The sequence below is a fragment of the Moschus berezovskii genome, chromosome 14 (assembly GCF_049115385.1).
Source record: "Moschus berezovskii isolate FMDL1 chromosome 14, NW_MosBer_1.0, whole genome shotgun sequence".
Classification (NCBI taxonomy): domain Eukaryota; kingdom Metazoa; phylum Chordata; class Mammalia; order Artiodactyla; family Moschidae; genus Moschus; species Moschus berezovskii.
The window spans coordinates 52,257,667-52,323,730 of record NC_142473.1 but is presented as its reverse complement, the minus strand read 5'-3'; the positions used below and the strand labels follow the sequence as shown (position 1 = coordinate 52,323,730).

Genomic DNA, 66,064 nt, shown 5'->3' with positions numbered 1-66,064 from the left:
TTATCTATGTTCGCCAATTTTTTGAATAATACTGTAATTGTGCCTGAGACTAAGACTCAGAAATCCAAACATTATATTGTTTCTGTCTTTCCTTTACCTACTACATTGAATTAGACCACAGTCAATGAAAATACTGAACCCTAAGTGCATCTGCCAGCTCTTTTCTGCATTTCTTTCCACTTAAACATTCTCATATTTATATGCAAGACATCACATTTGTATGCCCATAATCATGCCCTCTTAATTAATCTCTTGCCTCTACATCATTCTCTAATCTGGAATAGGTCTAATATTTCCAAAGGGTAGCTCTGCAAATGGGACCATTCTGATTAGAAAATTTGAATGCCCCTTCACTACCAAAGTTTAAAAACCAAACTCAAAAGTCTAGAGTTAAAGGCCCTCTGTAGTCCAGTACTAAATCAATATTTTTGGTCTCAATTATAAGAATTTCCTACTTATACCTCAAACACCCAGACTGATTATCCGTATTAATAATAACAACATTCTTTGCTATTATTCAAACATTATCTACAGCTCCCCAGCTCCCAGAGTTTCCCAGAATGTCTGAACATATCTATTTAACCCATCTTCTGGGGCCAAGGATCAACGATACCCTCCTCTTCCATGAAAATCTGACTGGTCATTGCAGTGGAGATAACTGCTCTCCTCTCTTTACCACTCTCATAAACTGTAGGTTTACATCTGCTTTTGTGCCTGTTTCTCTGCCTGTTCTGCATTCGAGCTTCCTATTATGGAGTTATCATAGCTCCTGTTGAAGTATGAAACTTATCTCCCCTGCTGACTCACCAGCTCCTAGAGATCCACTCTGACACTTATTCATTGCTTCAGTCCCTGCTGTGTTCAGTGCAAGGCCAAACACAGGAGGTGCACTCAGTAAGTCACTGATCCCACAGGATTTTGATTCTCTTTGTCTGTATATTGAAGGGGCTAAGGAACTTTGCTAATGGGGCAGTGAAGATCCAAAAGTAAACAACTGTGAAAACCTTTGGGACCAAATACTTTGCAACTCTGAGTTCTAAACCTGCTCTAAATCCACACCTCCAGGCTTTCATCTGCCTTTGTCCCTCCTCCTGTATTAAGACTCCTTGATCCTTTTTTCTCAGGGTGCTTTTTTCCCTCCATTCTGCATTCTTAAAATCTCTTTGCTTTTCCTGTATTCAAGCTCTTCCTAAACATTTCTGTTTGCCTCTGTATGCAATATGCAATATCCCTGATTTGGAGAATTTTTAAAGAACTGAGTAGAGTCTTGCCAAGTGGCTTCTAAACAGCCAGTGTCTTTTTATAGACCCCCACCCCATACCAGTTTGTTTCGAGAAATGGGTAAGAGTGTTTATTTATTGCAGAACATCTACCTCCAAACTACAGCCTATTGGAGTATCCCTGAATGTCTGATCTGAAAACATGGGAAGATTTCTGAGAACAAGAGGACTAAGAAGAAAATATAGAACCAGGAATGTGAAAATATGCAGAAAAATTAAAGAAAACAAAAACACCTGACTCCTTTAGGAATAGCCTTTCTGTCTTCAGATTATCATAATACTCAGGATTTCTAAGCTGGTCAGAGTGCCTTAGTGCCTGAGTCTGGAGTGTCTGACACTCCAACTTACCTACCTGAGAGAGTTCATGGACAGTGCAGAGGAAGCAAGAGCAGTTGTGGGGGCCCTGTCCATACACCCTGCCTCCTCTGCCAACTCCCTGGGCTGAGCAATATAAGATTGCATCCAGGAAGTCCCTTGAGTATTTATCAGCTCAGGAGCTCATGGGCTGCTGGGAATATGGAGCATCTGTGATGTTCTTCCCTCTCTGACTTAATAGTTTGTTGCTTGCATGGGTAAGTAGGAATAGGAATGATCAGAACTGGAAATGACATGCGAGGATATTGTATCTAGTCGGTCACTTTATAAAAGAGATCATTAGAGCCTAGAAAGGAAAAGAGGCATGTCAATTTTATACAGCTTGTTAGTGGCAGAACATGTAAAACTAGGTCTTCTAGGTTAGTTTACGGCCTTTCCACTTTACAACAAAGATAAATACCTACAAGAATTGCTGTATCCTATAAAAAGTGCTTAAAACCCATGCAAGCTAGGATTTACTATTTTGATTTATTTGGAATTATTCAATCTTGGATTCATTAAATCTTTTGAAATTCTCTCCTGGATTATGCTTGAAATTGACCCCAAGCATGATAAGAAGCACTGGTTCACTGTGGCTGACCACACACATCGCATAATTACAAGTCAGATTATAAAAAGTATTCGGCTTGATTAAGAAAGTGTTAATTTATACAACTGCCTTCTTCACAAATATTTATTGGACACCTACTAGGGTGACAACATAGGTAATGAGGATTAACTGAGAAGGATTTGAGCTCACTGTACCTGAGCTTCAGTCCACTTACCTTGAGAAAGTTTCCAACATACATGCAGCCTCATTTCATCACCTGTAAGATAGGTTATCATTATACTTTAGTCACAGACTGATCAGGATGACTAGGCAACATTAAATAGGCAATGGTATTTAACCTATTGGCTGCCATACAACGCTTAATAACACTTAAAATACTGAAACTCCACTATTTTGGTCACCTGATGCAAACAGCTGACTCACTGAAAAAGTCCCTAATGCTGGTAAAGACTGAAGGCAGAAGAAGAGGATATCGGAGGATGAGATGTCATATGACATCACCAATGAAATAGACACGAACTTAGGCATACTTCAGGAGATGATGAGGGAAAAGACGCCTGCTGTGCTACAGTCCATGGAGTCACAGAGTCGGACATGGCTAGGTGACTGAACAAAAAGTGGTTATTTAAACCCTAAACATTTTAAGGAAGATGTGTACATATATACAATGGAATATTACTCAACCATAAAAAGAACAAGCTAATGCCATTTGCAGCAATATGGATTGACCTAGAGTGTGTCATGCTGAGTGAAGTACGTCAGACAGAGAAGGAGAAATATCATATGTGATCCCTTGTATATGGAATCTACAAAGAAGTGATACACATGAACTCACAAAATAGAAAGGGACAGACTTAGAGAACAAACTTACGGTTACCCAGGGGAAAGGGATAATTAGGGAGTTTGGGAATGGCATGTACACACTGCTCTATTTAAAATGGATAACAAACAAGGGCCTATTGTATAGTACAGGGAACTCTGGTCAGTGTTATCTGGCAGGCTGGATCGGAGGGAAGTTTGGGGGAGATTGGATACATGTATGTGTATGTCTGAGTCCCTTTGCGGTCCACCGGAAATTATCACAACATTGTTTGTTAATTGGCTATAGCCCAACACAAAACCAAAAGCTTAAAAATAAAATGTAATAAAAAAACAAACTCAGAGATTATGTCCTGAAAGTAAAACACTGGGAGTGGATATTAACCTAAGTGAACCAAACAACAAGCTATTGAATAGCTTAAATAGCTCAGTTCTCAGATACTGACAGATACACCTAGAAGGAACAGTGATTAGTAGTAAGAGATGCATATTTGAATCAGATCAGGGAGAGTGTAAGAGGTTGGGATTAGAAAGAACCTCTCATATACCTAACACTGATCTGAAACTAAACAGGTGGAAAAATGCAATAGTTTCTCAATGATTCCACTCATACACAAGTCAGATAAAAGGAGTTAGCACATCACTTAATATACCACTAGAATTTCTCATAGTCACACTGATTGTCATGGAAAAAGGTCAGGAACCACCCAAGTCCTAATCAACAGGCATGGATTTATGTGAATTCTCTATTGTTCATTTTTCATTTTTTTTTATTTTCTCAAATTAAAAAAAAAACTTCATTTTTATTTATGACAAGGACACAATCCCTACCCTACAGGTCTACAGTAGGTGTATGTTCACAAAAGAAACTATAAATCAAGTCATTCATTTAGCATTAGACACAAATTTATTCCTTGGAATGTATAGATGAATCAATATAATAATTCATAGTCATGTCTGGGAGACTCCCAAGGAAATATTTATAATATCTCAGTGAAAGGAAGGGAATCTGCAATATTCTAGGGCAATCAGAAGAGATTTCTAGGTGCATGTAACAGCTCTCCTGATTTTCAAAGAATGCGCAAATATTTTTCAAGTAAATGCAGTATGAGGAATGTCAAAGGCTGTCAAAACATGGCAGATGAAAAAGCATGAACACAGGTATGAGACCTTAGAGAAGAGTGGGTGTAGAATTGTGTAGCTATATATTAAAAAATGCAAAAGGTCATATAACACTCCACAGGACCCAGATCCAATACAGTAATCCCTCCTATGCCCTATACTCCTCCAGTCTTGGGGTTCCAGAAGGCTCTCTAAGAACCAGCACCAATGGAGAAAATGTCTTCTCTTTCTGCTCCGTAAAGTAGATATACTGGCATTTTCTTCCAGTGGCTCAAGCAGACAAAATAGACGAGATGGACCCTGGACGCACTTCCAGTTCATAAAAAATGGGTGAACCTATTCTTGTTTAAAGAGACTAGGTATAATTCATCTTATAGCTTTTAAAGAATGAAATATTAAATCAATAAACTACATGAACAGTGGAAGTTAAATAATAGGAAGAGGCTAAAGAGATGGGAATACCAGAACACCTGACCTGAATCTTCAGAAACCTAGATATCTTAAATTTACTATAATGAATTGGCTCTCACAATTACAGAGACCAAGAAGTCCAGACTCGGGAAAGTCAATGGCATAGTTCCTGCATAAATTTGAAGGTTTGATAATGCGGAGAGCCAATGGTGTAAATTTCAGTTCAAACCTGAGACTGAAGGTAGGAGAAGACTAATGTCCCAATTCAAAAACATGCAGACAGAGATTCCGTTATTATATACTCAGCTTTTTATTCTATTCAGGAATTCAGTGGTTTGTATAAGGCCCACCCCTACTGGGGAGGACAGTATGCTTTACTCAGTTCACCAACTCAAATAAAACTCATCTAGAAATACCTTCACTAAAACACCCAGAAATATTGTTCAACCACATACCTAGCCTTGAGGCCCAGTCAAATTGACACATAAAATGAACCATCACAACTGTTGTACTCTAAAACTTTTCTAACAGCACGATAACAAGGTTTCTGGTTTCTGACAACATTGAAAATCAATCACCCAAGCTTAACTTGCATACTGGTAATGATATGATAAACAGCCCATAATGATTCCAGCTGTGCCTCTGTCTTTTTCAGAATTGTGCAGGCCCATAACCAGAAGTCCCAGCCATGTCACCAAGTGTCCTAAAAAGAGTTCACTGGAAAAATCTCCTACGTCGTAGTGGTGTTATTCATTCTCTAGTGTATTCTTAAAAAGAGATCATTTTAATGTCTCTCAGTTCAGTTCAGTTCAGTCGCTCAGTCGTGTCCGACTCTCCGCGACCCCATGAATCACAGCACGTCAGGCCTCCCTGTCCATCACCAACTCCCGGAGTTCACTCAAACTCATGTCCACAGAGTCGGTGATGCCATCAAGCCATCTCATTCTCCGTCGTCCCCTTCTCCTCCCGCCCCCAACCTTTCCCAGCATGAGAGTCTTTTCCAGTGAGTCAACTCGTCGCATGAGGTGGCCAAAGTATTGCAGCTTCAGCTTTAGCATCAGTCCCTCCAATGAACATCCAGGATTTATCTCCTCTAGAACGGACTGGTTGGATCTCCTTGCAGTCCAAGGGACTCTCAAGAGTCTTCTCCAACACCACAGTTCAAAAGCATCGATTCTTCGGCGATCAGCTTTCTTCACAGTCCAACTCTCACATCCATACATGACCACGGGAAAAACCATTGCCTTGACTAGACGGACCTTGGTTGGCAAAGTAATGTCTCTGCTTTTTAATATACTATCAAGGTTGGTCATAACTTTCCTTCCAAGGAGCAAGCGTCTTTTAATTTCATGGCTGCAGTCAGCATCTGCAGTGATTTTGGAGCCCCCAAAAATAAAGTCTGCCACTGTTTCCACTGTTTCTCCATCTATTTCCCATGAAGTGATGGGACCAGATGCCATGATCTTTGTTTTCTGAATGTTGAGCTTCAAGCCAACCTTTTCACTCTCCTCTTTCACTTTCATCAAGAGGCTTTTGAGTTCCTCTTCACTTTCTGCCATAAGGGTAGTGTCATCTGCATATCTGAGGTTATTGATGTTTCTCCCGGCAATCTTGATTCCAGCTTGTGCTTCTTCCAGCCCAGTGTTCCTCATGATGTACTCTGCATAGAAGTTAAATAAGCAAGGTGACAATATACAGCCTTGACGTACACCTTTTCCTATTTGGAACCAGTCTGTTGTTCCATGTCCAGTTCTAACTGTTGCTTCCTGACCTGCATACAGGTTTCTCAAGAGGCAGGTCAGGTGGTCTGGGATTCCCATCTCTTTCAGAATGTTCCACAGTTTATTGTGATCCACACAGTCAAAGGTTTTGGCATAGTCAATGAAGCAGAAATAGATGTTTTTCTGGAACTCTCTTGCTTTCTCCATGATCCAGCGGATGTTGGCAATTTGATCTCTGGTGCCTCTGCCTTTTCTAGAGAGCACTGAATAATTGATTGCTGGATAAAACCCAAGACGGTCCAGGCAAGAACTGGCTCAATGTACTACAATGTACTACAAGATTGATCATAACATGTAAAGGGCAGCACTAGCATCCTCCAGAGTGACCCTCTCCTCTTTGGGTCTCCAAATGATTCTACCCCAAACATCAAGTCCTTCAGGGCTTCTAGATAAACCAAAAAGTCAGGACCTGACCCTGAAGAGCATCTTGAACAGCCTGCGCTGTATCTCCTTTGTCTTAATGGAGTAGATGATGGGATTGAGCATGGGAGGAACAAAGAGGTAGATCAGAGACATGAGGGTGTGGACAGCATGGGGCAGGCCAGCACCAAAGCAATGTACGATGGACACGTAGAAGATGACCAAGCTAGGACATGGGACACACACGTGTTGAGTGTCTTGAGGCGCTCCCCTGGGGAGGCGATGGCTAGCACTGACCGAAAGATAAGTACATAGGAGAGAAGAATGAGGGCAGAGTCCAGGCCAAAGGTCAAAAGCACAAGGACAGTCCGTAGTGGCTATTGAGGGAGACATCAGTGCATGCCAGCTTAATCATATCCACGTGAAGGCAGTAGGCATGGGAAAGGATGTTCCGGGGGTGGCAGAAAGGTAGTCTGTGCAGCAGCAGTGGGAAGACCAGGATGAGGGCAAAGCTTCGTAGGGGAGTACACAGGCCCATGGCCACAATGCGGGCATTGGTGAGCACCGTGGCATAGTGCAGTGGGTTTCAGATGGCCACGTCGAGATCGAACCTCATGGCAGAAGGATGCCAGACTCTGTCCAAGAGAAGAGGTGGATGAAGAACATCTGGACTAAGCACACATTAAAGGCAATCACCTGGGCCCAGAAGCAGAGTGCACCCAGCACAGTCGGCAGTGTGGAAGAGGACACCCCCAAGTCATTGACAGACAGCAGGGACAAGAAGTAGTACATGGGCTGGTGCAGACTCGGCTCCTCCTTAACAATGAGGAGAATCAGGCTGTTTCCCACAATGGCAATGGCATAGAGCAGAAGGAGAGGGAAAGATAGCCAGGGCTCCATGGCCTCCATTCCTGGGAAGCCCGTCAAGATAAAGATGGGAGCATCAGAGACATTGATCTTGAAGTTGCCCATGAGAGCCCGGGGACAAGTGTCATTAGCCAGTATGACACTTTGGAGAAATTACATCATATGTCTAAGATTACATTGTTCCCAGGGAGGAAAAGAAACACTTAGGTTCATAAATTACGATTATTCATAGATTTTATTCTTAAATACACTGGGAGGATGACCAGGAGGTCATGAAACGCTGCTGCTGCTGCTGCTAAGTCGCTTCAGTCGTGTCCAACTCTGTGCAACCCCATAGATGGCAGCCCACCAGGCTGCCTCGTCCCTGGGATTCTCCAGCAAGAACACTGGAGTGGGTTGCAATTTCCTTCTCCAATGCATGAAAGTGTAAAGTGAAAGTGATTCGCTCAGTCGTCTCTGACTCTTCGCGACCCCATGGACTGCAGCCTACCAGGCTCCTCCATCCATGGGATTTTCCAGGCAAGAATACTGGAGTGGGTTGTCATTGCCTTCTCCCATGAAAAGCTAGTAGCTGAGAAAAAGAGGTCTTTCTAAGACATCTTTCAGAAAAGAGTCAATAAGTACTCAGGCTGGTTGACCAGCTCTTTAAGTCTTACTGGAAGTCTTCTAGTTGACTTCCTTATGATCATTATCACAGCTCTCCTTCAAATGTCCCTAAATTTCACAGTCATGATCTTAGGTACCTCCCAAGAGATGTAAACACTTATATCCAGCCTGACAGACGAGGAACCAAGGGTTCAAGGAAGGAAAAGGATTTTCCTTGGGGAAATCCCAGGTTTTCTTGGGATGCAGTTACATGGCTAGAGCTGTAACTTAGTAATTCCATTCCCATCCTGAGGTGACTTTGTGATCCAGAGTCCCACATTTCACACTGGAAGCGTACATGAAGGAAGCCTGGGAAGTCAGCATGTCTCAAAAGGCATCATAGTTTTATTAGTAGAGCATATAGAATCAGAACACACTGGGTTTGATTTCTAATGCTTTCACTAAAGACCTAAAGACTAAAGATTCAGGTAGATTTCTTAAACTCTCTTCTTCAGTTTCTTTATTTTTTAGATAAATATAAAATAGAGTTGCCCTATGTACTTGAATACATGCTATATAAGATAAAAGGAAAGAGAAAAGAAAAAACTTGAACTTGAAACATTTACATCCATAGTAAGAATTATAGAAGTGCTACTGTTATTATCGTTTAAAATCATTTTTAGATGAAAAATAAATTATATAGTATGTTTTCTCTGACAAAAGTCATGAAATATATTAACATTAAACTTAAATATGCATTTTAAATCACATATTATCACATAATAAGTTATGATAGAGACAAGCAAAAGTAAATTGTAAACATTTAACAAAAATTAGGAGAGAAAAAAATATCACATTAAAAATATCCTTTCCATTAACTTATTTTTCCTATGAGTGGTTAACACAGCATTCTTTACTTTCCACAATAGATCATAATTTTTCGTCTCACAGAGTTTCAAATTTCAACAAGAGTAGATGATGAGAAATATTTCCTTGACCCTGGACCAAATGAGGTTGTGAGAAGGGGTGCTAAAAGGGGAAGCAATGCATCTTGCATCTTTTCCTTTGGTCTCCCACACAGTGGAGTTTCAACTATCAGGGAAAGAAACTATACTTAGGAATAATTTATAATATTTCTGTGACGTGTCCAAAATCCTTTAATCCACTGTGATATGTAACTCTGCCTATCTGTTTTGGAACGTGTGAGTTCCCCTTTGCCTCTCATGGATAATTACTAACACTTAAGTGAAATTACCCACCACTGATTACTTCATTATTTAAGTGACCCCTGGGGGAAATTTTGCTTTTTCTCTGTCAGAAGCTCAGTATCACACCAATGAACAATCAGATTCTAAATCAGAGAGAAATTCTATATCAGTGAGATCAGTGTCTGGGACAAAATTTTCAGGGAATTACTGATGAAGAATGGGGGGGCTAAGTAGCAGCATTGGGTTTGAAGAAGTAGGGAGGATGAGCCACATAAGCCTGAGGAAACCTGTTCAATGCAATGACCTCTCATTACTACACATAGAGAAACTGTCGCTGAGGATTTGAGAGGAGACAGTCTTAAGCACATGCGTGGGTCACCCACTTTTGAGCACCCCACTCTTGAGTTCCACTTTATCATGTCACATGTTCTACTATAAGGAAGTCTAGAATTGCCTTAACTAAACACCTCCTGCTCCAGAATAGGGCCAGTTTTAGTACCTCTTTCCTGTTCTAATTAGAGATGTTGCTTGAGTTCAGCAAGTGTTCTTCTCTGTTCCTTAATACTTTATTCTCAATGTTCATGCCAAATAGAAAGTGGGGGCAGAAGAGGGAGAGAGAAGTGATAGAGAGAGAAGGATTGAAGGGCAAGCGGAAAGACAGAGAGTGAGGAAGAGGCAGAGAAAAGGGGATAAATACAGGAGAAGTCACAGAGAAAAGGGACAGGTTGGGTGAGAGAAAGGAAGTGTAAGACCAGAGAAGGGAATTTAGGGAGAGAGTGGCTGGAAAATTAAACCTGGAGAGGGAGAAGAAAGAGAAAAAAAAAGAAGACAGAGAACAGTGACAGGGACATGCCCCAACTGGACCCTGGTGCTCCAGAGGATTGGGCTATGTTTTCTCCAAGCGAGGGCCAGGCTGTAGAAGATGCTACACACACCAGAGTTTACAGGGGTTGCCTCTCTGGCTCTGAGCCGTGGAAGGACGATAGTAGAGCCACAGTGTCTCCCAGCTAAACCCATTTGGGAATAGGCTTCTCACAGTGGGGTCCCAGTAGACACCTCTTGCCATCTCTTCCCAAGGTTGTTTCAGACCTGTCTGCAAAGGCCAGGGAAATACCACTCTAACTGAGCAGGACCCTATGGGGCCTTCCCAGGGCAGACTCCTCCCCCATGTGCTTTGCCTGCCTCTTTTTTGTACAACAGCTGGAGTGTCCCAGGCACAAAAAATTCTGCTTAAGAATTGATAATAATAATTTGTATGAGCATACAGTGATAAAATTAGCAGTTGGGGCAGGAAAACTGGTAACAATTCAACCAGTCCTATGGCAGTTACAGAATCTTTAGTTCCTCCCTGAAATACATAGGCAATTGTATCTGATGCACATTTCCTGAGTGGTTAAACAGATGCTAATCCCCTCACCGAATGGAAGTTAACTACTGGATGACCATGAGCATGTAGCCCCCAGTCTGGCTGGAGCCCAAAGACTGATAATGTTAACCCTGTGACACCGTGTTATACCATCAACCAATCAGAGAATTGTGCACAAGCTGATCACAGACCCTGCAATCCTCCTCCCTCACCTTGCCTTTAAAAATGCTTTGCTGAAACCCATTGGGGAGTTCTGGGTTTTGAGCACTAGCTGCCCCAGACTCCTACCTGGGACCTTCCTCCAACAATAAATGCACCTTCCTTTACCTCCAGCCAGTGTCAGTAGGTGTCAGTGGACTGGCTTTACTGCCTGTAGGCAAGTGGACTTAAGTTTACCTTCGGTAATACCTTCTCTCCTCCCAGCTGAGCAGGGCTTAGCTGCCCCCACACCAGGTCCTCATGACCTCTTAGATCTTCTCCAGGATGGGTTCTGAGGGCTCTGAAAGATGAGGAGTATTAGTGCCAAGAATATAACTAATTCCTCCTGACCTTCAGTTCTGGGGTTTCTTTTCTCCATGCCAAGTCCCCCTTCTCTTCTGAAGGAATTTTCAGAAGCCAGAAGGTAGAGCTGGTTAGAAGTGTAAGTGATAGAGAGACAATAATCATCAATAATTCTATGTGTTTACAATTTTCCTTGGACTCCATTAAGAAGTTCTTAAGCATTGTCATTTTCAATCTTAACAACCAAATTTGGAGAGAAATGTAATCTTCCCATTTGACAGGTGAGAGAAATGAATTGCCCAGGAGGTCAAATTAGGTTCAAAGTTATCATACCAGTGAGTAGCAGAACTGCTGGAGAAGGAAACGTCAACCTGCTCCGGTATTCTTGCCTGGAGAATCTCACAGACTGAGGAGCCTGGGGAAATACAGTACATGGTGTCGCAAAGAGTCAGACACGACTGAAGTGACTGAGCACAAACAGAACTGCATTCAAACACAGATCACTCTTTTAATCACTTACATTTTCAGAAAACCTAATAAGGATTTTTATCCAGGAAAGACCGTGGATCATATTTCATCATTACCATCTCTACCTTCTTTCCTTTTTATCCTTTTTTTCCAACTTAATCAGTTGTCTTTCTTCTTGTGCCTCTCTCTGCAACATCCCTCAAAAATAGAGGAAACTAAAAAGGAAAAGAATAAAAGAAGCTAAATCAATCTTTCTCATTCTCATGACCATAAATTTCTGGCTTTCCCACAGGCTACCAGCTAAGATCTGAGATACAACCTGGCCCCTTCCTCTGCACCCTCCACCCAGATCCAGGGCTTGCCTTGTCTGTAGTGTCACACATGTAAATGGATCCTAGGCAGTTGAACTTTCAACTTACAATGATTTCAAAAATTTCAAAAATTTTGTTATTAATATATATTTTATATACCATAAATTTGTAAATTTACTTTTTATTTAGCATATTTGCAAAGTTTGCAGAACATTTTTAATCACTCTATAATGAAATGCCATTACCATTAGCAGTCACTCCTCATTCTTATTTATCCCAGACTCTGGCAATAAATAATTTACTTTCAGTTTTTGTAGACCAGTCTATTCTGAAAATTTTATTTAAATGTAAATTATTTATTTATTAGAAATAAGTCTTCTTTAAATATTTGTATACATCCTTTTATGTGAGAATAGGTTTTTAGTTTTTAGAGGATTTATTCAGTTCAGTTCAGTTGCTCAGTCATGTCCAACTCTTTGCGACCCCATGAATCGCAGCACGCCAGGCCTCCCTGTCCATCACCAACTCCCGGAGTTCACTCAAACTCGTGTCCATCGAGTCGGTGATGCCATCCAGCCATCTCATCCTCTGTTGTCCCCTTCTCCTCCTGCCCCCAAACCCTCCCAGCATCAGCGTCTTTTCCAATGAGTCAACTAATCGCATGAGGTGGCCAAAGTATTGGAGTTTCAGCTTCAGCGTCAGAGTATTTATTAATACCTAGCAATAAAAGTGCTGAGTCACTAGTAACTCTATGTATAACTGTTTAAAAAAGAATCTAACTATTGTCCAAAGTGATTTCACCAAAATTTACATCAGCAAAGGATGAAGAACCCATTTTCTCCATATGTTTCTAGCGTTTGTTATTTTCTGATTTTGTTTTTTATTTTATATTTGTTTATAACCCTTTTAATGTGGGGAGTGATATCTCATAGTGGTTCTGACTTGTATTTCCCTCCTGACTAGTGAAGGCGAACATCTCTTTTGGGCTTATTCACTATTTGTCTGTCTCTCTTTGCAGAAGTGTATGTTCAAAGCATTTCCCTGTTTTTAACTGATTTGTCTTTTTGTTGTTGATTTATAACAGCTCTTCATATATTTTGGATATTAAATTCTTTTTTATTAGTCAATTTATTTTAATTGGAGGCTAATTACTTTACAATATTATAGTCGTTTTTGCCATCCATTGACATGAATCAGTCATGGTACTTATCAGATATATGATCTGTAAGCTTCTCTCCCAGTCTGTGGTTTGTCCTTTTCACTTTCTTGACACTGACCTAGAAATGCTAACAGTATATTTGATGTAAAGTCCAGTTTATCTATTTTCTGTCCCTTTGGTCCCTTGTGCTTTTGGTGTGTCATAAAACCACCATCTAACACAGGCAACGTCTAACAAAGACTTACACTGAAGGTTTTTTCTAAAGATGTAGATTTGTCTTACATTTAGATGTTTGATTCATTTTGAGTTAAGTTTGAGATTGGAGCCCAGTAGCAGTCTTTTGCATATGGCTATCCAATTATCCCTGCTTCTTCCAAATCCCTAGAGCAATCCCCTTGGGTTTTCATACCCGAGAGTCACAGAGAGTTAATAAATAACTGCACTTACCAAGCCTGTTGACATAAGGAGACTGGAACCCCAAGTTAAGATGAACACACTCACTGAAGACAGATAAGACAAAACTAAGAGATCAGACTTTTCAGATGTCACACTCAGATCCCTTCATCCTCTAAAGCACACTTGCACACGTGCATGGAATCACAACTTTCACATCTCAAAAAAAAAAAAAATTACATTTGGCAACACAGTACTTGCACAAACCTCCACACACCCTCCCACCGAACCTCACACTCATGTATGACAGGCATTACAAAGTTCAACCTCAGTGTGCTTCACTTGTGAATGCATGCCAATCACACAGGTATGTTTTTGAATTGAAAATACTATGTTCTGAGAAAGAACTCCAAGTTCAGTGATTGAAGTTCATGTCTTAGAAAGAAACCTCACACACATAGCCATCGTAGTGACCCAGAACAAGGCTGAGTGGGAAAAATTGGAGACAAATCCCCCATTCCACCCAGAGTGGTGCTTTGGCACAATGTCTATTTTCTATGACTCTCCCTGAAAAGCAATCTTGATTATACCTAATCTGTCTGGTCCTCCTAGCTATAGATGATCACAGAGTAGCAGCTGCTTTATAATAACCAGTTGAAATCTTCCTCTGTGGGCAAGAACAGGCTGGGTAAAGAGAGGAAGAGGAGAGACTTGCTCCTTTGTGTGGTACCCAAGCTTCTTTCCTTTAGTGGCTGGGGCATCTGTGGAAGTCTCAAAGCAGATAAGAGGGGCTTTCCACATTTACGGGACTCCTTGGAGTCCAGATAATGAATAACAGTATTGTAGCGGAGAAGGCAACGGCAAGCCACTCCAGTACTCTTGCCTAGAAAATCCCATGGATGGAGGAGCCCGGTAGGCTGCAGTCCGTGGGGTCGCTGGGGGTCGGACACGACTGAGCGACTTCACTTTCACTTTTCACTTTCACACATTGGAGAAGGAAATGGCAACCCACTCCAGTGTTCTTGCCTGGAGAATCCCAGGGACGGGGGAGCCTGGTGGGCTTCCGTCTAGGGGGTCACATAGAGTCGGACATGACTGAAGTGACTTAGCAGCAGCAGCAATGCAGACACTGGAGTGCCTTGAAAGAAAAAGATAGAAAGTAAAGTATTGGCCATATAAATGGACAGTTCTGTGAGAGAAAATCACCAAAGTTTGAATCAGGAGACGTAAGATTTAATATCAGCTCTGACAGTGAGATATGTTATGATCTGAATTACATCAGTTCATTTCTCTGAACTTGGGTTTCTCTTTGCTAAGACAGAGATACGATTGCTATATTCTGTAAAACCCCTATATGTGGCTATAGGACCAAGAGCTTGTAAAAACACGGGGGGTATATTGTTTTAGGTGTACAATGTTACTGAGGGAAGATGTATATAATACTACCGCTCTACAACAGTCATGTATTCACTCATCCAGGATGTCTACCATTGGTAAATTCTAGGACACTCTACTCCCTCCCTCAATCTGCTTCCATCAGCCTTTGGCATTCTGATCTGACTGTTACATGCAACCATTAACTGGTGGGACTGTAAGACTTCAGACTGACTTTGCCTAGTTAGAAGTGCTGTCTCCCCAGATAGCGTGTTGACCACACCTCTTGGTTTCTTCCACTGAACTCACATATGTCCTCAAAATGATGTAGATATTCAGTTATGGAGTATTTGAGTTTATTCAGGTGCCTAGTCTCTTTATAGGCACTTCTGGTGAGACATAAAAATAAGTCATCTGGTGTGTATTTGGGCTGTTACCTTACAAACACAGAGTATGGAAGCAAAACATTGTACCATTAAGGCAAGAAGTCAATACTGTGTTGCCAAGAAGTTACTAGGATTAAGTCTTTTGAAAATATTGATCAAGCTTTCTAGGTACAGACATAGTCATGTTGTTTGGAGGTTGCAATTGCACAAAGATGCAGCCTCAGCTCAACAGGATTTTGGAAAGTGATGGATGAACAGAAATAGAAAGATAGCTAAGGACTAAGTTAGAGAGGAAAGGCTTTTGGAAGCCAAGGAGACTTGCCCAGAGTTAAAAGTTAGAGGGAAGGGAAAAAGTCTCCTTGGGCAAAGGGAATACTGATACTGTAAACTTTAAAAAAGAGAGAGACAATAAATATTCCTAGATGTATCAGGACAAAAAAACAACTGAATGATGTGCAGAATGTGGTAGGAGATAAGTCTAGAGGGGTTTGACAGGGCAAATGCTTAAATTCTTATCATGGCTCTTGGGATATAGAACTCAAACCATGATTGATGAGTATAGGAATTAGCAGATGAAAAGTGATTTATGTTATAGAAACTTTTAAGATTCTTAAGCAAGTAATAAAAAAAAATTTTTTTTTTCTCAGCTTAAAAATGGTGAGTTCACAGAAAAGTCATCATTTTATGTGAATGAACCAGATCTTTCATGCTGCAGGACAGGTGTGCCATCACCTCTTGGACAGAGCCCTTTATTTGCCACACAGAATGCCAGCATCCAATATCAGCGATGACCATCTCCTAGCCACTCTCTTCCTGACGGGGATCCCAGGGCTGGAGTGAGCTCACGTCTGGATTGCCATCCCCTTTTGTGCCATGTATATGGTGGCACGGGCTGGGAATGCCACCCTCATCCTGGTCATAGTGACAGACAGTGCCCTTCACGCGCCCATGTGCCTCTTCCTTTGCCTCCTCTCACTGACCTAGCTCTTAGCTCCACCACTGTGCCCAAAACGTTAGCTGTTCTGTGGTTCCAAGCAGGTGAGATTTCCTTAGACGGGTGCCTGGCCCAGATGTTTTGTGTCCATTCTATTTATGCTCTGGAGTCCTCGGGTCTTCTTTCCATGGCCTTTGATCAATATGTGGCTATCTGCAACCCACTGAGATAAACAACCATCCTCAACCATGCTGTCATAGGTAGAACTGGCCTTGTGGCTATATGTAGGAGTATAGTTTTTCTCCCCCTTCATCTTCCTGTTGAGGCGACTACTGTCAGCACCATGTCATGACACACACATACTGTGACTGAAAGGTCACGCCGACCACGGGTGGGAAGTACAGGCCGGAAAGTGCCGGCAGAAGACCCCCGCCGCAGGAATCCCAAAGCAGGCCTCGGAGATATCCCTCCACCAATCAATGGCCCGCTGCCAGGCAGATTGATGGACACAGGAGCACCAAGACGCCGGCCAATTACAAACCTACACGAAGCCATATAGACCAACCAGCGCCCCAGGGTCCGATTCCTTACCCTATGTGGGAAGGGTCTGCCACATCCTCAGTCTCCGGGGTATAAAAGTGCCGCTCCCCCTTCCCCAAGTCGCAGACTCCCGCCCCTGCCTGCTCGCGCCTGGGAGTTCTGCCCCGGAGCGATTGCCCAATAAAGCCTCTTGATCACCGCTTCTGGCGTTTTCACTGTCTTGCCGTGGCATATTCTTATAGTGACCGCATGGGCATTGCTCGACTGGCCTGTGCCAACATCACTGTCAACATAGTCTATGGGCTAAGTGTGGCCCTTTTGGCTGTGGGTCTGGATTCCTCCCTCATTGCCATTTCCTATGGCTTTATTCTCCATGCTGTCTTTCGTCTTCCATCTCAAGATGCCAGGCATAAGGCTCTGAGCACCTGTGGCTCCCACCTTGGGGAAATCCTGGTCTTCTGCATCCCTGCCTTCTTCTCCTTCCTCATCCACACCGAGTCCCCAGGCACACGCACATCTATCTACCTAAGCTCTACATGCTGGCGCCTCCTGTGCTCAACCCAATCATCCTGGGGGCTCGGACCAAGGAGATTCAGAGTCGACTTCCAAGACTCAAGTATGAGTTCTTGAGGCAGTTGGAGATGAGAATTAAAGGTAAATAGGAAGGATAATTTACCAGATACATTTACATAGATAAAGCCCATGATGTGAGACAGATGGTGATATGGGAGGAAGCGCTTTATGAAGAATGATCAGATAAATAGGACATGTTAAGGATTACACTGAATATGCCCCTTGAGCAATTCTGAATTGCTCACAACAAGGTAATAAAGTAGTTTCGGTGTCATCTCAGAAGGGACAGTAGCTTTCCAAAATGCTTGTCAGTTCTATTTTGGAGTGGATACTGCAGGGCAAGGGAGTTAGAGAAGGCAAGGTTTGGATAAAGAATGAGACCGGCACTTTACAGGAACAGATCACCTTGAATGTGGCGAGAGGGGGCAGCAGGCAGACTAGAGAGCTGCTGCACTAACCCAAGAAAGAGTAAGAATATAGGCAGATGTGTGGAAATCTACTGTCTTAAGAGGGCCTGTTCTTCCCCAAGGTTGTTCGGAGGAGTAGTTATCTCTTAAATGGCTGGGGCAAGGAATTCTGGAGATTGGCCTGAGGCTGAGACCCGCTGGGTCTTTGGCTTAATCAACCTTAATGTCCACTTTTTTCCCTTACGGTGATAGAGTCCTTTGTTCTGCATAGAATGGTGGGGAGGACCTAGAGGAGAGTTTTAACTCCAGGCTATTTTGAGCCATGTAACTTTCCTTCACACTGGCTCTGTGTTCTGTAAAAAATGGACAAAACAGGCCTTTGGATAGTTAGGTATTTTCAGTTCAGTTCAGTTCAGTTCAGTCGCTCAGTCGTGTCCGACGTTTTAGACCCCATGAACCACAGCACGCCAGGCCTCCCTGTACATCACAAACTCCTGGAATTCACTCAAACTCACCTCCATCGAGTCGGTGATGCCAACCAGCCATCTCATTCTCTTTCATCCCCTTCTCCTCCTGCCCCCAATCCCTCCCAGAATCAGAGTCTTTTCCAGTGAGTCAATTCGTCACATGAGACGGCCAAAGTATTGGAGTTTCAACTTTAGCATCAGTCCTTCCAATGAACACACAGGATTGATCTCCTTTAGAATGGACTGGTTGGATCTCCTTGCAGTCCAGGGGACTCTCAAGAGGCTTCTCCAACACCACAGTTCAAAAGCATCAATTCTTTGGCGATCAGCTTTCTTCACAGTCCAACTTGCACATCCATACATGACCACTGGAAACACCATAGCCTTGACTAGACAGACCTTTGTTGGCAAAGACATGTCTCTGCTTTTTAATATACTGTCTAGGTCGGTCATAACTTTCCTTCCAAGGAGTAAGTGTCTTTTAATTTCATTCAGTTCAGTTCAGTTCAGTCGCTCAGTCGTGTCCAACTCTTTGCAACCCCGTGAATCACAGCACTCCAGGCCTCCCTGTCCATCTCCGCTGGATCATGGAGAAAGCAAGAGAGTTCCAGAAAAGCATCTATTTCTACTTCATTGACTATGCCAAAGCCTTTGACTGTGTGGATCACAATAAACTGTGGAACATTCTGAAAGAGATGGGCATACCAGACCACCTGACCTGTCTCTTGAGAAACCTGTATGCAGGTCAGGAAGCAACAGTTAGAACGGGACATGGAACAAGAGACTGGCTCCACACTGCATATTTAATTTATATGCAGAGTACATCATGAGGAACACTGGGCTGGAAGAAGCACAAACTGGAATCAAGATTGCTGGGAGAAATATCAATAATCTCAGATATGCAGGTGACACCACCCTTATGGCAGAAAGTGAAGAGGAACTCAAAGGCCTCTTGATGACAGTAAAAGAGGAGAGTGAAAAGGTTGGCTTGAAGCTCAACATTCAGAAAACAAAGATCATGGCATCTGGTCCCATCCTTCATGGGAAATAGATGGAGAAACAGTGGAAACAGTGGCAGACTTTATTTTTTTGGGCTCCAAAATCACTGCAAATGCTGATTGCAGCCATAAAATTCAAAGACGCTTACACCTTGGAAGGAAAGTTATGACCAACCTAGAAAGCATATTAAAAAGCAGAGACATTACTTTGCCAACAAAGGTCCATCTAGTCAAGGCTATGGTTTTTCCCGTGGTCGTGTATGGATGTGAGAGTTGGACTGTGAAGAAAGCTGATCGCCGAAGAATTGATGCTTTTGAACTGTGGTGCTGGAGAAGACTCTTGAGAGTCCCTTGGACTGCAGGGGATCCAACCAGTCCATTCTAAAGGAGATCAATCCTGTGTGTTCATTGGAAGGACTGATGCTAAAGCTGAAACTCCAATACTTTGGCCACCTCATATGAAGAGTTGACTCACTGGAAAAGACTCTGATGCTGTGAGGGATTGGGGGTAGGAGGAGACGGGGACGACAGAGAATGAGATGGCTGGATGGCATCACCGGCTCGATGGACATGAGTTTGAGTGAACTCCAGGAGTTGGTGATGGACAGGGAGGCCTGGTGTGCTGTGATTCAGGGGGTCGCAAAGAGTCGCAAAGAGTAAGTATTTTCAGGTAAAGATTTTATTGAGCCCAAATTCTTGCATCTTCTCATACTTAGCAAAACACTAATATTGTTAATGGTGACAGTTTCTTTGGCTTATATATTAATACCACAGTAAGAGGCTAAAGCCTACTTGGACACACTTAGACAACTGGCTACCTGGCTGGCTATCAGTTCAGTTCATTTCAGTAGCTCAGTCGTGTCTGACTCTTTGCGACCCCATGAATCACAGCACGCCAGACCTCCCTGTCCATCACCAACTCCCGGAGTTCACTCAAACTCATGTCCATCAAGTTGGTGATGTCATCCAGCCATCTCATTCTCTGTCGTCCCCTTCTCCTCCTGCCCCCAATCCAGCATCAGAGTCTTTCCCAGTGAGTCAACTCTTCGCATGAGGTGGCCAAAGTATTGGAGTTTCAGCTTTAGCATCAGTCCTTCCAATGAACACCCAGGATTGATCTCCTTTAGAATGGACTGGTTGGATCTCCTTGCAGTCCAACGGACTCTCAAGAGTCTTCTCCAGCACCACAGTTCAAAAACATCAATTCTTTGGCGATCAGCTTTCTAAGTCTCTTTAAAAGAGCTGTGCACATTGTGGTTCAGACTCCTTCTTCTAAAAAGAAGTGGTAAGATTTATTTTGTCTGCTAAGGCTCAGGTTGTCCCTCTTTCAACTGCTTCTAACTGGCTTTGTTATACCTACATTCAAAATGTATATGAACTTGCCAAATGGCTCCATTCTTATTAACAGGGCAGCCCAAGGATTGACTGTATGTAAACCAGGATCAATGTTACTACCAAATGTAACCTGATTCTTATTCTTCCTTGGACTGCTGATTTCAAAAATTTTTTTACTGATTTTTGGTCTCTGTCTTTTAATCGACTTGTCTAGCTTGTTCCTTCTAAAGCATACAATGACTTCAAAGACAAAGGAATGGTGATGCAGAGATTCTGGTCACTCTTCAAATACAACTCATTTGATGTTCCACTCTGGTCATGAATGCAATTATGGTTTACAAGCTCTCTTTGGTGGAAAACTATCTTGAGTGTAGTAATTGTAATCATCTTTTTCTTGCTGCTTGCTTCTTATGTCTGTAACTGTATAATGAACTTTGTGTCTAAGCAGCATGAGGCATTTAAATTACAAATGATTGTTCAGGTTCTTACGATTGTCACAGACTCCTCCAGCTATTATTTGGGGCTCCTGGATCAGAGATCCTCAGTATAAGGTTGCTGCCTTATATCAATATATATTGATATATTGTATTAATATAATATGCTGCCTCAACAACTTAAGGTCTGTGCCCCTTACCATCAGGAAGAAGCTATGGAATGATTTCTCTGCCCCTCTCCCTGGCAAACATATTCTCCTCAATAAAAAAAGTGGGGGGCATGAAAGAGTTAAAGTTTAGGCAGGCAGTCCAAGGCCCTTGAAGAAGGAGGTGAACATTCTCCCTCAGGCTTTCCTTAAGGCTTGTGCAACAATGTATCTTACCCAAGAACTGGCCTTTCTTTCCCTAAGGAACTAATGATCACACAGCACACCCTCTTACTCATGGAAATGCTTTTCTGAGGCTCCATGCTAATACTTATAATTGTAACAAATCTTGTCTGGGAACCTGTTTCTCATGATTGTACCCCTGATTACACAGCAACAGTATATCTCACTCAGAAATGTTGCTGGAACAGTTCTCCCTGGCTCATCTTGTGCCAAAGTGATTTCAGGATGTATGCCTTGGGAATAGGTCTGGTGGAACTCTTACAACCTTGAAGTATTCTTTTTAGCCATTCTCATAAGCTAGTTGAAAAGTATAGACCTTAAATTACTGAGAGGGGTACTCTTCTGCCCCCTTCTGATGTCTATATCGGAGGCTTTCTTGGTCCTGTCACTCTCAATAAAATTTTGCACACAAAACTTTCAGTGGCTGAGACCTGTCTTTGGTCTTGGAGTTAAATCTTCTCCTTCAGAGACCATGGATCCAGTGGCACTCTTCACCGTTCACCATAAGCTATCACAGACTTCAGTTTTAATTTGGAAATATTTAGTGACAAAATACTCAATGCTTAACTCAGTATTCCTTTGAAAAATGCCATTGTCCAATTTTATTTTTGTAAATATACTCCATAGTGAAGTAAGTGAAGTCGCTCAGTCGTGTCCGACTCTTTGCAATCCCATGGAATGTAGCCTACCAGACTCCTCCATCCGTGGGATTCTCCAGGCAAGAGTACTAGAGTGGGTTGCCATTTCCTTCTCCAGGGATCTTCCCAACCCAGGGATCGAACCCGGATCTCCTGCACTGGAGGCAGACACTTTAACCTCTAAGCCACCAGGGAATATACAAAAATATACTCCATAGTAGATATCAAATTCCATATAAAACCAAAAGAGATCTTCACTGACTTTTATTTACATATGAATATATGAATATTAGAGAAGAATTGAGGGATTTACAATAGACAATCTTTCCTTTTAAAATAAAGGCTGTTTACATTCAAGTTTCACTTGTTTCCCTTTAAAGAACTGTAATTTCTTCACATAAGTCTAACTTGGGGTTAAGCACTACATATTTGCAGTTTATTTTCAGAACGGATATTGCTGTGGGGAAGCTACACTGTCACCAGTACACTATGAATGATTATTTGAGTTTCTTTGATTCTTGTGCAACCATGTGCATCCTTGAAAAATAAAATTTCGACTCTTCTAATAATTAAACCTTTTTACTAGATGCATGACTTATATTCTCAATTTATTTTTTTTTCCAATTTTATTTATTTATTTTTTTCAAGTTGAACAGGCTAAATTTCTTTAAACAAACTTACTTATACTCCAGAGTCCTTTAAAATCTTAATAGCATTTATACATTGAAGGTATTTGATTTTCTTGTAACTAGCACTTCAAATGCAACAAGCATTTGAAGCAACAAGCATTTGACCCAACAAGTAAAACTTTCTACAGTTCATAACTTTTATAGACAAAATAAATTAAATGTACAGTGAATAAGTTCTCTGAAATATTTCAATATTTCTGCAGGTTTAGTAACATCATAAAATACATTTCAACTAAAATTCACAAATCTAAAAACCTGTTAGGCATTTTTAGGCGTTTTAAGTTGGAAATGAAGACCAATGTTATATCGTAATATGCCAATTACAAATAGTACTTCAAATAGCGAATACTACAGTTTGTCCCAAACGTTAAACACTATTCATGAACTCAACACTGAACTATTGATGGCTATGAGAATTGTTTCCTAGCCTTTTTGAAAATTTCAACCCATTTACGTTTAAGGTAATTATTGATAAGTACGATCCCGTAGCCATTTTCTTTATTGCTTTGGGTTCAAGTTTATACACTCTTTCTGTGTTTCCTGTCTATAGAATATCCTTTAGCATTTGTTGGAGAGCTGGTTTGGTGATGCTGAATTCCCTCAGCTTTTGCTTGTCTGTAAAGCTTTTGATTTCTCCTTCATATTTGAATGAGATCCTTGCTAGGTATAGTAATCTGGGCTGTAGGGTATTTTCTTTCATCACTTTAAGTATGTCTTGCCACTCCCTTCTGGCCTGAAGAGTTTCTGTTGAAAGATCAGCTGTTATCCTTATGGGAATCCCCTTATGTGTTATTTGCTGCTTTTCCCTTGCTGCTTTTAATATTTGTTCTTTGTGTTTGATCTTTGTTAATTTGATTAATATGTGTCTTGGAGTATTTCGCCTTGGGTTTATCCTGTTGGGGACTCTCTGGGTTTCTTGGACTTGGGTGATTATTTCTTTCCCCATTTTAGGGAAGTTTTCAACTATTATCTCCTCAAGTATTCTCTCATGGTCTTTCTTTTTGTCTTCTTCTTCTGGGACTCCTATGATTCGAATGTTGGAGCATTTAACATTGTCCCAAAGGTCTCTAATATTGTCCTCATTTCTTTTAATTCGTTTTTCTTTTTTCCTCTCTGTTTCATTTATTTCTACAATTCTATCTTCTAGTTCCCTTATCCTGTCTTCTGCCTCTGTTATTCTACTGTTTGTTCCCTCCAGAGTGTTTCTGATCTCATCTATTGCATTATTCATTGTATATTGACTCTTTTTTATTTCTTCTAAGTCCTTATTAAATCTTTCTTCCATCTTCTCAATCCTTTTCTCCAGGTTATTTATCTGTAACTCCATTTTGCTTTCAAGATTTTGAATCATTTTCACCATCAAAATTTGAAATTCTTTATCAGGTAAATTCCCTATATCTTCTTCTTTTGTTTGTGTTGGTGGGCAATTATCTTGTTCCTTTACTTGCTGGGTATTTCTCTGCCTCTTCATCTTGCTTATATTGCTTTGCTTGGGGTGGCCTTTCCCTCTTCTTGCAGTTTGTGGAGTTCTCTTTATTACGTAGTTTCTTCGCTGTGTGTGGGGTTGGACGGGTGACTTGTCCGGGTTCCCTGGTTAGGGAAGCATGTGTCGGTGTTCTGGTGGGTGGAGCTGGATTTCTTCTCTCTCCTTTAGAAGACAATGGGCTGCTTTTCTGGGAGCCTGATGTCCTCTGCCAGTATTCAGAAGATGTTTTGTGGACTTTACTCCGCGTTCAAATGTTCTTTTGATGAATTTGTGGGGGAGAAAGTGGTCTTGCCATCTTATCCCTCCGCCATCTTGTTCCTTCCTCCCCAGAACACTGGATTCTTATATTCCACTTGGTCATGGAGTATCTCTTCCCAGCTGCTCCAGAAAGGCACAGCCGCTGTACCTTACCTTGGACGAGGGGTATCTCCTCAAGGCCGCGCCTCCTGCTTTGAATGTAGATCAGCTCCTCTCGGCCCTCCGGTGCCCAAGCAGCCACCGCCTCCTGAACGTGGTACAGCTCCTCTCGGCCACCGCCCTAACCCTGGGCGCTGGGTAGCTCATCTCAGCCACGATTCTGCACGTGGTCGGTTGCGCCGGAGCCGGGTGTCTCCCGCGTCTGCGCCACCGGAGCCGGGCGTCTCCCATATTCTCAGTTTAAAAGATACATTTATCTTCACAGATTTCTTCTATGCCTAGTATGAGGCCTGGTACCTAATGGGTGCTCAGTAAACAGCCACTGAATCGTCATATGAGGCTCCTTTGTCATTTCATATCTTGCAGGTCTCCAGCCCAAACTAAGACTAAAGGTACTGGTTATGTTTAACCATAGAAGGCAATACACATTATGGACAAGAACAGAAAACATTTTTCAAAGCAGCATCACTGATTCAAAATCATACGAACTAGGACTCAGGTGTCAGATTACCTGCATTCACCTCCTGTTGCTCCACCGGCTAGCTTTGTGATCCTAAATTATTAATCTATTCTATGCTCCTCAGTGTCTGCACCTTTAAAACCGGAATAATAATTTTATCTGTATCCTAGTCTTGTTGATAGGGCCTAATGATTGCTTTAATAATAAAATATATACTAAAACAACAATGAACCTTGACTGTCATGTAATAAGTTATGAAGAAATGTTATCTTAGTGTTACTTTCAGTCAGTTCAGTTCAGTCGCTCAGTCGTGTCCGACTCTTTGTGACCCCATGAATCACAGCACGCCAGACCTCCCTGTCCATCACCAACTCCCGGAGTTCACTCAAACTCATGTCCATCGAGTCAGTGATGCCATCCAGCCATCTCATTCTCTGTTGTCCCCTTCTCCTCCCTCCCCCAATCCTTCCCAGCATCAGAGTCTTTTCCAGTGAGTCAGCTAGTTAAATGAGTATTGGTGATTTTCAGTGACTGGTGTAATTATTCCAGTTAATAAAGAGATCCTGTGCAGTTAGTCCTGACAATTAGGCCTGCAAAAAATAATATTATATCATTTTGTTTTAGACTACTTATGCTATATTAGTCTTTAACTGCAGACTGAACATTCTGGATAGCACAGACTTCAGAATTTGCATAAAGAGACCAAAAGTGTGATGTGTTTCCAATACGAACCAGGGGAGTTAAGTCTCTTGGGGCCTGGAATCAGGCTCCCGTGGATACTATCATGGGCCTGCGACAGCCCATAGTCACATGTAGAAGGGAATAACTCACCCAAGAAAAGTACTCCTTATCCCTTGAGAGGGGCAGAGAGGAGCATTTGGAAAGCACCTTGGTAGACCAGAGGCAAAACACTCAGGTTTCTCTCTTATGAGGCTCTCTTTCTCCAACTCTCATTATTGTTATTTGCCTCCGTCTCTCCCCTCTCTCTTAAGCACTCTCATTTTACTGAAACATAATGTGTACATTTTATAGAAAAGTAGAAAACACGGATAAATTATAAATCTTCTCAACTCTCATATCCAGAAACAACTACTAATGCATTTTTGTTATGTGAAATTCCCTTAGTCATGTCCAACTCTTTGTAACCCCATGGACTGTACTGTGCCAGGCTCCTCTGTCCATGAAATTCTTCAGGCCAGAATACTGGACTGGGTAGCTGTTCCCTTCTCCAAGAGATCTTCCCAACCCAGGGATAAAAACCAGGTCTCCTGCATTGCAGGCAGATTCTATACCATCTAAGTCACCAGGAAAGCCCAAGAATACTGGGATGGGCAGCCTATGCCTTCTCCATGGGATCTTACTGGCCCAGGAATCTAACCAGGAGCTACCAGGGAAGCCCAAATTTTCATTACCTCTTCCAAATACTTTTTGTATGCAAATGTATGGATGTTGAACAATAATATTATATATTATGGCTTTACCCAGAGTATACTTCATTGTATCTTATAAATAGGGGTTTCTCAGATGGCTCAGTAGTAAAGAATCTGCTTGCTAATGCAGAGGACATGGGAGATTCAGGCTCAATCACTAGGTCCAGAAGATTCCCTGGAGGAGGAAATGGGGACCCACTCCAGTATTCTTGCCTGGGTAATCCCATGAACAGAGGAGCCTGGCAGGCTATGCAGTCCATGGGGTCACAAAGACTTGGACATGACTGAGCACGCACACCACAATCATGCTATAAATAGCTTTTATAAGAGCTTTTAATTGAAATACTATTTTACAGTGGCTTCTACATTCTGCTAAGCTATCTTATCCTAGAAATCTATTGTTGCAGCCATATATCTTTTGACTAGCATAAATTTTTTTTGTTGTTTTCTTCATATTTTAACATATGGGAGGTTTTCTCTATGCCTGTCCATTTTTTTTTTCTTTTTTTAAGTAATTTTGTGGGAGAGTGATCTCAATTGTACAAGGATTCTAAATTAATTTTTAAATCATGTTGTTGCATTCCATCATATTTCAGAATTAAGCCAAGTGAACTGGGGGAAAAAACAACATATTTAATGTTTTTTTAATCTTTCCACCAAGGTAGTGATTTTTGTGTCCATTCATTCAAGCTCACCTCTAAGTAAGTATCTGATAAGAGGTTTATCCCCCGAACATGTAAGGAGCTCCGACAGTAGCTAAAATCAAAGACAAAATCATATCTGATAATCTCATTTGACTATGTGCTAAGGAGTTAAATGGAAGTTTCTCTAACGAGGATATACAAATGGCTAACAGGTATATGAAAAACATGATATTTTTGTGTCATTAATCATCAGGAAAATATATATAGAAACCAAAATGAGCTGTTACCACACCTCTGTCAAGATGGCTATTAAGTAATAATAAAAATAACAGTAACAACAAAAGACAACAAATGTTGGGAAGGATGTCAGTCACTTGCACACAGTTTTTTGGAATGTTCAGTTCAGTTCAGTTCAGTTGCTCAGTCATGTGCGACTCTCCGCGACCCCATGAATCACAGCACGCCAGGCCTCCCTGTCCATCACCAACTCCCGGAGCTCACTCAAACTCATGTCCACAGAGTCGGTGATGCCATCCAGCCATCTCATTCTCTGTTGTCCCCGTCTCCTCCCGCCCCCAACCTTTCCCAGCATCAGAGTCTTTTCCAGTGAGTCAACTCTTCGCATGAGGTGGCCAAAGTATTGCAGTTTCAGCTTTAGCATCAATCCTTCCAATGAACACCCAGGATTGATCTCCCTTAGAATGGACTGGTTAGATCTCCTTGCAGTCCAAGGGACTCTCAAGAGTCTTCTCCAACACCACAGTTCAAAAGCATCAATTCTTCGGCGATCAGCTTTCTTCACAGTCCAACTCTCACATCCACACATGACCACGGGAAAAACCACAGCCTTGACTAGACGGACCTTTCTTGGCAAAGTTATGTCTCTGCTTTTTAATATACTATCAAGGTTGGTGCAATTGCAATGGAAATCAGTTTGGAAGTTCCTACAAAATTAAACTATTGTAGAAATTTTGCAAAATTAAGAAAGATTACAAAATTAAAAGTAGGACTACTTTTCATATAAACTTGGCGAAAAGAATTATTTGAACATTGTGACAGTGTTCCAAATGTAATAAGTAACTTTTTTTTTTACAACAATTCAATTTAAAATGGATAAAAGAAACACATGTAACAAAATGAGGGATTGATTTTAGGAGACACATTTGTGGATTTTAAAAAAATGAGCTTTTTTTTTTTTTTTTTTTGGCTAAACTGCAGCTCAGTGTAACTTGGCAAAACCTGTTGGCTTCGGTCTTAACTAGTGCCAGGCTCTCATCAAATATCTGGTGGAAGAAATCCTAAGAGTTAATTTCTGCCCAAAAGGAAGTTTAAAAATTTGTCAAGGCAGGTCTTGAAAACCCCAATTTGTGGAGTAATAGTAAATATCCAGTGACTTTTTTCCTTGCCTTGAGCCTGTGATTTAAAACTTGGTTCCCACAAGCATTCTGCCAAGCCTCCTTCTAATCTGTTTGGTTTTGATGGAATAGATGACAGGGTTGAGCATGGGAGGCACAAAGAGAAAAATGAGGGACATGACTGTGTGCACAAATTGGGGGGCGTGCTTACCAAAACGGGCAGTCATGGACACACCAATCTTGGGCACATAGAAGATGAGCACAGCACACAGATGTGACACACACGTGTTGAGTGTCTTTAACCGTTCCTCCCGAGATGCAATGGCAAGTACAGATCTCAGGATGAGCACATACGAGAAGAGAATGAGTGAAGAGTCCAGGACAAAGGTAGACATGACAATGAAGAGACCAAAAATACTGTTGATGGTGATGTCACCACAGGGAAGGTGGATGAGATCTGGATGAAGGCAGTAGGCATGGGACAGTACATTGGCCTTGCAGAAGGGCAATCTCTTTAGAAGGAAAGTCAGTGGGAAAACCATGCAAAAACTGCGGGTGATAACCCACAAGCCCATGCATACAACACGGGAATCTGTGAGAATGGTGGTGTAGCGCAGAGGGTTACAGATGGCCACATAACGGTCAAAACTCATAACCAGCAGGACCCCTGACTCCATCAAAGGGAAGAAGTGGATAAAGAACATTTGAGCCATGCAAGAATCAAAGCTAATCTTCCTTAAGTGGAAGCAAAATGTGCCTAGCATGGTGGGCAGTGTGGAGAAAGACACACCTAGATCATTAACTGAGAGCAGGGACAGGAAGTAGTACATCGGCTGATGCAAACTCCGCTCCCCCTTGACAATGAAAAGGATGAGGCCATTGCCCACAATGGAGACAATGTAGAGGGGACCGAGGAGCAAGAACATCCAGTGTTGGGAGTTCTCCAGCCCTGGGAGCCCTGTCAGGGTGAAAGTTGGCAACCCTGAGCTGTTGTAGAGGATACCTCCCATGCTGGGAGGACTTGTACTCTAGGACTTGTACTGTAGGACCACCACCTGCAGAGAAGACAGACGCACAGTTCATCCATGACCTATTTTAAGTCTCTCTTATGCCATCCAGACCCTCATTTTATAGCTTAATCAATTTTGTTTACCACATCACTCCTTGCCTCTCATGCTCCCCATGGTTTCTGGAAGTGTCTAAGTGTTTTCAGGAACTTATCCAGCTGGCTCTACAGGTCAGATTAAGTTGCTCTGTACATTTGCCTATCTCCACCATGTTCTTCCTCACATTCAAAGCTATGAACTTGTTATGAATCTGCAGGCATTATTTATTCAAGACCTAAGACATCATTCTCCTGATGACTATGTCCTGGACTGTCTGAGCATTCCAATTACTCTTCAAACGGTGAACCTTTCCTCTGTGCACTCACTCACTCTACTGAGTCTACTCATGAGCATCATCTGCTCATTGTCATGACTCTCCAGCTTTCTTACTTCTACACAATCCCCCAGTTCTTTTCTGCATTTCTCCAGACATGGACAGGAAGATATATGTCCACAGAGACAATCTTCCAGCCATACATCAAAATGCACTAGGACCCCCTTCTGTCCACTCATCTAGTCATTCTTCAGTCTACATGTGGATTCATTTTGATTGTGAATACCATACTAAAGTATTTTCTTAATAGTTTCCTTCAGATCTAAATAGAACCTGGAAGCCACATGTCTAATAATCAGTTCTCTTATCCCTGCTATACAGATAATTGACACTTATCTTTGTTTTTCATCTCTTTGAATAATGTTATTATTATAACTAAGCTTGAGACACAAAATCATTCAAAGATCACACTGCCACGTTCTTTCTTTTTTCTGTTGTTATTGTTGTTCAGTCGCTAAGTCGTGTCCCATTCTTTTAGACCCAATGGAATTCAGCAAGCCAGACTCCCCTGTTCTTCGCCATCTTTGGAGTTTACTGAAATTCATGTCTATTGAGTTGGCGATGCCATCCAAACACCTCAACCTCTGTCACCCTTTTCTCCTTTTGCCTTCAGTCTTTCCCAGCATCAGGTTTTTTGCAAAGAGTTGGCTCTTCACAATAAGTGGCCGAAGTATTGGAGATTCAGCTTCTGCATCAGTCTGGCCAATGAATATTCAGGACTGGTTTCCCTTAGGATGGACGGGTTTCATTTCCTTGTTGTCCAAGGGACTCTCAAGAATCTTCTCCACAATCTGAAAGCATCAGTTCTTCAGCACTCACTCTTCTTGATGGTCCAACTCACACCCATACGTGACTACTGGGAAGATCTTACCTGTGACAGGCTTTTGTTGGCAAACTGATGTCTCTGCTTTTTAAGATCTTGTCTAGGTTTGTCATAGCTTTCCTTCCGAGGAGCAAACATCTTTTAATTTCATGGCTGCAGTCACCATCCATAGTGATTTTGGAGCCCAGGAAAACAAAATCTGTCACTGTTTTCACTTTTCCCCATCTATTTGCCATGAAGTGATGGGATCAGATGCCATGATCTCTGTTTCTTAATGTTTTGTTTTAAACCAACTTTTCATTGTCCTCTTTCACCCTTATCAAGAGGTTCTTTAGTTCCTACAGCTACTGTATTAAATGGGACAAGATAATGAAAACAATGACCCAACTGCCTCTGCCAGCACTTTTGCCCATTTGTTTCTAAGTGTAGTCTCACACTTCAGATCCAAGAAATCACATTTTTATACCATAACAATCTTATTCTGGTGAATCCCATGGCTCTATTTCATTCTCTATTCTGGTTAGGATAGCATGTCCAGAGAGCAGATCTGAAAATGGCACTTTTTTTATTAGAAACCTTGAATGCCCCCTCATTCCCAAACAGTTCAATCCAAACTCACAAGCCCTGAAATAAATTTCATCTGTGATCAGTACTAAATCAATGTTTGTGTTCTCGGTTCTCAGCATTTTCCTTACTAGTACCTCAGACACCCAGATTGGTCTATTCGCTGCTATTCAAACATTAATTACAGCTCCTCAACTCCCAGAGTTTCCCATAATGTGTCAACATACCCATTCAATCCCTCTTCCAGGTCCCGGGATCATTGATGCCCTCCTCCGTCATGAAATCTGACCGGTCACTGCAGTGGAGGTAACTGCTCTCCTCTCCTCACCACTCTCATAAGCGCTAGATTTGCATCTCCTTTTGTGCCTGTTTCTCTGCCTGTTCGGCATTAGAGCTTCCTATTGCTGAGTTATGATAGTTCCTGTTGCACTATAAATTTGTCTCCCCTTCTGACTCACCAGTTCCAAGAGACCAACAGTGACACTTTTACATTGTTTCAGTCCCTGCTGTGCTCATTTCAAGCTCCAACACAGGAGATACACTCAGTAAGTCACTGATCCCACAGGATTTTGTTTGATTTTGTTTGTAAATCGGAGTGAGTAAGCAACTTTGCTAATGGGGTAGTGAGGATCCAAAAGTAATCTACTGTGAAAAGCCTTAGGACCAAATACTTTGCAACTCTGAGTTCTAAACCAGTTCTCAATCCACTCACCCTGCCTTTATTTTGCTTTTGTTCCTCCACCAGCATTCAGTCAGTCAGTCAGTCAGTCAGTTCAGTCACTCAGTCGTGTCCGACTCTCCGCGACCCCATGAACCACAGCACGCCAGGCCTCCCTGTCCATCACCAACTCCCGGAGCTCACTCAAACTCATGTCCACAGAGTCGGTGATGCCATCCAGCCATCTCATTCTCTGTTGTCCCCTTCTCCTCCCGCCCCCAACCTTTCCCAGCATCAGAGTCTTTTCCAGTGAGTCAACTCGTCACATGAGGTGGCCAAAGTAATGCAGCTTCAGCTTTAGCGTCAGTCCCTCCAATGAACATCCAGGATTGATCTCCTCTAGAATGGACTGGTTGGATCTCCTTGCAGTATAAGGGACTCTCAAGAGTCTTCTCCAACACCACAGTTCAAAAGCATCGATTCTTCGGCCATCAGCTTTCTTCACAGTCCATTAGGACTCCTCTATCCTTTCTTCTTAGGATCCATTTTTTTTCCCTCCATTTCACATGCATAAAATCTTTTTGTTTTTCCTATCTGCAAACTCTTCCTATACAATTCTGTTTTCCCCTGTATGCAGTATGCAGACACCTTTGATTTGGAGTGTTTTTTTTTTTTTTAAGCACTTCTTACAGTCTTGCCAAGTGTCTTCCAAAGCCATCAGTGTTTTTTTATAACCCTCCACCCATACTCATTTATTCTGAGAAAAGAGTGGGGGAGTGAGGAGGTGCTTATTCTTAACAGACATCTACATCCAAACCACAGGCAAATAAGGGAGAATCCCTGCAGAGAAAGGAAAAGATGAAGTGGAAACCATGGCAAGATTTCAGAGAACAAATTTAATAAATGGAAAATACAGAACCATAAAGTGATTCTTTAAAAAGGAAATATGCAGCAAAAAAATTAAAAACCCTGACTCCTCTAGGGACAGCCTTTCTGTCTTCATATTGTCATATTATAACATTGAGAATTTCTAAGCTAGTCAGAGTGCCTCAGAGCCTGAGTCTGGAGTGTCTGACACTTCACTTTACCTACCTGAAAGATCCCTGTTCAGGGAGGGTACAGAGAAGGAAGGGCAGTTGTGAGGGCCCTGCCCATACCCTCTGCCTTCTCTGCCAACTCCCTGGCCTGAGCAGTATAAGGCTGCATCCAGGAAGTCCCTTGAGCATTTATCAGCTCAGCAGCCCAGGACTGCTGGGAATATGGAGCATCTGCAGTGCTCCTCCCTCTCTGACCTGGTAGTTCCTTGCTCAAAGGATATTTAGGAACAGAATGATCAGAACTGGGAGTGACATGCAAGAAAATTTTATCTAGTCCCTCGTTTTATAGAAGAGGTTTTTAAAACTCAAATAGAAAAAGAGTTATTGCAATTTTATACAGCTTGTTAATTGCAGAATATTTAAACCTATATCTTTTAAGTTAGCTTCTGGCATTTCCACACAGTAACCTAGACAATACCCACAAGAAATACTGTGTCCTCTCTGTGTCCTAGGTAGATATTATTATTATCTATATTTTGCAGGTAAGAAAACTGAGGCACAGTTAATTAAGTAAATTTTTCAAAGTCACAAAATATATAAGTGGCAGGACAGCGTTTGAACACAGGTGCTCTGAACCACTATGTTGTATGGCCATACTGTGAGTTCAGACGGTACGTGCCTCTGTTTCCTACTCCATGGATTCCTTCTTAGCTTAACATGGGACTGGCACACCAGGGGTGCTCAGGAAGCAGCCAGTGAATGAGCAGACTGACTTCTCTGTCACTTGGTATCTCCCAGATCTCCAGTCAGACTAAGAGCATCGATGTTACGTATGTTTAGCCAGAGAAGGCAATACACATAAAGGACAAGAACTGCAACATTTCTCAAAGCAGCACCACTGACTGAAATCACACCCACTTGGATTTGGGAATCAAAATGCCTGAGTTCACCTCCTGTCCTTCACTGACTAGCTATGTGATCCTGGTCGATTAATCTATACTGTGCATGTCAGCGTCTTCACCTCGAAAGCAGGAAGAATAATTTAACACCTTCATAGGCTTGAGGATAAGACAAAATGTGTGCTAATAATAAAATATGTAATAAAACAACCTTTGAACTTTGACTGTCACATAATAAGCTATCAAGAAATGTTATCCTTAGTATACATTGCAGCTGGGAAAAGGGGTGGTCTCTGCTGTGCTTGGGCTACTTTAAATGACTGGTGGAGTTAGTTCAGTTGAATAAAGAGACCCTGTGCCATTAGGCCTCACAATTAGTCCTGCAACAGATAGATATACTGTCATTTTGTTTTAAAGTAATTATCCTATATTATTCTTTTACTGCAGAGTAGGTTTCTGGTGAATTTGGATAAATGGAGCCAAAGGCTGAGGCCCAGAATCAGGCCCCATAAATGAAGACGTGGGCCTATCACAGCCCATAGTCACATCTGAAAGGGAATAGCTCTCCCAGGACAGAACCATTTATCACTTGAGAGGACCATGTGGAAAGCACCTTAGTAGGATGTCAGCAGGGGCACCAACACTCAGGCTTCTCCCTTTTGAGGCTCACCTTCTATAGTCTCAGTTTATTTTTATTTGTGTCCTTCCCTTTCTCTCTCTTCTCCTCACCCCATCACTTGCTCTGATTTTACTAAAACATGAGTACATTCTATGACAAAGTAGAAAACACATATAAATAAATCATAAATCTTCTCAATGCTCACTAACCAGAAACAACGATTAATGTCTTCCAAATACTTTTTCTATGGAAATATATGAATGTTTAACAATAATATTATACTTTAGAATTTTTGCCAGCAAAAATTCTTGACAGTATGGTATAAAATCTTTTATGAAATATTTTATTTAAAATATCACAACATCCACCTCATTAGAACTGAATCAAATGTATTCTTTTTAATGGCTGAATAATACTCCATTGTGTATATGTACCAAAGCTTTCTTATCCATTCGTCTGCAGATGGACATCTAGGTTGCTTCCATGTCCTGGCTATTATAAACAGTGCTGCAATGAACATTGGAGTACACGTGTCTCTTTCAATTCTGGTTTCCTTGGTGTGTATGCCCAGGAGTGCGATTGCTGGATCATATGGAAGTTCTATTTCCAATTTTTTGAGGAATCTCCACACTGTTCTCCATAGTGGCTGTACTAGTTTGCATTCCCACCAACAGTGTAAGAGGGTTCCCTTCTCTCCACACCCTCTCCAGCATTTATTGCATGTAGACTTTTGGATAGCAGCCATTCTGACAGGTGTGAAATGGTATCTCATTGTGGTTTTGATTTGCATCTCTCTGATTATGAGGGATGTTGAGCATTTTTTCATGTGTTTGTTAGCCATCTTTATGTCTTCTTTGGAGAAATGTCTGTTTAGTTCTTTGGCCCATTTTTTGATTGGGTCATTTATTTTTCTGGAATTGAGCTGCAGGAGCTGCTTGTATAATTTGGAGATTAATCCTTTATCAGTTGCTTCATTTGCTATTATTTTCTCCCATTCTGAAGGCTGTCTTTTCACCTTACTTATAGTTTCCTTTGCTGTGCAGAAGCTTTTGATTTTAATTAGGTCCCATTTGTTTATTTTTGCTTTTATTTCCAATATTCTGGGAGGTGGGTCATGGAGGATGCTGCTGTGATTTATGTCGGAGAGTGTTTTGCCTATGTTCTCCTCTAGGAGTTTTATAGTTTCTGGTCTTACATTTAGCTCTCTAATCCATTTTGAGTTTATTTTGGTGTATGGTGTTAGGAAGTGTTCTAGTTTCATTCTTTTACAAGTGGCTGACCAGTTTTCCCAGCACCACTTGTTAAAGAGACTGTCTTTTCTCCATTTTATATTCTTGCCTCCTTTGTCAAAGATGAGGTGTCCATAGATGCGTGGATTTATCTCTGGGCTTTCTATTTTGTTCCATTGATCTATATTTCTGTCTTTATGCCAGTACCATACTGTCTTGATGACTGTGGCTTTGTAGTAGAGCCTGAAGTCCGGCAGGTTAATTCCCCCAGTTCCATTTTTCTTCCTCAAGATTGCTTTGGCTATTCGAGGTTTTTTGTATTTCCATACAAATTGTGAGCTTATTTGTTCTAGTTCTGTGAAAAATATCTTTGGTAGCTTGATAGGGATTGCATTGAATGTATAAATTACTTTGGGTAGTATACTCATTTTTACAATATTTATTCTTCCAATCCATGAACATGGTATATTTCTCCATCTATTAGTGTCCTCTTTGATTGCTAATGAGGTGGATGAAACTGGAGCCTATTATACAGAGTGAAGTAAGCCAGAAAGAAAAACACCAATACAATATACTAACGCATATATATGGAATTTAGAAAGATGCAAATGATAACCCTGTATACAAGACGGCAAAAGAGACACAGATGTATAGAACAGTCTTTGGGACTCTATGGGAGAGGGTGAGGGTGGGATGATTTGGGAGAATGGCATTGAAACACGTATGTTGTCATATGTGAAACGAATCACTAGTTCAGGGTCAATGCATGTTATAGGATGCTCGGGGCTGGCATGCGGGGATGACCCAGAGGGAGGATAAAGGCAAGAGGGAGGTGGGAGGGGGGTTCAGGAGGGGGAACTTATGTAAACCCGGGGCAAATTCATATCAATGTATGGCAAAACCAACCAATATAATATTGTAAAATAATTTGCCTCCAATAAAAAATAAATTAATTAAAAGAAAAATAAATAAATAAATAAAATATCACAACACAGGTTTTTACACATTATTCTAAGCTACCCTATCCTGGAAACTATTGTTGCAGCCAGATCTCCCCTTTTGATTATTAATTTTGTTTTTCTTCATGTTTTAACATTTGGGATGTGAAAATGAAAGTCGCTCCAGTCATGTCCGATCTTTGCAACCCCGTGGACTATACGTCCATGGAATTCTCCAGGACAGAATACTGGAGTGGGTAGGTTTTCCCTTTTCCAGGGATTCCGCCCAATGCAGGGATCAAACCCAAGTCTCGTACATTGCAGAATTTTTACCAGCTGTGCCACAAGGAAATCCCATTTGGGAAATCTACTTTATTTCTGATTCATTTCTTCATCTTCTTTACTTATTTTAATAAATGTTGGGGGGGGTGTGATCTCTATTTTACAAGAATTCTAAATTAATATTTAATTCATGGTGTAGTACCCAGATTATTGAGAATTAAGTAACATTTACTGGGGAAAATTACACTTTCAATATCTTTCCACCAAGGCACATGATTTTGCGTCCATTCATTCAATTTTACATCTAAGTAAGCATCTGATAAGGGGTTCACCTCCAAAACATGTAATGAACTCCTACAGTAGCAAAAACAAAAATAGAAACACACCTAATAATCACATTTTACTATGCACTGAAGAGTTGAATGGAAATTTCTCCAAAGAAAATGTACAAAGGGCAACAAGTATAGGAAAGAAAATGCTCAGTGTCACTAATCATCAGGAAAATGCATATTTAAAACAAGTGCCTGCATGTCTTCATGTGTGCTGTCACTTCTGTCGTGTCTGACTCTTTGCGGCCCTATGAACTGTAGTCTACCAGGCTCTGTGGTCCATGGGATTCTCCAGGCAAGAATACTGGAGGGGGTTGCCATTTCTGCCTCCAGGGGATTTTCCCCACCCAGGAACTGAACCAACATCTCTTGCTGTCCCTGTATTACAGGTGGATTCTTCTGCAGAGTCACCAGGGAAGCCCCTATGAAAGCACAGGGCTACTAAAAACAGCAACAGAAGATAAGCGGTGCTGAGGAGGATGTCACCCTTGCACAGTGTCGTTGGAAATCAAAATAACGCAACTGCTATGGAAAGCAGAATGAAGAGTCTACAAAGAGTTAAAAATAGAACTACCTTTGACATAGACTTGGGGAAGAAGACTCACTAACCATTATAACAGTGGTCCCATTGAATTAGTAATTTTTTCTGTGATGATTCATTTTAACCGAGGATAATAGAATCACAATGTGATAAAATGAAGGACTAATTTTATGATGTGTATGTTGGGATTGAAAAAGAAAACTGAACAATTATTTTTCTAAATTACAACCCAGTGTACCTTGCCAAAACCTTTTGGCAGATCTAATCTAGTACAAGATCATCATACATCTGGTGGCAGAAATACGAAAAGGAAGTTTAAAAGATTGTCAAAACACATTATGGAAACACCAATTTACAGAGTAACAATAAATATTCTTTGAGGTTTGGACTTTCCATATGTTTCTGCCTTAAAACTTGGTTCCCATTAGCATTCGACCAAGCTTCCTTCTAATCTCTTTGGTTTTGATGGAATAGATGACAGGGTTGAGCATCGGAGGCACAAAGAGATAAATAAGGGACATGACTGTGTGCACATATCGGGGGGTGTGCCTCGCATAGCGGGCAGTCATGTATACACCAACCAGGGGAACATAGAAGATGAGCACAGCACACAGATGCGACACATACGTGTTGAGTGTCTTTAACCGTTCCTCCCGAGATGCAATGGCAAGTACAGATCTCAGGATGAGCAAATATGAGAAGAGGATGAGTGCAGAGTCCAGGCCGAAGGTAGACATGACAGTGAAGAGGCCGAAAATACTGTTGATGGTGGTGTCACCACAGGGAAGGTGGATGAGATCTGGATGAAGGCAGTAGGCATGGGACAGTACATTGGGCTTGCAGAAGGGCAATCTCTTTAGAAGGAAAGGCAGTGGGAAAACCATGCAAAAACTGCGAGTGACTACCAACAGGCCCATGTGTACAACTCTAGAATCTGTGAGAATGGTGGTATAGCACAGAGAGTTACAGATGGCCACATAGCAGTCCAAACTCATAACCAGCAGGACACCTGACTCTATGAAAGAGAAGAAGTGGATAAAGAACATTTGAGCCATGCAGGAATCAAAGCTGATCTTCCTTAAGTGGAAGCACAATGTGGCTAGCGTGGTGGGCAGTGTGGAGATAGACACACCTAGATCATTAACTGAGAGCAGGAACAGGTAGTAGTACATCGGCTGATGCAAAGTTTGCTCCCCCTTGACAATGAAAAGGATAAGGCCATTGCCCACAATGGAGACAATGTAGAGGGTACCGAGTAGTAAGAACATCCAGTGTTGGGAGCTCTCCAGCCCTGGGAGCCCTGTCAGGTTGTAGAGGACACCTCCCATGCTGGGAGGACTTGCACAGTAGGACTTGCACTGTAGGACCACCACCTGCAGAGAAGACAGACGCACAGTTCATTCATGACCTATTTTAAGTCTCTCTTATGCCATCCAGACCCTCATTTTATAGCTTAATCAATTTTGTTTACCACATCACTCCTTGCCCCTCATGCTCCCGATGGTTTCTGGAATTGTCTAAGTATTTTCAGGTTATCCAGCTGGCTCAGCCGGTCACATTACCTTCCTCACCTGTGCCTATCTCTACCATGCTCTTCCCCACATTCAAAGCTATGAACTTGTTATCAATCTGCAGGCATCACTTTGTTCGAAACCTAAGACATCATTCTCCTGATGACTACTTCCTGGACTGTTCTGATCATTCCAATTAATTTCAAGCTGTAAACTTTTCCTCTTTCCACTCTCTCACTCTACTGAATATCTGCTGCTTCTCTTGACTCACCTGCTCTCTCACTCATATTTAGTCTCCCAGTTCTTCCTTCCATCCCTCCAGTTAGAAGGTTCAGTTCAGTTCAGTCGCTCAGTCGTGTCCGACTCTTTGCAACCCCATGAATCACAGCACACCAGGCCTCCCTGTCCATCACCAACTCTCAGAGTTCACTCAAACTCATGTCCATCGAGTCGGTGATACCATCCAGCCATCTCATACTCTGTTGTCCCCTTCTCCTCCCGCCCCCAATCCCTCCCAGCATCAGGGTCTTTTCCAGTGAGTCAACTCGTCGCATGAGGTGGCCAAAGTATTGCAGTTTCAGCTTTAGCATCAGTCCTTCCAATGAACACCCAGGATTGATCTCTTTTAGAATGGACTGGTTGGATTTCCTTGCAGTCCAAGGGACTTTCAAGAGTCTTCTCCAGCACCACAGTTCAAAAACATCAATTCTTCGGCGATAGCTTTCTTCACAGTCCAACTCTCACATCCACACATGACCATGGGAAAAACCATAGCCTTGACTAGAGAAAGAGCCCTGTCCACAGCAATAACTTTCCAGACTTTCCTCAAGATGCATTAAATGCCCCCACTTTATCTTGTCATCCTTCTATCCATTTATCCTATGGCATGAAGTTTTCTGCCTGAATTACTTAGGATACTGGAAATCTTTTCTTAATAATTTCCTTCAAACAAAATTGCATCTACCTCCTGAAAAGCACAGGATTAATAATCAGTTCCCTGTATCAAGGAACTGGTTCTTATCTGTGTTCTCCAATTTTTTTGAATAATATTGTAATTGTGCCTTATACTAAGACTCAGAAATCAAAACATGTGTAGTTTCTGTCTTTCTTTACCTACTACATTTAATTAGACCACAGTCAACAAAAATTCTGAACCTTAAGTGCATCTGCCAGCACTTTTCTTCATTTATTCCACTTACATTCTTATACTTTATATGCAAGACATCACATTTGTATGCCCATAATAATGCCCTCTTAATGAATCTCTTCCTTCTACATCATTCTCTAATCTGAAATAGGTCTAATATTTTCAAAGGGCAGCTGTGCAGATGGGACCATTCTGATTAGAAAGTTTGAATGCCCCTTCACTACCAAAGTGTCAAAACCAAACTCACAAGTCTAGAATTAAAGGCACTCTGTAGTCCTGTACTAAATCAGTATTTTAGGTCTCAATTCTCAGAATTTCCTACTTGTACCTCAAACACCCAGACTGGTTATCCGTATTAATCATAGCAATATTCTCTGCTATTATTCAAACACTAACTGCAGCACCCAGCTCCCAGAGTTTCCAAGAATGGCTGAAAATATCTATTTAACCCATCTTTTGGGGCCGAGGATCAATGATGCCCTCCTCTTCCATGAAAATCTGACCAATTATTGAGTGGAGATAACTGCTCTCCTCTCTTTACCACTCATAAACTTAGATTTACATCTCCCTTTGTGCCTGTTTCTCTGCCTGTTCTGCATTCGAGCTTCCTATTATGGAGTTAGGATAGTTCCTATTGAATTATGAAACTTACCTCCCCTTCTGACTCACCAGCTCCAAGAGATCCACACTGACACTTATTCATTGCTTCAGTCCCTGCTGTGCTCAGTACAAGGCTAAACACAGGAGATGCACTCAGTAAGTCACTGATTCCACAGGATTTGAATTCTCTTTGTCTGTATATTGGAGGGGCTACGGAAATTTGCTAATGGGGTAGTGAATATCCAAAAGTAAAGGACTGTGAAAACCCTTAGGACCAAATACTTTGCAACTCTGAGTTCTAAACCTCTAAATCCACACCTCCAGGCATAAATCTGCCTTTGTATCTCCACCTGAATTAGGACTCCTTTATCCTTTGGTGATGGACAGGGAGGCCTGGAGTGCTGTGATTCATGGGGTCGCGAAGAGTCAGTCACGACTAAGCGACTGAACTGAACTGAACTGAACTGATCCTTTTTCTCAGGGTGCATTTTTCCCTCCATTCTGCATTCTTAAAATCTCTTTGTTTAATCTATCTGTAAGCTCTTCCCAAACACTTCTGTTTGTCTCTGTAAGTAATATTCAATATCCTTGATTTAGAGAATTTTTTAAGCACTAAATAAAGTATTTCCAAGTGGCTTCCAAATCAGCCAGTGTCTTTTTACAGACCCCACCCCCAATACCAGTTTGGTTTTAGTATGACTAAGAGTGTTTATTTATTGCAGAACATCTACCTCCAAACTACGACACATTTCTCTGTATCCCTGCAGAGAAATGAATGTCTGAATCTGAACGCTTGAGAAGATTTCAGAGAACAAGAGGACTAAGTAGAACATATAGAACCAGGAAAGTGAAATATGCTGAAAAATTTAAAACAACAAAAACAAAACCACCTAACTACTCTATGGACAGCCTTTCTGTCTTCAGATTGTCATAACACTCAGGATTTCTAAGCTGAGACAGAGTGCCTTAGTGCCTGAGTCCGGAGTGTCTGACACTCCACCTTACCTACCTGAGAGAGTTCATGGAGGGTGCAGAGGAAGCAAGAGCAGTTGTGGGAGCCCTGCCCATACCCCCTGCCTCCTCTGCCATCTCCCTGTGCTGAGCAATATAAGGCTGCATCCAGGAAGTCCCTTGAGTATTTATCAGCTCAGGAGCTCATGGGCTGCTGGGAATATGGAGCATCTGCAGTGTTCTTTCCTCTCTGACTTAATAGTTTGTTCCTTACATGGGTATGTAGGAATAGGAATGATCAGACCTGGAAATGACATGTGAGGATACTGTATCTAGTTGCTCATTTTATAAAAGAGATCATTAGAGCCTAGAAAGGAAAAGAGGCATGTCAATTTTATACAGCTTGTTAGTGGCAGAACATGCAAAACTAGGTCTTCTAGGTCAGTTTATGGCCTTTCCACTTTATGATCAAGACCTACAAGATGTGCTATATCCTATAAAAAGTGCTTAAAACCCATGTAAGTCAGGCATTTGGATTTATTCAATCTTATGAAATCCTCTCCTGGATTATCCTTGAAATTGACCCCAAGCATAATAAGAACTACTGGTTCACTGTGGCTGACCACACACATCACATATTTACAGGTTAAATTATAAAAAGTATTTGGCTTGATTAAAGAAGGGTTAACGTATACAGCGGCCTTCGTCACAAATATTTATTGGACACCTACTAGGGTGACGACAGAGGTAATGAGGATTAACTGAGAAGGATTTGAGCTCCCTGTGCCTGAGCTTCAGTCCACTTACCTTGAGAAAGTTTCCAACATACATGCAGCCTCATTTCATCACCTGTAAAATAGGTTATAATTATACTTTAGTAACAGACTGATCAGGATGACTAAGCAACAGAAAACAGGCAAAGGCATTTAACCTATTGGCTGCCATGGAACACTTAATAGGTGGTGACCAAAATACTGAAGCTCTAGTATTTTGGTCACCTGATGCAAACAGCTGACTCACTGGAAAAGTCCTTGATGCTGGAAAGACTGAAGGCAGAAGAAGAGGATGTCAGAGGATGAGATGTCTGGATGGCATCACCAATGCAATGGACATGAACGTAGGCAAACTTCGGGAAATGGTGAGGGACAAAGATGCCTGGTGTGCTACAGTCCATGGGGTCACAGAGTTGGACATGGCTAGGTGACTGAACAACAAGTGGTTATTTAAACCCTAAACATTTTAAGAAGATGTGTACATATATACAATTGAATATTACTCAGCCATAAAAAGAACAAGCTAATGCCATTTGCAGCAACATGGATTGACCTAGAGTGTGTCATGCTGAGTGAAGTACGTCCGACAGAGAAGGAGAAATATCATACGTGATCCCTTGTATGTGGAATCTACAAAGAAGTGATACACATGAACTCACAAACTAGAAAGAGACAGACTTAGAGAAGAAACTTCCAGTTGCCAGGGGGAAAGGGATAATTAGGGAGTTTGAGATCGGCATGTACACACTGCTCTGTTTAAAATGGATAACTCAGAAGGGCCTATTGTACAGTACAGGGAACTCTGGTCAGTGTCGTGTGGCAGGCTGGATGGGAAGGGAGTTTGGGAAAGAATGGATACATGTGAATGTATGGTTGAGTCCCTTTGCTGTACACCTGAAATTATCACAACATTGTTTGTTAATTGGCTGTAGCCCAACACGAAATCAAAACCTTAAAATTATAATATAAAAAGGAACTCAAACATTATGTCCTGAAAGTAAAACACTGGGAGTGGGTATTAACCAGAGTATACCAAGCAATAAGCTATTGAATAGCTTAAGTAGCTCAGTTCTTGGAAGATACTGGCAGATACACCTAGAAGGAATAGTGATTGGTAGCAAGAGATGCATACTTGAACCAGATCAGGGAGGGTGTAAAGGGTTGGGATTAGAAAGAACCTCTCATATACCTAATACTGGTCTGAAACTAAACAGGTGGAAAATTGCTATAGCTTCTCAATGATCCCACTCATACATAAGTCAGATCAAAGGACTTAGCGCGTCATGTAATATACACATAAATTTTCTGATAGTCACACTGATTGTCATGGAAAAAAGGTCAGGAACCACCCAAGCCCTAATCAACAGGCATGGATTTATGTAAATTCTCTATTGTTCGTTTTTCATTGGTCTTCTTTTTTTCTAATTTTCTCAAATTAATAAAAAGATACTTCATTTTTATTTATGCCAAATCACAATCCCTAACCTACAGGTCTACAGTAGGTGTATGTTAACAGAGGTAACTATAAATCAAGTCATTCGTTTAGCATTAGACACAAATTTATCCTGGGAATGTATAGATGAATCAATATAATAATTCCTAGTCAGGTCTGGGAGACTCCTAAGGAAACATTTATAATATCTCAGTGAAACCAATAATAATAGATACAAGGAGATTTTAGGGAAGAACAAGGGAAGGGAATCTCAGATATTCTAGTGTAATCAGAAGGGATTTCTAGGTGCATGTAATAGCTCTCCTGATTTTCAAAGAATGGGCAAATATTTTTCAAGTAAATGCAGTAGGAAGAAAGTCAAAGGCTGTCAAAATATGGCATGTAAAAACATGAGCACAGGTATGAGACCTTAAAAGGAAACACCAGAGAAGAGTGGGTGAAGAATTGTGTAGCTATATATTCAAAAAAGCAAAAGGTCAAATAACCCTCCACAGGACCCAGATCCAATACAGTAATCCCTCCTATGCCCTATACTCCTCCAGTCTTGGGGTTCCAGAAGGCTCTCCTAGAACTGGCACCAATGGAGAAAATGTCTTCTCTTTCTGCTCCACAAAGTAAATATTGTGGCATTTGCTTCCAGTGGCTCAAGCAGACACATAGACTAGATGGACCCTGGACCCACTTCCAGCTCATAAAAGATGGCTGACCCTAATCTTGCTTAAAGAGATTAGGTATAATTCATCTGATAGCTTTAAAAGAATGGAATATTAAACCAATAAAACTACATGAACAGTGGACGTTAAATAATAGGACGAGGCTAAAGAAGCCCAGGTGCTTCCCCTGGTATCTCAGATGATAAAGAATCTGCCTGTAATGTGGGAGACCTGGGTTAGATCCCTGGTTCGGGAAGATCCCCTGGAGATGGGAATAGCCACCCATTCCAGTATTCTTGCCTGGAGAATCCCATGGATAGAAGAACTTGCTGGGCTACAGTCCGTGAGGTCACAAAGAGTTGGACATGACTGACTGACTAAGCAGCAGCAGCAGCAAAGAAGCCCAAAGCTCTCTTCCGATGTATCTGATGACCTGGCTGAGCAGAACCCTGTGATGGTGAGCGTATCACTGTAATCCCAGTTCACACCAGCGAAACGAACAGAGTCCGAGCCTTTTCTCCATGTTGGAAAGGTACAAATCTAGGCAGAGCCATGAACTTCCTACTTAATGTGCTAAATGGATAAAGACTGTCACCAGCAATCATCTGTTGTTCATCCTTCAGATGATGCAGATTTCTAAAGTCAAGAGAAGGATACTGAGTATCTTAATTGATAGAATGTGATGTGGAAAATATTAGCCCAGAAGTTCCCAAACAGCTTTTCACAGGTACCTAAATGAGCCAAATTGTTGCTTTCAAGTCTCTCAGATTTAAAGAAGCAAGGAAAATACTGGCACTGAAAACATATAGTCCACTCTTTATGGCAGCAACTTCTTTATACGTCATATTTGTAACAGAGCCAAAATCACTATACAGCAACATCTTTCAAAGAATATTTATTGAAGCACCTATTAAAGGTGAGACACAGTATTAGCACTCATTAATCTATAGATATGCTCTCTAGAGTATATAAAGTCTGAGCAATACAAAAATATAAGATACATTTATGACATGTTTGAAAATTTCAAGCACAATTGATATTTTATTCACTATATTCAGATTATAATGCATATAGTATTTAGGTAATAAACAATATGATCTTTATATAAAGTTATTCTTTAATGAGATTATGATCAGTTTTAGGGTAAAACATTGTACCATATGGTAATTCAGTGAAGCATAAGGAGATGGTTGGTATGCAAATGTAATCATTTATTAACTCATTCTTCAACTACTGTGTTTGTTAGTTATGTTTCAAGCCCTTTGTTAGAGACTGAAGGGTACAAAGATAAATAAAACAGTCCCTGCCCAGAAATTGCTTACAATTTAGTGAGGAGACAAACTACCCAAACAAGCTGATATGACTAAAGTACAATGGATACAGAAAGCAGGTATGGAACAGTTCTACTCAGGATTCAAGAAAATCTGAGACAAAATACCTCTTCAAACTATGGCTCATGCACATGATATTTTGAAGCCTAACACTGAATTTTATATTGATTTTTGCTGAATAAAAATAACGAATCAGTAAGTCACGTGTTTTATTAGAAAAATTGTAAAGCAGTTCATTTTATGTAGTCCTTAATACAAACATGCAATGGCAACCCACTCCAGTACTCTTGCCTGAAATTCCCATGGATGGAAGAGCCTGGTAGCCTGCAGTTCATGGGGCCGCTTTGAGTCAGACACGACTGAATGACTTCACTTTCACTTTTTACTTTCACACATTGGAGAAGGAAATGGCAACCCACTCCAGTGTTCTTGTCTGGAGAATCCCAGAGACGGGGAATCCCGGTGGGCTGCCATCTATGGGGTCACACAGAGTCGGACACGACTGAAGTGACTTAGCAGCCGCAGCAGCAAGTAGATAAATGAGAGATCCCACTTTCACTTCAGTTCAGTTCAGTCGCTCAGTCATGTCCAACTCTCCGGGACCCCATGAATCACAGCACGCCAGGCCTCTCTTTCCATCACCAACTCCCGGAGTTCACTCAAACTCATGTCCACAGAGTTGGTGATGCCATCCAGCCATCTCATTCTCTGTCATCCCCTTCTCCTCCCGCCCCCAACCTTTCCCAGCATCAGAGTCTTTTCCAGCGAGTCAACTCGTTGCATGAGGTGGCCAAAGTATTGCAGTTTCAGCCTTAGCATCAATCCCTCCAATGAACACGCAGGATTGATCTCCTTTAGAATGGACTGGTTGGATCTCCTTGCAGTCCAAGGGACTCTCAAGAGTCTTCTCCAACACCACAGTTCAAAAGCATCAATTCTTCGGCGATCAGCTTTCTTCACAGTCCAACTCTCACATCCATACATGACCACGGGAAAAACCATAGCCTTGACTAGACGGACCTTTGTTGGCAAAGTAATGTCTCTGCTTTTTAATATACTATCAAAGTTGGTAAGACTGAGTTTAGTTCACTTATTCAAGAAGTCAGCTCTATGGATGGGTTAAGTAATCTTACTCGGTGAAGATTTCACAATATGTATGTGCAACAAATCATCACATTTTGCACCTTGAACTTACAGCAGATATATGCCAATTACATCTCAATAAAGCTGGTAAGGGGGAAATATGTCACCTTTCATTTGCATTTCTCTCAGTGCAGGGAATTATGGAGAACAGAAGGAGAGGAAACATTTCCCAATATGAGATTTTGACATAAGGAAATTATTTAATAATCCATATGTTCATCTATTTTTTCACTCTTGATTTCTTTCTGCTATTCATTCAATATTGTTTTTCATCCATTTTTTTCATTTATTCTTTTATATTGCTATCACATCATTAGACACTAGTTGACTGAAGGCTCTCTAGTGTTCCAATGCAGATGGACAAAGTTTTCAACACAGTTGCTCCTTTAGGAAGCTCAGATTTCTTGAGGGGAATCTGATAAGTATTAAAGAATAGAGGAAAGTTTCAGGAGAGATATAAACAAAGGGTCATTGAATTCAATGGACTTTGGCAGGGTCAAGAACCTACATCTTTCAGGGTCTCCCATGTGAAAAGAACATGCCCAGGAATCCTAAAATCTAATGCTGCTGCTGCTGCTAAGTCACTTCAGTCGTGTCCGACTCTGTGTGACCCCATAGACGGAAGCCCACCAGGCTCCCCCATCCCTGGGATTCTCCAGGCAAGAACACCGGAGTGGGTTGCCATTTCCTTCTCCAATGTGTGAAAGTGAAAAGTGAAAGTGAAGTCGCTCAGTCGTGTCCGACCCTCAGCGACCCCACGGACTGCACCCCATCAGGCTCCTCCATCCATGGGATTTAAAATCTAATACTGACTACTTAAATATTGTAACATTGTATTAGGATGCTCCAAACAGAACCAATAGTATATGTGTGTAACTAGGTATCTTAAATTTATTATAATGAATTGGCTCTCACAATTACAGTGACCAAGAATTCCAGACCTGGGAAATTCAATGGCATAGTTCCTGTCCAAATTTGAAGGTTTGAGAATCCGGAGAACCAATGGTGTAAGTTTTAGTTCAAATCTGAAACTGAAGTCAGGAGAAGACTAATGTCCCAATCACCCGGGCTGGAAGCAGAGGGCAGCCAGCACAATCGGAAGTGTGGAAAAGGACACCCCCAAATCGTTGACAGACAGCAGGGACAAGAAGTACAAGGGCTGGTGCAGACTCGGCTCTTCCTTAACAATGAGGAGGATCAGGTTGTTTCCCACAATGCGATGGCATAGAACAGAAAGAGAGGAAAAGATAGCCAGGGCTCCATGGCTTCCATTCCTGGGAAGCCCGTCAAGATAAAGATGGGAGCATCAGAGACATTGATCTTAAAGTTGCTCATGAGAGCCCGGGGACAAGTGTCATTATCCACTATGACTTTTTGGAGAAATTACATCATATGTCTAAGACTATACTGTTTCCAGGGAGGAAAGAAACACTTAGGTTCATAAATTATGATTATGCATAGATTTTATTCTTAAAATACACTGGGAGGATGACCAGGAGGTCATGAAATGCTTCTGCTGCTGCTGTTAAGTCACTTCAGTCGTGTCCAACTCTGTGTGACCCCATAGACAGAAGCCCACCAGGCTCCCCCGTCCCTGGGATTCTCCAGGCAAGAACACTGGAGTGGGTTGCCATTTCCTTCTCCAATGTGTGAAAGTGATGTGGCTCAGTCATGTCCGACCCTTAGCGACCCCCTGGACTGCAGCCTACCAGGCTCCTCCATCCATGGGATTTTCCAGGCAAGAGTACTGGAGTGGCTTGCCATTTCCTTCTCCCCATGAAATGCTAGTAGCTGAGAAAAAGAGGTCTTTCTTAGACATCTTTCAGAAAAGAGTCAACAAGTACTCAGGCTGGTTGACCAGCTCTTTAGTCTCACTGGAAGTCTTCTAGTTGACTTCCTTATGATCATTATCACAGCTCCCCTTCAAATGTCCCCACATTTCACAGTCATGATCTTAGGTACCTCCCAAGAGATGTAAACACTTATACCCAGCCTGACAAACAAGGAACCAAGGGTGCAAGGAAGGAAAAGGAATTACTCCAGGTTTTCTTGGGAAGCAGTTACATGGCTAGAGCTGTAACTTAGTAATTCCGTTCCCATCCTGAGGTGACTTTGTATCCAGAGTCCCACATTTCACACTGGAAGCGTACATGAAGGAAGCCTGGGAAGTCAGTATGGCTCAAAAGGCATCATAGTTTTATTAGTAGAGCATATAGAATCAGAACTCAGTGGGTTTGATTTCTAATGCTTTCATTTAATAACTGTATGACCTTAGGTAGATTTCTTAAATTCTCTTCACTTTCTTTATTTTTTAAATAAACATAAAATAGAGTTGCCCTATGTGTATGCTATATAAGATAAAAGGAGAGAGAAAAGAAAAATCTTGAACTTGGATCATGTCCCATCCACAGTAAGAATTATAGAAGTACTGCTATTATTATCATTTAAAATCATTTTTAGAAGGAAAATAAATTATATAGTATGTTTTCTTTGAGAAGTCATAAAATATATTTACATTAAACATAAATATGCATTTCTAAATCAAATATTATCACATAATAAATTATGGTAGAAACAAGCAAAAGTAACTTGTAAAAGTTTAAGAAAAATTAGGAGAGAAAAAATTATAACATTAAAAACATCCTACCCTTTAACTTATTTTTCCTATGAGTGTTTAAAAACAGCACTCTTTAATTTCCACAATAGATCATAATTTTTCATTTCACAGACTTTCAAATTTCAAAAAGAGTAGATGATGAGAAATATTTCCTTGATGCTGGACCAAGTGAGTTTGTGAGAAGGGGGTGCTAAGGTGTGAGATCAATGCATCTTGCATCTTTTCCCTGGTCTCCCACACAGTAGAGTTTCAAATATCTGGGAAAGAAGCAATATTTAGGAATATTTTATAATATTTCTGTGACATGTCAAAAATCCTTTAATCCACTATGGTGAGTGACTCTGCCTATCCGTTTTGGAACTTGTGATTTCCTCTTTGCCTCTCATGAATAGTTTCTAACACTTAACTGTAATTACCCACCATTGACTGTTATTTTAAGTGACCCCTTGGGGAAATTTTGCTTTTTCTCTTCCAGAAGCTCAGTATCACATCAATGAACAATCAGATTCGAAATCAGAGTGAAAGTCTCTATCAGTGCGAACAGTGTCCAGGGCAAAGTTTTCAGGGAACCACTGCTGAAGAATGGGGAGGCGGAGTAGCAGCATTGGGTTTGAAGAAGTGGGGAGGATGAGCCACATAAGCCCTAGGAAACCTGTTCAATGCAATGACCTCTCATTAGTACACACAGAGAAACTGTCGCTGAGGATTTGAGAGGAGACAGTCTTAAGGACCGGAGAAGGCAATGGCACCCCCCTCTAGTACTTTTGCCTGGAGAATCCCATGGATGGAGGAGCCTGGCAGGTTGCAGTCAGTCCATGGGGTCGCGACTGAGCAACTTCACTTTCACTTTTCACTTTCATGCATAGGAGAAGAAATGGCAACCCACTCCAGTGTTCTTGCCTGGAGAATCCCAGGGACAGGGGGAGCCTGGTGGGCTGCTGTCTATGGGGTCGCACAGAGTCGGACATGACTGAAGCGACTTAGCAGCAGCAGCAGTCTTAAGGACATGCGTGGGTCACCCACTTTTGAGCACCCCACTCTTGAGTTCCACTTTATCATGTCACATGTTCTACTATAAGGAAGTCTAGAATTCCCTTAACTAAACACCTCCTGCTCCAGAATAGGGCCAGTTTTTAGTACCTCTTTGATGTCCTAGTTAGAGATGTTGCTTGAGTTCAGCAAGTGCTCTTCTCTGTTCCTTAATACTTTATTCTCAACGTTCATGCCAAATAGAAAGTGGGTGCAGAAGAGGGAGAGAGAAGTGATAGAGAGAGAAGGATTGAAGGGCAAGCGGAAAGACAGAGAGTGAGGAAGAGGCAGAGAAAAGGGGATAAATACAGGAGAAGTCACAGAGAAAAGGGACAGGTTGGGTGAGAGAAAGGAAGTGTAAGACCAGAGAAGGGAATTTAGGGAGACAGTGGCTGGAAAATTAAACCTGGAGAGGGAGAAGAAAGAGAAAAAAAAAGAAGACAGAGAACAGTGACAGGGACATGCCCCCCAACTGGACCCTGGTGCTCCGGAGGATTGGGCTATGTTTTCTCCAAGCCAGGGCCAGGCTGTAGAAGATGAAACACACACCATAGTTTACAGGAGTTGCCTCTCTGGCTCTGAGCCATGGAAGGACAATAGTAATGCCATAAGGTCTCCCAGCCAAACCATCTGGGAATAGGCTCCTCACAGCGGGGTCCCAGTAGACACCTCTTGCCATCTATTCCCAAGGTTGTTTCAGACCTGTCTGCAAAGGCCAGGGCAACACAACGGTAACTGAGCAGGACCCTATGGGGGCCTTCCCAGGGCAGACTCCTCCCCCATGTGCTTTGCCTGCCTCTTTTTTGCAACATCTGGAGTGTCCCAGGACTCCCCTGAGTCACAAAAAATTCGGCTCAGGAATTAATAATAGGATATGAGCATGCTATGACAAAAGTAGCAGTTGGGTCAGGAAAACTGGTAACAATTCAACCAGTCCTATGGCAGTTACAGAATCTTTAGTTCCTCCCTGAAATACATAGACAATTGTATCTGATGCACATTTCTTGAGTGGTTCAGTTCAGTTCAGTCGCTCAGTCGTGTCCGACTCTCCGCGACCCCATGAATCACAGCACGCCAGGCCTCCCTGTCCATCACCAATTCCCAGAGTTCACTCAAACTCATGTCCACAGAGTTGGTGATGCCATCCAGGCATCTCATTCTCTGTCGTCCCCTTCTTCTCCCGCCCCCAACCTTTCCCAGCATCAGTCTTTTCCAGTGAGTCAACTCGTCACATGAGGTGGCTTGAGTGGTTAAACAGATGCTAATCCCCTCACCGAATGGAAGTTAACTACTGGATGACCATGAGCATGTAGCCCCCAGTCTGGCTGGAGCCCAACGACTGATAATGTTAACCCTGTGACACTGTCTTATACCTAACCATCAACCAATCAGAGAATTGTGCACAAGCTGATCACAGACTCTGCAATCCTCCTTCCTCACCTTGCCTTTAAAAATGCTTTGCTGAATCCCATTGGGGAGTTCTGGGTTTTGAGCACTAGCTGCCCCATACTCCTGCCTGGCACCTTCCTCCAACAATAAATGCTGCACCTTCCTTTACCTCCAGCCAGTGTCAGTAGGTGTCAGTGGACTGGCTTTACTGCCTGTAGGCAAGTGGACTTAAGTTTACCTTCAGTAATACCTTTTCTCCTCCCAGCTGAGCAGGGCTTAGCTGGCCCCACACCAGGTCCTCATGACCCTTTAGATCTTCTCCAGGAGGGGTTCCAAGGGATCTGAAAGATGAAGACTATGAGTGCCAAGAATACAACTAATTCCTCCTGACCTTCAGTTCTGGGGTTTCTTTTCTCCATGCCAAGTCCCCCTTCTCTTCTGAAGGAATTTTCAGAAGCCAGAAGGTAGAGTTGGTTAGAATTGTAAGTGATAGAAACATAATAATCATCAGTAAAACTCTGTGTTTATAAATTTCCTTGGACTCCATCAAGAAGTTCTTAAGCATTGTCATTTTCAATCTTAACAACCAAATTTGGAGAGAAATGTTATCTTCCCATTTGACTGGTGAGTGAAATGAATTGCCCAGGAGGTCAAATTAGATTCAAAGTTATCATACCAGTGAGTAGCAGAACTGCTGGGGAAGGAAATGTCAACCTGCTCCAGTATTCTTGCCTGGAGAATCTCACAGACTGAGGAGCCTGGGGAACTACAATACATGGTGTCGCAAAGAGTCAGACACGACTGAAGTGACTGAGCTCAAACAGAACTGCGTTCAAACACAGATCACTCATTTAATCACTTATTATTTTACAAAGTCTGAGAAGAATTTTTATCCAGGAAAAACCCTGGACCGTGTTTCATCTACCTGTGAATCTTTACCATCTCTACCTTTTTTCCTTTTTATCCTTTTTTTCTGACTTAATTGATTGTCTTTCTGCTTGTGCCTTTCTCTGCAACATCCCTCAAAATAGAGGAAACTAAAAAGGAAAAGAATAAAAGAAAATAAATCAATCTTTCTCATTCTCATGACCATAAATTTCTGGCTTTCCCACAAGGCTACCAGCTAAGCTCTGGCATACAACCTGGCCCCTTCCTCTGTACCCTCCACCTGGATCCAGGGCTTGCCTTGTCTGCAGTGTCACATATGTAAAAGGATCCTAGGCAGCTGAACTTTCAAGTTTCAATGGTGACACAATTCTATGATTTTTGTAAATTTTATTATTAGTGTATAATTTTATACCATAAAAGTTGTAAATTCAAAGAGTTTTTTTTTAGCATATTTGCAAAGTTTGCAGAACATTTTTAATCACTGTAAAATGAAATCCCATTACCATTAGCAGTCACTGCTCATTCTCATTTATCCCAGACCCTCACAATAACTAATTTACTTTCAACTTTTGTAGACCTGTCTATTCCGAAAATTTATTTAAATGCAAATTATTTATTTATTAGAACTAGTTCTTCTTTAAATTTTTGTAAACAAACTTTTATTTGAAAATAGGTTTTTAGTTCTTTAGAGTATGTATTAATACCGAGCAATAAAAGTGCTGAGTCACTGGTAACTCTATGTATAACTGTTTGAAAAATAGCCTAACTGTTGTCCAAAGTAGCTTCGCCAAAATTTACATTTCCACTTGCAAAGTATGAAGAATCCCTTTTCTTCACATATTTCTAGCTTTTCTTCTTTCTGATTTTGTTTTTTATTTTATTTTTGTTTATAACCCTTTTAATGTGTGGAGTGATATCTCACAGAGGTCTTGACTTGTATTTCCCTAATGACTAGTGACGCTGAACATCTCTTTTGTGCTTATTCACTATTTGTCTGTCTCACTTTGCAAATATGTATGTTCAAATCATTTGCCTATTTTAAAGTGATTTGTCTTTTTGTTGTTGAGTTATAAGAGCTCTTCATATATTTTTGATATTAAATTCATATTTTATTAATCAATTTATTTTAATTGGAGGCTATTTACTTCACAATACTGTAGTGTTTTTTTTTCCAGCTTTACTTATTTACTTTTAGTTTACAATATTGTATTGGTTTTGCCATACACTGACATGAATTCACCATGGGTGTACATGTGTTCCCCATCCTGAACCCCGCTCCCACCTCTCTCCCTGTCCCATCCCTCTGGGTCATCCCAGTGCACAAGCCCTGAGCACCTTGTATCATGCATCGAACCTGGACTGATGATTCGTTTCACATATGATAATTTACATGTTTCAACGCCATCTCCCATATCATCCCACCCTCATCCTATCCCACAGAGTCCAAAAGACTGTTCTATATCTCTGTGTCTCTTTTGCTGTCTCGCATACAGGGTTATCATTACCATCTTTCTAAATCCCATACATATGCATTAGTATAGCATATTGGTGTTTTTCTTTCTGGCTTACTTCACTATGTATAAAAGGCTCCAGTTTCATCCACCTCATTAGAACTGATTCAAATGTATTCTTTTGAATGGCTGAGTGACATTCCATTGTGTAAATGTACCACAGCTTTCTTATCCATTCGTCTGCTGATGAACATCCAGGTTGCTTCCATGTCCTGGCTATTATAAACAGTGCTATGATGAACACTGGGGTACACGTGTCTCTTTCAATTCTGGTTTCCTCGGCGTATATGCCCAGCAGTGGGATTGCTGGGTCATATGGCAGTTCTATTTCCAGATTGGAAAAGAAGTAAAACTCTGACTGTTTGCACATGATATGATCCTTTACATAGAAAAGCCTAAAAACTCCACCAGAAAATTACTAGAGCTAATCAACGAATATAGTAAAATTGCAGGATATAAAATCAACACACAGAAATCGCTTGTATTCCTATACACTAATAATGGGAAAACAGAAAGAGTAAGAAAACAATTCTATTCACCATTGCAACTTAGGAATATATCTACCTAAAGAAACAAAAGACCTATATATACAAAACTATAAAACACTGGTGAAAGAAATCAAAGAGGACACAAATAGATGGAGATTATACCGTGTTCATGGATTCGAAGAATCAAATTAGTGAAAATGAGTATATGACCCAAAGCAATCTATAGATTCAATGCAATCCCTATCAAGCTACCAATGGTATTTTTCAGAAAAATAGAACAAATAATTTCATAATTTGTATGGAAATACCAAAAACCTCAAATAGCCAAAGCAATCTTAAGAAAGAAGAATGGAAATGGAGGAATCAACCTGCCTGACTTCAAGCTCTACTACAAAGCCACAGTCATCAAGATAGCATGATACTGGCACAAAGACAGAAATATAGATCAATGGAACAAAACAGAAAGCCAAGAAATACCTATGGACACCTTATCTTTGACAAAGGAGGCAAGAATATACTACAGAGAAAAGACAATCTCTTTAACAAGTGGTGCTGGGAAAACTGGTCACCCACATGTAAAGGAATGAAATTAGAACACTCCCTAACACCATCACAAAAATAAACTCAAAATGGATTAAAAATCTAAACCTAAGACTAGAAACTCTAAAGCTCCTAGAGGAAAACCAGAGGAAAACCTAAGAAAAACAATGTCCGACATAAACCACAGCAGGATCCTCTATGTGGGTCATAGAGAATACTGGAAATAAAAGCAAAAATAAACAAATGGGACCTAATTAAAATTAAAAGCTTCTCCACAACAAAGGAAACTATAAGCAAGGTGAAAAGACTCCCTTCAGAATGGGAGAAAATAATAGCAAATGAAGCAATGGACAAATAATTAATCTCAAAAATATACAAGAAACTCCTGCAGCTCAATTCCAGAAAAATAAATGACCCAGTCAAAAAGTAGGCCAAAGAACTAAATGGGCATTTCTCCAAAGAAGATACACAGATGGCTAACAAACATATGAAAGATGCTCAACATCACTCATTATCAGAGAAATGCAAGTCAAAACCACAATGAGGTTCCATTTCACGCCAGTCAGAATGGCTGCTATCCAAAAGTCTCCAAGCACTAAATGCTGGAGAGGGTGTGGAGAAAAAGGAACCCTCTTACACTGTAGTGGTTTTTGCCATCCACTGACATGAATCAGTCATGGTACTTATCAGGTATATGATTTGTAAAACTTCTTCTCTTCCATTCTGTGGTTTGTCTTTTTCACATTCTTGACACTGACCTAGAAATACTAAAAGTATATTTTTTATAAAGTCTAATTTATCTTTTTTTTTTTTTTGCTTTGGTCCCTTGTGCTTTTTGGTGTGTCATAAAACCACCATCTAACACAGGCACACAAAGACTTATACTTACGGTTTTATCTAAAGATGTTGTAGATTTGTCTTACATTTAGATGTTTGATTCATTTTGAGTTAAGTTTGAGAGAGGAGCCCAGTAGCAGTCTTTTGCATATGGGTATTCAATTTTCCCTGCTTCTTCTGAATCCCTAGAGCAATCCCCTTGGGTTTTTATACCTGAGAGATACAGAGAGTTAGTAAATAACTGCGCTTACAAAGCCTGTTGACATGAGGAGTATGGAACCCCAAGCTAAGATGAAGACACTCACTGAGGACAGATAAGACTTAAAACTGAGAAGAGATCAGACTTTTCAAATGTCACACTCAGATCCCTTTATCAATAAATCACACTGGCACACATGCATGGGATCACAACTTTCACACCTCAAAAAAAAAAAAAGATTACATTCGGGAACATAGTACCTGCACAAACCTCCACACACGCTCCCACAGAATCTCATGCTCATATATGACAGGCATTACAGAGTTCATCCTCAGTGTGCTTCACTTGTGAATGCGTGCCAATCACACAGGTATGTTTTTGAATTGAAAATGCTATGTTCTGTGAAAGAATTCCAAGTTCAGTGATTGAAGTTTATATCTTAGAAGGAGACCTCACACACATGGCTATCATATTGCCTTGAAAGAAAGATAGAAAGTAAAGTATCGGCCATATAAATGAACAGTTAAGTGAGGGAAAAACACCAAATTTTGAATCAGGAGACCTAAGACTTAATTTCAGTTCTGACAGTAAGATATGTTATGATCTGAATTATGTCAGTTCATGTCTCTGCACTTGGGTTTCACTTTGCTAAGAGAGAGACAAATACTATATTCTGTAAAACTCCTGTATGTGGCTATGGGACCAAGAGCTTGCAAAGAATGGAGAGCATATTGTTTTTGGTGTAGAAACTTAATAAGACTGTATGCTTTATCCTTCAATTTTAAAATAAGTATTCTAAAGACAGATTATATATTTTACTGTTTATCATCCATAAAAAAGTAAGCCAGCTGTTTCCATTTCTAATTCATAAATACAAAAATCGAGTCTCAAAAAGGTGTGGTACTTATTAATGTTAAACAGTGAATAGACAGAAAAGCTGAGACGAGGATTCCAGAATTGTTCCTTTTATAAATTGAGACTTTGGAGAAGACTCTTGAGAGTCCCTTGGACTGCAAGGAGTTCCAACCAGCCCATCCTAAAGGAGATCAGACCTGGGTGTTCATTGGAAGGACTGATACTAAAGCTGAAACTCCAATACTTTGGCCACCTCATGCGAAGTTTTGACTCATTGGAAAAGGCCCTGATGATGGGACGGATTTGGGGCCGACAGAGAATGAAATGGCTGGATGGCATCACCTACTCAATGGACATGAATGTGAGTAAACTCCGGGATTTGGTGATGGATAGGGAGGCCTGGCATGCTGCAATTCATGGGGTCTCAAAGAGTCAGACACAACTGAGCGACTGAACTGAACTGAATGAAGTTTCCTTGAGTAGCTTGGTAGAGAGGTTTTGTGTGGAAGGCAAAATTTGGGACCCATATTCGGAAGAAGTTTAATAGACCTAATAGAGAAAGAAGTTCCCTCTTGGTTTGGGGCCTGGGGGTCTGTGTACAGGCTCAAAGTCTGTGAGCTGGGATTATTTTGGATGTGGGAGTGAGAAGCAACCCCACGTAATTGACAGTGGTGGAAGCAATTTGTGCCTTGGAGAGTGAGACTCTGTAGCCCCAATTGCCTAGGACATTTAAAACATGTCCATGTCCTCACAGTGTGGACTAGGCAGTTGTGGCGAGAGGAACTACATAACAATAAATCGTCTACATATTGGAGTAAGATAGTAGAGCCTAAGTCTAACATTTGGAGGTCTCTTTGGAGGGCATGACCAAAGAAATGAGGGCTATCTCTGAAGCTTTGTGGTGAAATGAGTCAAGTTAATTGTTGAGACTGATGTGTCTGGGTCCATCCAGGTGAAGGCAAATAGGGGTTGTGAAGAGTGGTGTAGAGGTACAGTAAAGAAAGCATCTTTGAGGTCTAGTACATCAAGGCTGTATATTGTCACCCTGTTTATTTAACTTATATGCAGAGTACATCATGAGGAACACTGGGCTGGAAGAAGCACGAGCTGGAATCAAGATTGCTGGGAGAAATATCAATAACCTCAGATATGCAGATGACACCACCCTTATGGCAGAAAGTGAAGAGGAACTCAAAGGCCTCTTGATGAAAGTGAAAGAGGAGAGTGAAAAGGTTGGCTTGAAGCTCAACATTCAGAAAACAAAGATCATGGCATCTGGTCCCATCACTTCATGGGAAATGGAAAAACAGTGGAAACAGTGTCAGACTTTATTTTTTTGAGCTTTATTTGACTGCAGATACTGATTGCAGCCATGAAATTAAAAGACGCTTACTCCTTGGAAGGAAAGTTATGACCAACCTTGATAGTATATTAAAAAGCAGAGACATTACTTTGCCAACAAAGGTCCGTCTAGTCAAGGCTATGGTTTTTCCCGTGGTCATGTATGGATGTGAGAGTTGGACTGTGAAGAAAGCTGATCGCCGAAGAATTGATGCTTTTGTTTTTTGTTTTTTTTTTTTTTTTGAACTGTGGTGCTGGAGAAGACTCTTGAGAGTCCCTTGGACTGCAAGGAGATCCAACCAGTCCATTCTAAAAGAGATCAATCCTGGGTGTTCATTGAAAGGACTGATGCTAAAGCTGAAACTGCAATACTTTGGCCACCTCATGCGATGAGTTGACTCACTGGAAAAGACTCTGATGCTGGGAAAGGTTGGGGGGCGGGAGGAGAAGGGGATGACAGAGAATGAGATGCCTGGATGGCATCACTGACTCTGTGGACATGAGTTTGAGTGAACTCCAGGAGTTGGTGATGGACAGGGAGGCCTGGCATGCTGTGGTTCATGGGGTCACGGAGAGTCGGACACGACTGAGTGACTGAAATGGACTGAACTGAACTGAACCATGAAGTAGAGTGTGTCAGGGGGAATATGTGAGAGAAGGGTGGAGGGATTACTGACCACGGAGTGTAGGGGTAATAAGGCCTCATTGATCTTGCGAATATTTGGAACTAGATACCAGGAGTGGGGTCCCTTTTTGACTGCCAGTATAGGAGCATTATGAGGAGAACAGAGAGGCCGCAAAAGGCAGGTTTTGAGCAGATGGGAATGTATTGGTTTAAGTCCTTGTCGGGATTGTGTAGTCAGGGTATACTGAGTTTGGGTTATTACCTGAGAGGGATTTTTAAGAAAAACCTGTACAGGGGAATGGTGTTGGGCTACCGACAGGGCTTCAGTGTCCCAGACCTGAGAATCTATCGGAGGAAGGTCCGGGGACAGGTTTTGGGAGTGAGAGCTGGCCAAGGGTTCTGGTGCCATTTGGATGCAAAGAATTGATATGGGGTCTAAGAATGGGAGCTTTATAGAAGTTTGTAGCTTAGCCAGAAGATCACGTCCCATCAGTGCCAGTGGGCACTGAGGAACTTCTATAGAAGAATGGTGAGCAACTTCACTTTCACTTTTCACTTTCATGCATTGGAGAAGAAAATGGCAGCCCACTCCAGTGTTCTTGCCTGGAGAATCCCAGAGATGGCGGAGCCTGGTGGGCTACCATCTATGGGGTCGCACAGAGTCGCACACGACTGAAGTGACTTAGCAGCAGCAGCAATGTTGCCTTACAAAGGAACAAGGAGACAAGGGGTTATTTGGGGATAAAAAGGGATGCCTGAGAGCCCTACGATGGCCCCTTCTGAAGGCTGGAGAGGGCCCTTAAAGGAGGTTAAAAGTGAAAATTCTGCTCCAGTGTCTATTAGAAACCAGACTTTGTGTTGGGCCAGCATGCCAATTACCCGAAGCTCCGAGTCTGTTTGTATGGGGCAGACTTGGGGTCTGGAGCTTGGCCTCCATCACTGGAATAACTGAGCCACAACTGGATCATCTCTCACCTCATCTGGGGAACCATGGTCTGGGGTGCCAGGGCCCTGCTGAGTCTGGTTCCCCGCCCACTGTTGTTGGGCCTGCGGTGGGCCCCGAGATTTGGTGGGAAGTGTCTGAGGACAATCCATTTTCCAGTGACCCCATTGTTTGCAGGTGGGGCAGGAATTGGTGGGTGGCTGGGGGTTTGGGTAGGATTTAGCCTAGTATCCCGTTTTGTTAAATCTGAAGCAAGGGCCTGGAGGGTTAAGTCCCAGATGGGTGGGCCGAGTTTGATGGGCCAAAGGGGTTGAATTTTTTTCTTGGATAGCTGCCGCTAATAAAGCATATGTGGCCATTCTTTCCTTTTCTTTTCGCTTCTTCCTCCCTTTTGCTGAACACTTTAAAGGCTATTTCTAAACGATCTTGCAGAAGTGTTTCGGCCCTTCTCTAACTGGCGTAGTTTTTGGCGAATATTGGGGGCTGACTGGCTTATGAACCACTTGTGTAGGTACAGAAGTCTGGCAGGGGTAGAAATAACTAGGTTAGTGTACTTTTGGACTGCTTCAGTAAGCCTTAAGAAAGAAAAAGGGCAGGATTTTCATCTTTTTCTGGAGTCACTTCCTTAATCTTATCGTAGTTAACATGAATGTGAGAGCTTTTTAGCATTCCTTCTGATAAACAGGTAACCATATGATGCAGGTACCGGATGCTGGCATCACTGGCTTGATATGTCCACAGTGGCTCAAGTAAAGGGACTGCATCATCAGTCACCAGATTAGTCCTGTCTTGGTTATGGAGCTGATCAGCAGGAGTCCAGCTGCCTGCTATATCCGTTGCTTTTCATCAGGGGTTAAAGTGGCATTTAGGATGTAATAAAGGGCTTCACCGGTGGCTCAGAGGGAGACCCGGGTTCAATCCCTGGGTCGGGAAGATCCCCTGGATAAGGAAATGGTAACCCACTCCAGTATTCTTGCCTGGAGAATCCCATGGACGGAAAAGCCTGGTAGGCTACAGTCCATGGGGTCGCAAAGAGTCGGACACGACTGAACGGAACGGAAAGATCATTCCAGGTTAAATGATATGCTTGTGTAAGGAGGAGGAATTCTTTTCTATATCTAGTAGGATTTTCTGAAAAAGATCCCAATATTTCTTCAATCTGATTCATATCAGAAATTGAGAAAGGCACATGAACCCGTGTAGGGCCCTCCGGTCCTGCTACCTCTCTGAGATGAAACATGTGTTAGCTTTGGGTTCTGGCCGATAGAGCGCGGCGGGGGAGAATCTCTAGGGGGTTTCAGAGTCATCACTTCCAGTTTTGAAGGAGGAAGGGCTAGAGGATGGGGTGTCGCCTCCGGAAGCTTTCTCTCTGGGGCTGTAGGGAGGAAGCTCATCTGCCGGGTCAAAGTTGGCGGCTGAGGGTTTAGGGGGCCTTTTAGGGGCTTTAGATTTGGATTCTTTTGTAATGGAGGGGGAGAGAGAACAGAGGAGCATTTGACAAGTAGAACAGTTCTTGCAGAGACAAGGAGGGCTTCAAAGGTCCCAGAAGGTTTGAATACAGGGGACTACTGATCATTTGCAATTCCGTCTGAGGAAGTTTATGAGATCTGATAAAATATTGAAATTGAAAGTCCAAAACTCAGGCCAGCAGCTTTGGTTATCCAGTTTGAACTGAGGCCAAACGAGTGCAAAGTGACATGAGTTTATGAACCTTGAGATCGGTCAAGAGTAGAGGTTTGAGATTTTGTTTTATGCAGGCCAAGGGAGAGTCCCATGAGACGGATTGACTTGACTGCATAGCAAAGGCTAGCGACACTCCGGTCGAGAGAAAAGGTTGTCACCTAAACTTTTGACCATGCAAAGAGAGAGAGAAACTCTGAAGGAGGGAGGGCCTCCCCCAAGTACCTTCTCAGAAGGCTTTTTGGCTGGAGGGTTCCCTGGGAACCTGGAAAGGATGATAGTCTATGGTGCCCTAGACTACCACTCGAGCTTACCTGGGCTACTGGGTCAGGTGAGAATTCGTGGTGGATGGAGGGAGGTTGAATGGCAAAAGGCCTCTGTCCTGGAGTTGGTCGATCTCGAGGAAAAGAAAGTGTAGTAAAATGGGAAGAGAGAGAGAGACCAATATTCCTCGGGTTATGTGGAAAACCAATAAAGCCTTACACAGGACTTGTACCGCTCACGAAGGCACAGGGTGTCCTCTCAAGGAGGTCTTGAAAGCCAGGGCGGGAACGTGAGCTCGGCAGGCTTCCTCGCTCAGAAGAGCGGGCCACGAAGAATGAGAAAGAACCTCAACCTCCTGGGTTTTGGCACCAAAAAATGTACGGAAAGGGAGTTAGAGAAGGCAAGGTTTGGAAAAAGAACGAGACCTGCACTTTACAGGAACAGATCACCTTGAATGTGGCGAGAGGGGCAGCAGGCAGACTAGAGAGCTGCTGCACTAACCCAAGAAAGAGTAAGAATATAGGCATATGTGTGGAAGTCTACTGTATTAAGGGGGCCTGTTCTTCTCCAAGGTTGTTCATTGGAGTAGTTATCTCTTAAATGGCTAGGGCAAGGAATTCTGGAGATAGGCCTGAGGCTGGGACCCGGTGGGTCCTTGGCTTAATCAACATTAATGTCCATGTTTTTTTTTTTCCCTTCCGAGTCCTTTGTTCTGCATAGAATGGTGGGGAGGACCTGGAGGGGAGTTTTAACTCCAGGCTATTTTGAGCCACGTAACTTTCCTTCACACTGGCTCTGTGTTCTGTAAAATAATGGACAAAACAGGCCTTCGGATTGTTAGGTATTTTCAGGTAAAGATTTTATTGAGCCCAAATTCTTGCATCTTGGCATACTTAGAAAAGCACTAATATTTTTAATGGTGACAGCTTCTTTGGCTTATATAATAATACCATAATAAGAGGCTAAAGCCTACTTGGACACACTTAGACAACTGGCCACCTGGTTGTAAGTCTCCGTAAAACAGCTGTGCACATTGTGATTCAGACTCCTTCTTCTAAAAAGAAGTGGTAAGATTTATTTTGTCTGTGAAGGCTCAGATTGTCACTCTTTCAACTGCTTCTAACTGGCTTTGTTATATCTACATTCAAAATGTATATGAACTTGCCAAATGGCTCCATTCTTATAAACAGGGTAGCCCAAAGATTGACTGTATCAAAACCAGGATCAAAGTTACTACCAAATGTAACCTGATTCTTATTCTTCCTTGGACTGCTGATTACAAAAATTCTTTTACTGATTTTTGGTCTCTGCCTTTTAATCGACTTGTCTAGCTTGTTCCTTCTAAAGCATACAATGACTTCAAAGACAAAGGAATGGTGATGCAGAGATTCTGGTCACTCTTCAAAATGGACTCCCTTGATGTTCCACTCTGGTCACGAATGCAATCAAGCTCTCCTTGGTGGAAAATGCAAACAAGCTCTCCTTGGTGGAAAACTATCTTGGGTGTAGTAATTGTAATCATCTTTTTCTTGCTGCTTGCTTCTTATGTCTGTAACTGTGTAATGAACTTTGTTACAAATGATTGTTCAAGCTCCTACGATTGTCATAGGCTCCTCCAGCTATTATTTGGGGCTCCGGGATCAGAGATCCTCAGTATAAGGTTGCTGCCTTATATCAATATATATTGATATATTGATATTATATTGATATTGATATATTGTATTAATATAATATGCTGCCTCAACAACTTAGGGTCTGTGCCCCTTACCAGAAGGAAGAAGCTATGGAATGATTTCTCTGCCCCTCTCCCTGGCAAACATATTCTCCTCAATAAAAAAAGTGGGAGGCATGAAAGAGTTAAAGTTTAGGCAGGCAGTCCAAGGCCCTTGAAGAAGGAGGTGAACATTCTCCCTCAGGCTTTCCTTAAGGCTTGTGCAACAATGTATCTTACCCAAGAACTGGCCTTTCTTTCCCTAAGGAACTAATGATCACACAGCACACCCTCTTACTCATGGAAATGCTTTTCTGAGGCTCCATGCTAATACTTATAATTGTAACAAACCTTGTCTGGGAACCTGTTTCTCATGATTGTACCCCTGATTACACAGCAACAGTATATCTCACTCAGAGATGTTGCTGGAACAGTTCTCCCTGGCTTATCTTATGCCAAAGTGATTTCAGGATGTATGCCTTGGGAATAGGTCTGGTGGAACTCTTACAACCTTGAAGTATTCTTTTTATCTATTCTCAGCAGCTAGTTGAAAAGTATAGACCTTAAATTAGTGAGGTGGGTACTCGCCTGCCTCCTTCTGATGTCTATATCAGAGGCTTTCTTGGATCTGGCCCTCTAAATAAAATTTTGCACACAAAACTCTCAGTGGCTGAGACCTGTCTTTGGTCTTGGAGTTAAATCTTCTCCTTCGGAGACCATCGATCCAGTGGCACTCTTCACCGTTCACCATAAACTACCACAGACTTCAGTTAATTTTGAAATATTTAGTGACAAAATACTCAATGCTTAACTCATTATTCCTTTGCAAAATGCCATTGTCCAAATTTATTTTTGTAAATATACTTTATCAGTTCAGTTCAGTTCAGTTCAGTCGCTCAGTCGTGTCCGACTCTTTGCGACCCCATGAATCACAGCATGCCAGGCCTCCCTGTCCATCACCAACTCCCTATAGTAGATATCAAATTCCATATAAGATCAAAGGAGATCTTCATGGGCTTTTATTTACATATGAATATATGAATATTAGAGAAGAATTGAGGGATTTATAATAGACAATCTTTCCTTTTAAAATAAAGACTGTTTCCATTTAAGCATCACATGTTTACTTTTAAAGAACTGTAATTTCTTCACATAAGTCTAACTTGGGTTTAAGCACTACATATTTGCAGTTTATTTTCAAACGGATATTGCTGTGGGGAACCTACAGTATCACCAGTACACTATGAATGATTATTTGAGTTTCTTTGATTCTTGTGTAAACATGTGCATCCTTGAAAAATATAATTTCGACTCCTCTAATAATTAAACCTCTTGACTAGATGCATGACTTGTTTTCTCAGTTTAAAAGATATATTTATCTTCACAGATTTCTTCTATGCCTAATATGAGTCCTGGCACCTAAAGGTGCTCAGTAAACACCCACTGAATCGTCATATGAGGCTCCTTTGTCATTTAATATCTTGCAGGTCTCCAGCCTAAACTAAGACTAATGGTACTGAATATGTTTAACCATAGAAGGCAATACACATACAGGACAAGAACTGCAACATTTTTCAAAGCAGCATCTCTGATTCAAAATCATACGAACTTGGACTCAGGAGTCAGACTACCTGCATTCACCTCCTGCCTTTCCACTGGCTAGCTTTGTGATCCTAAATGATTAATGTAGTCTATGCACCTCAGTGTCTGCATC

At 41.6% G+C, this 66,064-nt stretch overlaps 2 protein-coding genes and 2 pseudogenes across 2 annotated transcripts; 1 reads left to right on the top strand and 3 right to left on the bottom strand.

Annotated features, from left to right (window-relative positions):
- Positions 1-6,740: 6,740 nt before the first annotated feature.
- On the bottom strand, positions 6,741-7,670 carry LOC129553904 (olfactory receptor 51I2-like; annotated as a pseudogene).
- Positions 7,671-16,069: 8,399 nt separating this feature from the next.
- On the top strand, positions 16,070-20,543 carry LOC129553606 (olfactory receptor 52D1-like; annotated as a pseudogene).
- Positions 20,544-28,577: 8,034 nt separating this feature from the next.
- On the bottom strand, positions 28,578-29,522 carry LOC129553893 (olfactory receptor 51I2-like). Its single transcript, XM_055422585.2, has one exon. The coding sequence runs from the start codon at positions 29,520-29,522 to the stop codon at positions 28,578-28,580; it is 945 nt and encodes a 314-aa protein (XP_055278560.2).
- Positions 29,523-38,278: 8,756 nt separating this feature from the next.
- Positions 38,279-60,847, bottom strand: LOC129553902 (olfactory receptor 51I2-like). The gene is made up of 2 exons (XM_088843381.1): positions 60,728-60,847; positions 38,279-39,244 (listed from the first exon to the last, which is right to left on the bottom strand). The coding sequence occupies exons 1-2, from the start codon at positions 60,845-60,847 to the stop codon at positions 38,279-38,281; spliced, it is 1,086 nt and encodes a 361-aa protein (XP_088699507.1).
- Positions 60,848-66,064: the final 5,217 nt, after the last annotated feature.

Excerpts from the sequence above, each read along its gene's own strand:
- LOC129553902 (XM_088843381.1), bottom strand. The coding sequence starts at position 60,847 with ATGGATTGTCCTCAGACACTTCCCACCAAATCTCGGGGCCCACCGCAG. Across the intron at positions 39,245-60,727 it reads ACCATGGTTCCCCAGATGAG|GTGGTGGTCCTACAGTGCAA; the intron begins GTGAGAGATGAT and ends TCTTCTCTGCAG.
- LOC129553893 (XM_055422585.2), bottom strand. The coding sequence starts at position 29,522 with ATGGGAGGTATCCTCTACAACAGCTCAGGGTTGCCAACTTTCACCCTG.